Source organism: Cetorhinus maximus, chromosome 5 (assembly GCF_964194155.1).
Source record: "Cetorhinus maximus chromosome 5, sCetMax3.hap1.1, whole genome shotgun sequence".
Taxonomy (NCBI): Eukaryota; Metazoa; Chordata; class Chondrichthyes; order Lamniformes; family Cetorhinidae; genus Cetorhinus; species Cetorhinus maximus.
In genome coordinates, this window is record NC_135883.1 from 157353330 (window position 1) to 157425418 (window position 72089).

General features: G+C 44.5%; 1 protein-coding gene across 1 annotated transcript; it reads left to right on the top strand.

The window, feature by feature from the left end:
- Positions 1-17133: 17133 nt before the first annotated feature.
- LOC144680385 (heme-binding protein 2-like) lies at positions 17134-45686 on the top strand. Its single transcript, XM_078541352.1, has 4 exons — positions 17134-17256; positions 30098-30227; positions 38575-38749; positions 45530-45686. Exons 1-4 carry the CDS (start codon positions 17134-17136, stop codon positions 45684-45686), a joined length of 585 nt encoding a protein of 194 aa, XP_078397478.1.
- Positions 45687-72089: the final 26403 nt, after the last annotated feature.

Here is a 72089-nt window from a genome sequence, read left to right on the forward strand (position 1 = left end):
TAATCTTAGACTGGGTCCTCAAGTATAAACCCTCTCCTCCAGGAGTCTCAAAGCCCACAAAATTATCTTAGGATGGGACATACATTGTGGCATGTCTTAGCAGACCAGCTTCTTTGAAAGCTTCAAAAACATACACATTTTATTGAAGCCCATTACAGTTTATAGCTTATAAATGAAGTTATAAATGATAATTAAAGCTAAACATAACATGTCAATAATAGTCTTAAATACATGAAATATATAAATCCAACTGACCTGCAAATATTGTTGGATAACTCAAACAAACAGCAACAATTAAGACAGATATTGACTCACGAATTCAATATGATTATATTGAATTTTGATATATCTCTGTCTCAAACCAGGGGAATTCTCAAAAGAGAACACTGACCATTTATGTTCCAAAGGTGCCTGACTGACCTAATCCTCATGGTGTGAACTTTTAAATGCAGTGGGTGGAATCGTCTGTGCCCGCTGGCATCGGGCGTGTTCGGTGCTGTGAGCGGACAATATGGCAAGAAAGTCAAAAATTGGTTCCACGGAGTTGAGAAACCAGTTTGCGATCATCCTCTCAGTCCATCGATGGCGGGCCGCATTTCCATCCATTGGACATGGGGAACCTCAATGTCGTACACCTGCGTATCATTGTAAGGTTCACCTGTCAGACTCATTCCTCCCCCGGCCGGATCGTCCACTCACGCTGATGTGTTTCACAACAGCATATAAAAGGCGTGCACTTGACGGGCTGCACTTTGAGGCAAACTTGGAGGCGAGTGCACAGTAACATTGCAGAGCACTCACCAAGGACGCCTGTTAGACTTCAAGGTTCAGGCATGTTTTTCAGGGGGTTTGGGGCAAAGGCTGCTCTGCAGTTGAAGGTAGCACACAAGCCCATGTGGGGTGGAGGGTGGGGGGGGTGGGTGAGGGAAGCGGCCACGCATTTGGGACACATTAGACCATAAGACCATAAGACATAGGAGCAGAAATTAGGCCAATCGACCCATCGATTCTGCTCCGCCATTCAACCATGGCTGATAAGTTTCTCAACCCCATTCTCCCGCCTTCTCCCCGTAACCTTTGATTCCCTTACCAATCAAGAACCTATCTATCTCGGTCTTTAATATACTCAATGACCTGGCCTCCACAGCCTTCTGTGGCAATGAATTCCATAGATTCACCACTCTCTGGCTAAAGAAGTTTCTCCTCATCTCTGTTCGAAAAGGTCTTCCCTTTACTCTGAGGCTGTGTCCTCGGGTCCTAGTCTCTCCTACTAATGGAAACATCTTCCCCATGTCCACTCTATCCAGGCCTTTCAGTATTCTGTAAGTTTCAATCAGATCCCCCCTCATCCTTCTAAACTCCATCGAGTATAGACCCAGAGTCCTCAAACGTTCCTCATATGTTAAGCCTTTCATTCCTGGGATCATTCTCGTGAACCTCCTCTGGACCCTCTCCAGGGCCAGCACATTCTTCCTGAGATACAGGGCCCAAAATTGCTCACAACATTCTAAATGTGGTCTGACCAGAGCCTTATAAAGCCTCAGCAGCACATCCCTGCTTTTATATTCTAGTCCTCTCGAAATAAGTGCCAACATTGTATTTCCCTTCCTAACTACTGACTCAACCTGCAAGTTAACCTTAAGAAAATCCTGGACTAGGACTCCCAAGTCCCTTTGCACTCCAGATTTCTGAATTCCCCCCCATTTAGAAAATAGTCCATTCCTCTATTCTTCCTACCAATGTGCATGACCTCACACTTGCCCACGTTGTATTCCATCTGCCACTTCTTTGCCCATTCTCCTAACCTGTCCAAATCCTTCTGCAGCCTCCCCGCCTCCTCAATAATACCTGTCCCTCCACCTATCTTTGTATCATCTGCAAACTTAGCCAGGATGCCCTCAGTTCCTTCATCTAGATCATTAACGTATAAAGTGAAAAGTTGTGGTCCCAACACTGACCCCTGTGGAACTCCACTAGTCTCCAGCTGCCATCCTGAGAAGTACCCCCTTATCCCCACTCTCTGCCTCCTGCCAGACAGCCAATTTTCTATCCATGCTAATACCTTGCCTCTAACACTATGGGCTCTTATCTTACTGAGCAGCCTCCTGAGTGACACGTTGTCAAAGGCCTTCTGGAAGTCCAAGTAGATAACATCCATTGGCTCTCCTTTGTCTAACCTACTCGTTACCTCCTCAAGAATTCTAACAGATTTGTCAGGCATGACCTCCCCTTGATGAAACCATGCTGACTTTGCCCTATTTTACCATGCACTTCCAAATATTCTGAAATCTCATCCTTATTAATGGACTCTAAAATCTTACCAACGACCAACGTCAGGCTAATCGGCCTGTAATTTCCCGTCTTTTGCCTCACCCACTTCTTAAACAGAGGGGTTACATTAGCGATTTTCCAGTCCTCTGGGACCCTCCATGACTCTAGTGATTCCTGAAAGATCACCATTAACGCCTCCACTATCTCTTCAGCTATCTTCTTCAGAACTCTGGGGTGTAATCCATCTGTTCCAGGTGATTTATCCACCTTCAGACCTTTCAGTTTTCCTAGCACCTTTTCCTTGGTAATGGCCACCATACTCACCTCTGCCCCCCCGACTCTCTTGAACTTTGGGGATGTCACTCGTGTCTTCCACTGTGAAGACTGATGCAAAGTACCTATTCAGTTCCTCCACCATTTCTTTGTTCCGCACTACTACTTCTCCAGCGTCATTTTCCAGCGGCCCAATGTCCACTTTTGCCTCTCTCTTACCCTTTATATATCTAAAATAACTCTTGCAATCTTCTTTTATATTACTGGCTAGTTTACCCTCATATTTAATCGTTTCCCTCCTTATTTCTTTTTTAGTTGTCCTCTGTTGGTCTTTGTAGGCTTCCCAATCCCCTGGTTTCCCACTGCTCTTCGCCGCATTGCATGCTTTCTCATTAGCTTTTATGCTGTCCCTGACTTCCCTTGTCAGCCATGGTTGCCTCGTCCTCCCTTTAGTATGCTTATTCTTCCTAGGGATGAATTTTTGCTGTGTCTCCCAAATTACTCCCAGAAACTCCTGCCATTGCTGTTCCACTGTCTTTCCTGCTAGGCTCATCTCCCAGTCAATTCTGGCCAGCTCCTCCCTCATGCCTCTGTAGTTGCCTTTATTCAACGGTAATACCGTTACATCTGATTCCAGCTTTTTCCTCTCAAATTGCAGGGTAAATTCTATCATATTATGGTCACTTCCTCCTAAGGGTTCCTTCAGCTTATGCTCCCTTATCAAATCTGCCTCATTACACATCACTAAATCTAGAATTGCCTGTTCCCTAGTGGGCTCCACCACAAGCTGCTCCAAAAAGCCATCTCACAGACAGTCCACAAATTCCTTTTCTTGGGATCCACTACCAACCTGATTTTCCCAGTCTACCTGCATATTGAAATCCCCCATGATCACTGTAACCTTGCCTTTCTTACACGCCTTTTCCATCTCCTGGTGTATCTTGTACCCCACATCTTGACTACTGTTCGGAGGCCTGTACATAACTCCCATTATGTTTTTATTTACCTTTGCGGTTCCTCAACTCAACCCACACAGATTCTACATCATCTGACCCTACATCACTTCTTGCTATTGATTTAATTTCATTTCTTACTAACAAAGCAACCCCACCCCCTCTGCCAACCTGCCTATCTTTTTGATAGGATGTATATCCTCGGATATCTAGCTCCCAGTCCTGATCCCCTTGCAGCCATGTCTCCCTGATACCCACCATGTCATACCTGCCAATTTCAATCAGCGCCACAAGCTCATTTACCTTATTTCGTATGCTGCGTGCATTCAGATACAACACCTTCAGTCCTGTACCTTGTATAAAGTGACCCTTACTCTGCAGCTGAGACAGTTCAGGAGCAGCCACATTGATATGATTGGAGTTCAGCCTCGAGCTTATCTGCCCACTCAAGCAACACAGAGGCATTAAAGTGCCACCAAGTGCTCCAGAGCTTATTACAGCACGGGTTAGGAGAATACCTGCACCTGAGCTGAGAGCACAGCATGCAGTCCAGTGGGCAAAGCTGCCGCCAATCGGCCGGGTGGAGTGGGGTGGAGGAAGGTGGGGTTTCGGGCAGCCATGCAGCGCAATAATCTCTGGCCATCCAAGTGGTGGCCAGCTCCCTCCGGGATGTGTTAAGGGGAATTCAAATTTAACCAAAGAGAGGTTCTTAGTACACCCATGCTCACCCACGCCTCTCTCTCTTTTATCCTGCAGAAGGAGTACATCAGGATCATGGAGCCTGGTGAACTAGCTGTATGTCTCATGGCTTACAGAGAGTGAAGACAATGGAGAAGAGAGTGACTGAGGCACTGGCTGTGCAGAGGGAGGAGTAGCACCCTCAGGAAGAAGGGGCGACTGGGACTCCCGCTCACGCCGCTGAAGGGACACAGTGAGCCATCACAGGTCGGCACCTAGCTAGACCAAGGGACTATACTCGAGCCAGGATGCAAGAGTGATTAGATTTGTCCAGGTCTCAGGTTTCCCACAGGTGCAGGTTGCCATCGACTGCACTCATGTGGAGCTCAGATCTCCGTCGCTACACACGGTCCACTATGTGAACCATCAGGGATTCCATTCGCTGAATGTGCAGCTGATGTGTAACCACCACAAACACATCCTGCAGGTCCGGGCACCGTTTCCAGGGAGTGTACACAACTCCTAGATTCTCAATCAGTCACAGATCCCTGATGTCTTCCAGGGTCCACATAGGCTACAGGGATGGCTCCTCAGGGACTAGGGCTACCCACAGAGGACGTGGCTGATGGCACCCGTGCAGCGGCCTCAGACTGTAGCAGAGCAACGCTATAATGAGGCTCATGCTGCAACCTGGTGGAGCAAACCATCGGGATTCTGAAAAGGAGGTTCCGGTGCCTGGACCGGTCTGGAGGAGCCCTGCAACACAGTCCCCAGAGGGTGTCTCCCATCATCGTCGCCTGCTGCACCCTTTACAACCTGGTGCTGCAAACAGGAGAGGAGCTGGCTGAGGAGGAGATAGAGGAGCTGGAGGTCTCCTCCTCCTCCATCACCTCTGAGGACGTCGACTGTGATGAGTGTGAGGAGGGCCTTGAAGGCAACCATGACTAGGATGAGGCCCTCGCACTGGCCAGACGAGGCAGACGTGCTCGGGAGGCCTTCATTGCCTCTAGACTTGTGGAGGATGATGACAACATGCTGTGGAGAGACACCATAAGATCCTCACATTGCATCTATGAATATTTGAATCCAGTCTAGATTATGGCAGGACACATACCCTCTGTGATAATGCTCCTGTCACGGAGATGCAGTGGAGGCCCTAATAGTCACTTGATTGCAGGAGGATAATGATGACATGCAGTGAGGACTCGCCTAATATCTTTACATAGCCTCTGAGAATGTCTGACTCCTGTCTGGCTAAGGGCAGCTCCCTTCCGCTCTGTGATCAGGGTCAAATCAAAGAGACAAAGCCCTGAAACTTAAGGAGCATCTGATCCTTTGTCCGCCTTCAGCAACTGAGCCCTTCAGGAGTACAGCGTCACTGGTCACAGATGCTGAGGAGATGGGGGCCAGCCCCACCTTAAAGATGCTGAGAACACACAGAGAGAATGATAGATCTCTGGGATGTCTGCCCACGACATTCCGGCAGCAATAACAAGCACAGCCGAGGTGCAGGCATCAGGAATGTGTCCAGGGAGTGTGAGGAAACACCATTACTTTGGTCTGAAGGCTGCACAGAGCACAGGGGAGAGGCCATGGACTGAGACTCCTGCCTTTATCTTGTGCAGAAAGGTTTCATGCCTGAGTGACATGAACAGTGCTCATCATAACACGGAGACACAGGATGGGCATCCATTGGAGGATGAGTCCTTGAGGGCCCTGTCTGCTTTCGGGGTCCTGCTGTGTGGTTTTGGCACCCCCATTGGCCTGTGCAGCTGGAGCTGCTGAGGCCACAGGAAGAGGGGATTAAATGTGCCGGACACTCCCAGAGTCACCTGGATGGATGGCCTCAGGGTGTGGACCTGCTGATCCTCCCCCCTATGGATGCCCAAGGGCCCCTGGCTGACCCCGTGAGGAGAAAGGGTAGACTTACCCTGGTAGAATGGGGGAGGTCATTCATCCTCTTGTGGCACAGGGTGGCAGTCCTCTTGTGCAGGGCATTGGAACTTACCGTGCTGCCACAGCCTGCCAAGCCGGGTTGGTGATGTTGCTGCCCATTCTGCGGCCAGAGCGGGGTTAAAGGACATCATGGCGAGTCTCCACTACGTCCAAAAGGTGCTCGAGAGACATGTCATTGAACTGGGAGGGCTGCAGTCTTTTTTCCATTCAGGACTATGTCTTCTGTGCAGCAGCCGTGGGCTGGAAGCACTGAGAGGTTTTGCTGCAGCTACACTTTAAATATGGTGCCGGGTGTGAAGCGGTGAGATGATGGTGTGGAGGGCAAATGAGAGGCCGCCTGGCATGGAAATGGTGTGTTTCCTGGGAATGCGTAATTAACACGGTGGGTTTGGGACAATAAGCTGTTTTCCGGCCGATGGGTAAAATGTCGTTTTACCCGCTGGCTACCGCACTTAAAGCAAATCTGGGACGAATTCCCCCAGTGCCTGCAGAGACAAAACAAGTTCCTATTGTCTATTTTATTAATAAAGGCTAAATCTTTTCTTTCCAACCTGTGTAATGGGCTGTTTTCAAGTGACTGGCTGGTTGGCTACACTCCAAAAATAATTTAGCCTCAGGGTTTAGCTGTACTCTGTGTTTCTTTCAATGTTGTCTCCCGCAACAGTATCCAAAACAATATATGTGTTAGAGATGTGGATGGACATGGAGGTCTCCTGCACTACCTGCCTTCCTCTACTCTGCCTTGTGGTGACCTATCCCCTTTCTGCTTGTTAAGTCTTTATCTGCGGTGTGACCACCTCAATGAATGTGCTGTCCACACAATATCAGCATCGTGCATTCGCCACAATGAATCCGCCTGCAGCTCCAGCTCCATAATGCAGTTAGCCAATAAATGCAACTGGACACACTTCCTGCACACATGGTCACCAAGGACACTGGAAGCATTCATGTCTTCCCACCTAGTTCAGGAGGAGCATATCACGGGTGTGAGTTCTGCTGCCATGACTTCCATTTCAATTAAGCTCGTTAGTTACTCCCTTTAAAGAATACTAACTATGCTAGGGAGCTTATTCTACCCAATAACTCCCACTACAGTCCAAAGTCCTCACCTTATTTTGTTTAAGCTAATGAGCTGCAGCAGTTTAATTAGTAGAAAAAGTAGAAGTGGAAGTGCTAACCTGACCCTACTTACCAATCAGCTGCCTCCGCTGTGTCGTGTCACTTTTTGAATTGTGACGTCACTTCGAAATCCACCACCTGAAGGTCCTGAGGGTACAGCTCTCCTCTCAGGTCTCGGCCTCTGTTTCTCATGCCCTTTTATACCAATTTCGCTGGCCTCTCCTCTCCTGTCTAAAACTCACCTTCCTCTAACCCTAACAGCAACTTTTAGTTAATTGTTAAATTAAAGAAAGACTAGACTTTAGATAGAATTTTACCCTTAAGTTAACCCTTATACTCCCTCAGTCACCAATCTCCAACTGAAGCTCTCTACTGCAGCCAAACACAGCACTCCAGTGCAGACAAAAGACCACTCGTCACATCCTGCCAACCAGAAAAAGACCCATTTATGCAAACTCTCTGCTTCCTGTTAGCTAGCCAATCTTCTATCCATGCCAATATGTTACCCCCTAAACCATGAGCTTTTATTTTCTGCATTATCCTTTGATGTGACACTTCATCAAATGCCTTCTGGAAATCAAAGTACAGAACATCCACCGGTTCCCCTTTTCCACAGCACATGTGACTCCTTCAAAGAACGCCAATAAATTGGTTCAACATGATTTCCCTTTTACAAAACCATGTTGACTCTGTCTGTTTGCCTTGAATTTTTCTAAATGCCCTGCTATAGCATCTTTAATAACAGCTTCTAACATTTTCCCTATGACAGAGGCTAGGCTAACTGGCCTTTAGGTTCCTGTTTTCTGTCTGCCTCCCTTTTGGAATAAAGGAGTTATATTTGTTATTTTCCAATCGATTGTAACTTTACCCAAATCTAGGGAATTTTGGAAAATTAAAGCCAATCCATCAGCTTTCTCACTAACCACTTCTGTCAAGGCCTCACAGTGAACTCCATCTGTACCTGGGGATTTGTCAGCCCGCAGCCCCATCAATTTGCTCAATACCACTTTTCTGGGGATTGTAATTTTCCCGAGTTTTTCCTCCCTTCCATTTCCTGATTTACAGCTAAGCCCAGGATATTAATTGTGTCCTCTATAGTGAAGATCGAAGCAAAATATCTGTTTAATTCATCTGCCACCTCCCTACTTTCAATTACCAATTCCCCCGACGCACTCTCTAAAGGACCAACACTCACTTTGTTAACTCTTATTTAAATATCCATAGAAACACTTACTACCCATCTTTATATTACGAGCTAGCTTTCTCTCATTCTCTCATTTTTCTTTCCTTATTAATCTTTTTCACATCCTTTGCTGTTCCTTATATTCTTTCCAATCTTCTAACTTTCCAGCCATTCACGTGTAATTATTTGTTTTTTCATTAAGTTTGATGCTGTCTTTAATTTTTTTAGTTAACCACAGATGGTGGGCCCTCCCATTGGAATTTTTCTTTCCCATTGGAATGTATATATTCTGTGTATTCTGAAATATCCCTTTAAATACCTGCCACTGAACCTCTATTGGCCTATCCCTTAGGGGATGGTGAGGTGCCAGAGAGAATCACGAGGGTACAGAAGGCCAATCGGATGACCTGTTTTGAGGTTTTGTCTTATATGCCAAAGGGGAAGGATCCAGAGTCAGAAAAAGTGTATAAACGTCAGAGCCCAAGAAGACATCAGCTCTGCAGGCGGAGAATAGGGGCCTGGTCACTCACCGGGAGACATGGGGAGACATCGTCCAGCGGGCCGACCACCTGAAGGGTGACCCCGTGCACGGGGAGTCACCAAGCACCCGGTACAGTGAGTACGAGCTGTCACTAGTGAATGAATAAAGGTTTCCCACCTGAAGTAGAAATTGCATCCAAGACTGGTTTCGTGTTGTTGATACCCAGAGAACAGGTCCCGAACCTTGTAGGGTAGTGAGACTCCCTATTTCTAGCGTCTTACACCTCCTGGACAGCCGTTGCAGTTCAGAGCTGCATACAGCAGACCTGGACAACACCCTGGCTTGTCTGATGAGGGGTAAAGAAATTTCATGACACCCAAGTGCCAGGCAGTGACCATGAACGATGGCATCACTATTGCTGAGACCCAAGCATCAACCTCCAGGGTGTCACTATTGAGCAGAAACTGAAGTGACCAACCTCACAAACACTGTTTCTATCCACCCAGATTAGAGACTTCATACTGGATCACCTCCTGCACACCCAATCTTCACTGCAAGGCAGACGTCTGGGTGTAATGTAATCCTCACCACTTTCCTGGATGGGTGAAGGTCCAGCAACACTCCAGGAGCTGACACAACCGTCCACAACAAATCAATCCCTATAACCAGCACCACATCTATTAGCTTAAACATCGACACCTTCCACCATCGGTATGTTGTAGCTACAGGCTGTAATCTCTACAAGATTCACTGCAGAGTGTTACTAAAATTTTTAGTTTGGTGGGTGGGTGCGTGCCCCACCCGCTCGAGTGTGAAACGACACTCATTGATTTCAGCCAAACTTGCCGATGTCAACACACAGTTACGCGATGGTTTGGTCAGCGGGTGCACAGCGGAGTCGGCAGCACGCCCGCCGACAATGAAAAAGCTGTTAAAGAATCAATTAACTTACATTTTTCACTGACCATTGAACCTTATGGTTGGCGGGCAGGCAGAAAGGCCAAGCGGCCTTTGCACTTTTTTGGGAACTTCATCCACGTGCAGGATGAGCTTTCCAAAAGCAAATAAAAAATAAAAGTTTTAAAATTTAATCAATAACATGTCCCTGCTCATGTGACAGAGTCACAAGAGGGGCCTTTTTAATTACATTTTTCAAATCTTTATTTTTTTAAAAATCTGTAAGGGGTTAATATAGGGGTAGAGTAAGAATTTATTGAAAGGGAATGAATTATTTAAAATCTCCAAGCAACCAGTGCTACCAAGCACATTAACAGTTAAAGTTTAACAGATGAACCTTGCACAGCCTTAGGGCCTGCAAACAACACAAAGGCTTTGGGAACCAGACTGGAGTCAGAGGATGGCAATAACATAGATTAAGTGTGCTCTTCAACAGATAGGGGAAGAACATATAGTCCTAGTTTAGATAGGAGGGAACGTCTCTGCCTGGTTGAAAATAAATAGAGACATTCGGTGCATGTACCTGTTACCAGAGATGTCTGTTTAATGTAAACCTATATGTTGACGAGATCGGAATTTGGAATCTGTTCTTGTACGTGACCAATAATGTATAAATATACTGAACACTTGTAATTTAGCAGAGTGCTATCTCAAGCTGCATTGAGATGGTTCTCCCCTTGCAATTACTCGAATAAACGATCGTGATCTGTACCTGAGACTCCTGTGGTCCGTTTGTCAAAGTGACCACAACAAAGTGCTTCATGTTCCTGAGGCAGCTCTGTGCCTCAGGGTGATTTTGAATCACTCACTCGTGCACATGTGTGAAGTTAGCGCTCGCCCCGCTCACCCTCCTCCCCCGCCCGCAGAGGCAGCGCTGCTGCTGCCGCTCCTGTTTCACGCTGGGCCGGCCTTCATTTGGCGGCCATCGTGAAGTTGCTGTCTGGCTCCGATCGCGGGCGGCAGCCGGCTCCCCGACTGCCTGTGCCCACCCCCGTCGAGCCTGCCCATCAAGGCCAAAATTCTGCCCTAAGACTTCCTCTGCAGCACCTCCCAATCCCACAACCTTCACCAGCTAGAAGGACAAGAACAGCAGATCAATGGAACACCTTCACCTCCAAGTTCCCCTCCAAGATCTCAATCTCCATTTTCTCACTGTCGCTGGATTAATCCCTGGAAAGCCCAGTTTAACAATGTTGGTTTACCTGCACCACATGGAATGCAGCCGTTCAAAAAGAGGCATCACCACCATCTTAGGGCATTAAGGGAAGGGTAATAAATACCAAACTTGTCGGCAACTCCTACATCCCAAGAAGCAATAATAAATACAATGTGACCACAATGTGCAATGACTCGAACAAATATGTCCCTGGTTAAAGTTTTTTACAGCTTCATTTTACTATGGGGAGAATTTTCTCCCTTTTGGCGAGCCGGGTGGGAGCGGGCACGGGCGGGCGCACAGCCGATCACCACCCGCAATCGGCCGGGCGCCACCATTTTGCGTGGGTGGGCCCAGCGAGACGCACACCCGGAAGTGCTCAGGGCTACCTGTGCGGGCGGGGGGAGGAGGGAGAGTCGGGGCCTGCACTCTTTCACACACATGGAGCTGCCTCAGGGACATTAAGGAAAGTCATAAAAATTGATCAACAAAAAAATAAAATTATTCAGACACGTCCCCTCATGTGACATTGTTACATGAAGTTGGATATGTTTATCAATTCATATGAAACAATTTATTAAATTAATAAAGCCTTCATGAGATCTCATCCCGCCCGTGGATGAGCTTCCATGTAAAATGCAAAAGCCACTGGGCACCTGTCAAACTCAGGATCAGAATGACGCGCGGTGACGTCAGGACGCACGCCCGACATCACCGCGTCTCATTTTACCCGTGGGTGAGTGGGGCCCACCCCTACACACCGACCAGAAGTTTCAGGCCTTTGCGATTAAAGAGCACTTGAACAATTTCAAATATAAAAATCAGCTCCAGTTCTTGCTCTGAAATGTAGGCCCTGTAAATGTCCGGAAGGACAATTGGGATTTGATTTCAAATCTGTCTTTGGAGGCAGCTTTACTTGTAATCATTGGGTGGTCTAGATCTTACCCACATTTACAATGACCCTGTTTTTGAGTGAGGTACTCAGCTGATTTTATTACTTTGCATTGAGAGAGCAACAAGTCATTTCTTGGCCTCTCTTCTCAATAACATTTACAATGTGCTTTGCATCTTTTTATGTAAAACTAATGAGAGATGAAGAAAAACAGTATCACAAGACTTAAAGTGACTTCATCTGCACATGGACAAAATAAATACTTGAATTTTAATAACTGGAGATTTTACAACCTGAGACACAAAATGTACCTGTAATTCTCTCTGACTCTTTATTCCCTGGATTAGTTACAAAGCTTGTAGTCAAACCCGAATCTAGCAGACATGAGGAGGTGGGCGGTGGGTAGCAGTGCGATTGCACACGGCATGAGGCTGTAAATTCAGTTACAGATCAGGTGGCAAATCTATGATTTTAAATTGTTAATCCCAGGATTAGCAGCACCACATTAGCAGCATCAGGTTAGCAACATAAAAAGGCAGAATTGACTTTAACTACTTAAGATGGTTGATAACTTGAATTCTTGTCAATGTAACAGAAGAATATAAGAACAAAAGAAATAGGAACAGGAATATTATGAATTCAATAAATTCATGGCTGATTTTCTTGTGTTTCGAATTCCACATTCCCATCTACCCCCGAAACACTTTGTTTCCCTTGCCGAACAAGAATCTACCTACATCTGCCTTAAAAATATTCAATGACCCCGCCTCCACCACTTTCTGAGGCAAAGAATTCCAAAATTGCACTACCCTCTGAGAGAAAAAAAAAATCTCCTCATCTCTGTCCTAAAACGGCACCCCCTAATTTTAAAACAGTGCCTCCTAGTTCTGGACTCACCCACAAGAGGAAACATCCTTTCCACACCCACCTTGTAAAGGCCATTCAAGATCTTGTATACTTCAATCATATTATCCCTCAATCTACTAAACTCCAGTGGAAACAAGCCCAGTCTGTCCAACCTTTCCTCATCAGACAAAGGAAGCTTCAGATGGTGAGAAATTAGAATGTAGCCAAAGTAGACATCTACGCTCAGAGTCAGTCTGAACATGAAATCACTTCAGATAAGCAAACATTTTTTAAAAGTACAGCTAAACCTTGAAGCGAAATTACTTTTGGAAGGTAGCCAACCAACCAGCCATTTTAAAACACCCCATTACCCAGATTGGAAAGAAAACATTTAGCCTCCACTAACTCTTAAATTGATAAGATTTATTAATAAAATAGACAATAGGAGCTTGTATCGTCTCAGCAGACTGTCTATAAAAAGTACACACCATTAGCTTTCAGTCAGTCAGCCATCTTTGGAACATAAAGGGTCAGAGGGCAGTCTTTTGAGAATTCCCTTGGGTTGAGACAGAGATATATCAAAAGTCGATATGACCATTGTGAATTTCTAAGTATATATCTTTCTTAATTGTTACTTTATGCTTGAGTTATCCAACAACATTTGCTGATAAGGTAGATTTATAAATTCCATGTATTTAGGACTACATTATTTACATGTTATGCTTAGCTTTAGTTATCATTTATAACTTAATGTATAAGTTATAATCTACAATGGGCTTCAATAAAATGTATATGTTTTTGAAGCATATAGAATGTGCAGTCTGAAATATTTATTATCTCGCCAGTCCACATAAATACAATATTCTAGAATTCTTAGTAAGTTTTCTAAGAGCTGATATTGGTTAACTTTCAAAGAAATTGGTGAACTAAGAAATTCCTCAATGTGTGTCCCGTCCTGAGATAATTTTGTGGGCTTTGAGACTCCTGGAGGAGAGGGCTGAACGGTCCAGGTATCGGAATCGCATCTTGAGAAGATCGATGGTTTAATCTACCACCGCCCTTGTGGAGGCATGGCTCCTATTGTACGGCTGCTCGGCCTCTGTCTTGGGTGATGGAGGGCATCATGTGCCATCTTTTGAGGGGAGAGCTCTTGCCGCCCAGGTGCCATTCATCCAGCTGGGCTGGAGCACTGAAGAGCCTCGGCACCTGGGAGTGTCTCAGGAGTGAAATCCCTTCCTGTTGACGAAGGCACCCGGATGACCGGTAGAGAGAGCTGTTTCTAAAGCAGACAGTATTCTAGGCTTCATTAACAAGTGCATAGAGCACAAGAGCAGGGGGCTAGTGATGAACTTATATAAGGTATTGGTTAGACTCAGCTGGAGTACTGTGTACAGCTCAGGGCACCACACTATAGGAAGGATATAAACGCATTGGAAGACTGTAGAAGAGGTTTATAAGAATGATTTCAGAGATGAGACACTTCAGTTATATTGGAGAAGTTGGGACTGTTTTCCTATGAAAGGAGAAGTCTAAGACGAGACTTGATGAAAGTTTTCAAAATTAAGAGTGGTCTGGACAGAGCAGATGGAGAGAAATTGTTCCTGCTGGTAAATAGGCTGAAAGCCAGAGGGACAGTTTTAAAGTGTTTTGCAAAAGAAGCAAATGCAAGGTGAGAAAAAACTTTTTCACACAGTGAGTGGTTAGGGTTTGGAATGCACAGCCTGGAAGTGTGGTGGAGGCAGATTCGATTGAGGCATTCATGAGGTTATTGATTGATTATTTAAATGGAAACAATGTGCAGGGTTACAAGGAAAAGGCAGGAGACTGGCCCTAAGTTAAAATGTTCAGAGAGCCAGTGCAGACACAATGGGCTAATTGGTCTCCTTTTACACTGTAACAATAAATAAATTCATGCTTGAAGACTAAGAGGCATCCCTCACGAGTGCTCTGCAATGTTTCTGTGCACTCACCTCCGAGTTCCCCTCAAGGTGCAGCCCTCCAAGTGCACGCCTTTTATCTGCTGTTATGAAACACATCGGCGTGGGCGGCCGGTCCAGCAGCGGGGGGAATGAGTCCGGCGGGCAAGCCTTATGATGATGTGCAGATGGACCACAATGAAGTTCCCAACTTCCAGTGGAAGGAAATGCAGCAGCCATCGATGGGCTGAGCAGACAATCGCAAACTGGTTTCACAACGCCAGAGGGTACGGACGATTCCACCCACTGTCTTTTAAAGTACACACCATTAGCGTTAGGTCAGTCAGCCATCATTGGAATATAAAGGGTCAGAGTTCCCTTTGGAGAATTTCCCTGGGTTGAGACAGAGATATATGAAAATTCGATGTAACCATATTGAATTTGTGAGTAACTACTTTTATTAATTGTTGTTGTTTGTTTGAGTTATCCAGCAATATTTGCTGATAAGGTATATTCATATATTCCATGTATTTAAGACCACATTATTTACATGTTATGTTAGCTTTAGTTATCATTTATAACTTCATGTATAAGCTACAACTTATAATGAGCTTCAGTAAAATGTATTTGCTTTTGAAGCATATAGAATGTGTCGTCTGAAATATTTATTATCTCGGCAATTCACATAAATACACCACTCCTGAAGTCTTAGGACGATTTCCAAGAGCTGATACTGGTAAATTTTCAAAGAAGTTGGTCCACTAGACATGTCTCAATGTAAGTCCCGTCCCAAGATAATCATGTGGGCTTTGAGAGTTCTGAAGGAGAGGGCTTGCATTTGAAGACCCAATCCAAGACTTTATTCCATTAATGCTTAGAATCTCTTTTAGTTGGGACTTTAAGCTAGCAATAAGTTGAAGGGAATTGGCTTACCTTGCCGGGAACTAAAAATATTCAAGCCATAAAAAAGGCCACCACTTGAGACTGGAGAGAATTCCCTGGCTTTGGGAAAGTGGTCAGGGAAAAGTTTCGGAAGTGATTAGAATTCGGGAAGGTGAAGGGATGCCTGTACCGGAGGGTGGACAAAGGTTTTAAGTGGATCCTGGAGTGACACTCATATGGACCAGAGGACCTGAATGGAAGGACAATCTTGAGGGGTTGTGCTATCTTTTCCTGTCCTCTTTGCCCACTAGGGAGCCTTCAAAACATTAAAAAGATGGACATGTCACGGCTCCTGCTTATTTTAACACTCTGCCCCCTTGTTCCAGATTTGCTTTCACCCCTGTCAGTCCGTGTCAGGGGAATTGCACCCCAGTGAGAGGCAGTGTCCAGGAAACAGAAACCCAGTGAGAGGCAGTGTCCAGGAAACAGAAACCCAGTGAGAGGTAGTGCCAGGCAAACAGAAACCCAGTGAGAGGCAGTGCCAGAAAACAGAAACCCAGTGAGAGGCAGTGCCAGGAAACAGAAACCCAGTGAGAGGCAGTGCCAGGAAAACTGAAACCCAGTGAGAGTCAGTGCCAGGAAAACAGAAACCCAGTGAGAGGCAGTATTCAGGAAACAGAAACCCAGTGAGAGGCAGTGCCAGGAAAACAGAAACCCAGTGAGAGCCAATGTCCCGGAAACAGAAACCCAGTGAGAGGCAGTGCCAGGAAAGCAGGAACCCAGTGAGAGGCAGTGCCAGGAAAGCAGAAACCCAGTGAGAGGCAGTGCCAGGAAAGCAGGAACCCAGTGAGAGGCAGAGCCAGGAAAGCAGAAACCCAGTGAGAGGCAGTGTCCAGGAAAATAGAAACCCAGTGACAGGCAGTGCCAGGAAAACTGAACCCAAGTCAGAAACTGGACTTCAGTGGGAGTTGTTACCAAGGGTTATGTACCTCAGCCAGTCTCAGTTACCTCAGGAGAGGAGGGGAAGAAACAAACAGGAACGGTGTGAAATGCTCAAGTCATTGGGCAGTGAGACCCACACCAGCTTCACCTACTCAGTGAGGAAATGGTGGTGTGTCCCGCGGTTGGAGTGCAGCATGGCCACTGGGTTCCCACTTTCCGCCAGTGCAGGAAACCCAAGAAATGAATCTGTGACATGAAACCCGAATGTGAAATTGTTTTCTCCCGGGTCACTAACACCAGCGACCGGCAGATCAATCTTCCATTCCAGGTGACTCCCAAACAGGGAGGGTTGACAATCCTGAGTGTGTGAATGGGAATCAATTGTAGAATAGCTTCCCGAGTGTTCAGACTTCCCGGGAACCGGCACTCAGAGAGTTAATGGTTTCTAATGGAATCAGCAAGTGCATTTCTTCAATACATGATGTTCCTGCCTGCAGCTAAACATTATTCAAAATCATCTTCATAAAACAGTATAAAAAGATCTGAGCTCTCTGCTCAATCTGCAGATCCACCTGAAGGTGCTGAGAGTCATTCAGTGCGTTCACCAGTGACCTGAGCGGACACCAGGATGCTGAGACTCTTCCTAACTGTGTTTGTCCTCTTCTGGCATCAACTTGCTGCACTTGATGAAGTGAATAACTTCTGTCATCAAAAGCACTGCATTGAGCCCACAGAAGTCATTCAACACAAGGTAAGTATAGTTCAGAGTTTACTGCGTTCAGTCATGTTAGTACCAGGGGAAATTATACAATGCCTGTTTTTGGGGTAAATAACCTGTGGTGGACCGACAGCGCACACCCCAACCCTGAAACATGTGACTGGACTGAAATTGGTCCTTGGGTCTCATTAACATTTTATACATGAGCTGCTGTCGGCTGATTGGTCTCCACTGCCAGCTTGTGTAGTGAGAATATCAGGGTTTCCGTCTCCAGCAGCGGGTCTAAAGTGGGGTTGGTGTGGAAACAGAGAGGTTAGAGGGACAATGCGAAGGACTGTAAAGTCGGGACACATTCCTGTTACTCCTGTATTCACTGAATCTAACCCAATTTCTGAAATTTATAACAGATTTAAGATCACTATGTTACATCTGTAAGAAGCTCTTTCTGTCCATTATCCAATCCCCTATTCATGTTAATGGCTCACAACATCCGGGGAGTGACAATCACCTTCGGATTTCCACTCTGCTCCTTTTCACTCACCCAGGTGTGGGTGAGGGTCAGGATGTCAGGAAGGGTAGGGAGTAGTGAGCGTAGGTGGGGGTATTCGGCGGGAGGGAATGGGGTGTCATGTGGTAGTCGGGGGTACAGCTGGGGTAGATGGGTCGGTGTGGGGGTATTCTTGGGCCTTGTTTGGGCAATAGTCGGGGGGTGGGGAGCACTCGGAGTGTTTTGGGTTAGTCAGCGATTGGAGGAGGGCTGGGAGTGTCCAGTGGTGGGGGCTAGTCAGGATGTGGGGTTAGTCGGGGCTGTTGTGGGGTAATCAGGGAGTGGGAGGGTCAGGGGAGGGTAAGGGGGGATGGGGAGTAGCATGGGTGGGGTCAGGTGGCTGTGTTGCCCGGAGAGGATCTGGGGTTTGGGTGGTGGGGTTGGGGTGCAGTCAGAAGTTTGGGGTAGTCGAGGTGGTGGTGTAGTTTGGGGTACAGGATAGTGAGGTATGGGGGGTTTGAATGGTAATCGGGGTGTAGGGGGTAGATAGGGGTGGGAGGTAAATTGTGGCAGTCATTGGAGAGATGGAGGTAGTTGGGGGTGGGCGTGGTGGTTGGGGGTAGTGAGGTTAGTCAGTAGTGATAATTGGTGGGGTGGGGATAGACATGGGAAGGGAGGGTTAGTCAGGTGGGTGACTAGATAGGGGTTGGGGATGGGGGTAGCTGGGGTGCTGGGGGTGTTCAGGTGATATTTGGCGTGACTGGGATACAGTCAGGGGGGAGTCCTCGGGGAAGGCAGATGGGAGACATGTCAGAAGCGCCAATTTGGAAGGTGGCATCAACAGAACAGATGCGACGGAGGCGAATGAACTGAGAGAATGGGATGGAGCCCTCACAGGAAGCAGGGTGTGAGGAGCTGTAGTCGAAGTAGCTGTGGGAGTGGGTGGGCTTGTACTAAATATTGGTGGACAATCTATCAACAGGAGCGGAGACAGAGGTCAAGGAAGGGAAGGGAAGTGTCAGAGATGCATCATGTGAAGGTGATAGAGGGGTGGAAATAGAAAGCAAAACTGATAAATTTTTCGAGGTCCAGACGTTAGCATGAAGCAGCCCCAATACATCCATCGGTGTACCGAGAAAAGAATTGTGAAAGGGTCCTCATGATGCCACCTTCCAAAGTGGCACTTCTGACATGCCTTCTATCCTCCTTAACCGAGTGTTACCCCACCCCCATTGTGACTGATAGGACCTCAATTGCGTCCGACCTGTTTCCTGTGGCTCTGCCCTCACCCCTTTCCCTCCCTCCTAGCACCATGATAGGGACCCTTTGTCCTCATCTTTCACCCACCAGCCACCACATTCAAAGGATCATCCTCTGCCATTTCTGTCAACTCCAGCATGATGCCACCACCAAACACATCTTCTCCTCACCCCTCGCCATCAGTATTCTGTTGGGTCCATTCCCTCAGTGACACCCTGGCCCACTTCTCCATCACCCCCAACACCTCATCCCCTAGCCATAGCATCTTCTCATGCAATCGCAGAAGGTGCAACACCTGCCCCTTTCCCTCCTCCCTCCTCACCGTCCAAATGTCCAAACACTCTTTTCTGGTGAAGCAGCGCTTCACTTGCACCTCCTTCAATTTGGTCCACTGCATTCGCTGCTCCCAATGCAGTCTCTTCTCCACTGGGGAGACCAAACGCAGACTGGGTGACTGCTTTGCAGAACACCTTCGGTCTGTCTGCAAGCATGACCCAGACCTTCCTGTCGCTTGCCATTTCAATACCCCACCCTGCTCTCAGGCCCACATATTCGTCCTTGGCCTGCTGCAATGTTCCAGTGAAGCTCAACACAATCTGGAGGAACAGCAGCTCATCTTTCAATTAGGCACTTTACAGCCTTCCGGAGTGAATATTGAGTTTAACAACTTCAAACCAAGAAATCTCTCCTCCATTTTTACCCCTTTTTTAATCCATTTTAAAAACTGTATTTATATTTCAAAAGTTTATTATTCATTTATTCATTGTTTTACCCCTTCTTTATTAAAGAAAATCTGCTTGGCTACATGTGACTCCAGACCAATGCAAAGTGGTTGACTCTGAACTGCCCCGAAAGCAATAAATGCTGGCCTAGCCAGCGACACCCACATCCCATGAACGAATAAATAAGAGTGCGTCTACAGAGTGGAAAGTGTCCCTAGGTAGCAGTAACCACAGTTTGATTGAATTTTACACTCAGTTTGAAAGGGAGAAGAGTGGGCCTAAGACCAGTATTTGAACTTAAATAAGGGCAACTACATGGGCATGAAAGCTGGGCTAGCCGAAGTGAACTGGGATACTCAACTATGGGCTAAATCAATAGAGAAGAGTGGCTGACATTTGAAGGGGTATTTGAAAGGGGCAGTTGAAGGCCTTTATCTACAGTGCGTGTCAGCTGTGGCTCAGTTCATAGCACCCTCGCCTTTGAATCAGAGGGTTGTGGGTTCATGTCCCACTCCCGGAAACTGTGATTGTACTCGAAAGAGTTGCAATCTGTGACTGTTGATAACTCGAAAGAGTTTACTCCTTCAAAGAGCTCCAAAAAATTGGTTAAACATGATTTCCTTTCCTCAAAACCATGCTGACTCTTTCCACTTACCTTGATTTTCTCTAAGTGCCCAGATATAACCTCCTTAATGATCAACTCTAACACCTTCCCCATGACAAGTGTCAAGCTAATTTCCTTAATTAACTATCTACAGCTGCACCCCAGTGGATAGCTGCTCTCTCACTGTTCAGGTCCCTGGATGAGATTTAGAATGTTAAATGTTAAAATCAAACAATGTTAGACATTTAGAAAGAGATTTAATGTCCCTCAACTCAACAAACTCTCAGCGCTCTGTTGAAGTCGCACTCCAGTGCAAGGTCACACTTATAATTGTTGTCAGTTTTTTTTCCTTTTGGAGTTTCTTATTTATTAATTACATTTTTCCACTTAATTTGCCTGGTTCTGTCACAGCTCAAAAGCGATTTAAAAAAATACTATTTGCACAATTATTTAGTAGAAAGAAAATGCAACATCACATTGAACCTTTGGATAGGTTGTAAATTCAGTGCTCAACACAACTTGTACGACAGCTTCTGGGGGCAGGGGAATCAATCCAGTTCTTGAGTGATGGCCGTACTGAATGTACCATGTATCATTCTACTCTGAAACATTCAGAACAACGATTCTCTCTACATTATTTCTGAGCTGCTGGACAAACAGGTGCAATCGACTAACTGAGTGAAGACTTGGGCCTCAATTTTGCCCTCGTTGGGCGGGCACAGCGGGCAGGCCCGGGACTGTCCATGAAACCGACCGCCACCCGCGATCAGGCTCCGACTGTGATTTCACTCTGGTGGCCCAATTAAGGCCCGTCCAGCATGAAACGCGGCTCCACACTGGTCAGGAAGGGCCGAGCGGGGGCGGGGTCCTGTCGGCTGCTGGGTCCAATGGTGACCCGGAAACCTGTTTAAAAACAGCCCAGGCAGCCCCTGGAAGGCTGACTATGGAAGGACGTCTGTTCTGTGGTGTCAGTATGGAAGTTATGAAGTTGAGTGTGGCTGGACATGGCAGGCGGGAGGGCAGGTCGGGTGGGAACTCGGCCAGCAGCTTTTCCGATGAGTGCCTCACCGTCCTGCTGGAGGAGGTGACTCCCAGGATAGACACCCTTGTCCCCAGAGATCGGAGGGGGAGGCCATCGCACTTCACAAAGAGGGCATGGGAGGAGTTGGCAGCCCGCGTGAGCAGCCATGATGTGGTGCAGAGCACACGGGTGCAGTGCCACAAGCTCTTCAATGGCCTGAAGCGCTCAGGAAGGGTGAGTACCATGTTGGCTTGGGTCAGTGTGCCATTGTTTTAAGGGATGCCCTTCCCCCCTGGGCCACAGCGGTGCTAGAGTCTGAGTGCCAACTGTCAATGATGCCAGAACTGGCCAAGGGGGTGAGCCCTAGCTGCTTGGACTGAGTGCCTTGCGGCTGGAGAGCCATGACTCGGATGTGCCCTGCGAGGGGTTCCTCAGCTGGGGTTGGCCAGGCTGCATTAGAGCTGCAGGTAGAGAGTGGACTGATCAATGCTCCTCTGTCCGTTCAAGAGAAGACAATCCAGCACCAAGCAGAGAGGTCACGTACAGGAGGAGGCCCGTCCAACCTGCTGCTGCCCTCCCGATTCGAGCAGGACACCCTTGAGCTGGAGAGCCAGCACGCACCCGTGCAACCGGGCATGGAGAGGCGAGGGTGCCAGATGAAGGTAAGAGCTCAGTGCACAGAGGTGACACTCTCGGATTGTGCAGCCATTCTAGTGCAGTCTCCTCATTGATGGGAGTCTCGAACCTGGTGTCCCCATTGATCATTGGAAGACAATGGCACCATGATGCAGATCTCTGGTGTCTCACCAGGGTGCCTGGCATGCACAGCGACAGAGTGATGACTTTAACTAATGAAATGTCCTTCTTTTCCTTTTTAGGTTCGCCAGCTGACGTCTGATCTGTAGACCCCGAAGGGCCTCCCCCTAACGGCAGAAAACCTCCGGGCATCACTGTCACCTGCATCACACCCGCTCTCTGAAGCAGGCACCAGCACAGATACCAGCACTTTGGTGGGCATTAGTTCAGTGGTTAGTAACTCGGTGCACTTTGTTGAGGGCACTTCACACTCGATTGAGGTGCATGTGGAGGCAGAGAGTGCCCAGGGCACTGGCAGTCGGAGGATTGCCGGGGGCTAGGACAATGCTTAGTCAAAGGCTGAAAATGAGCCTCTGCAATCATCCATTAGGCAGCAGATGCTGGATGTTCAGTGAGATGTACGAGAGCATCAAGCGAAAATCAATGAGGATATGCGCACCATGCTCTCCGCGATGGAGGAGTCCATTTGGAGCGTGAGCACTGCATTGACCATCATGGGCGAGCGCACTGCCCACTCCATTGAGACAGTGGTGTCTCTCATCGAGAGGCAGCTGAGGGACAGAATGAGGGTTTCCTGGGGTTGCGCTCGGACCTGCAAGCCCTCACACAGGAACTGACCTCAGGTGGTCAGTGTCAGTGTGGGAGAAGGATGAGGCACCCAGTATCCCATCTAGGCACACGTCCATTAATGTTGTGCAGGGAGGTCCACAGAGACCTTACATTGGAGCACGAGCTGCCAGCCATCTCTGTGAACTCCTCTCAGGGCGGTCCAGGTGACAGCAGCAGCTTCTCCGCCCCTCCACCAGTGACCATGGCAGCAGGTGAGGCTGTGGCGATTGGAGGGGTGCCAGCTGTGGCACTGGCGGATCCATCCCAGGCGGGGCCAGCACGGGCGCCACTGGCCTGAGGACAACCGACAAGGTCATCAAGCCCAACAGGGCAGCAGGGTCAGCAGGCTGTCTCCGATACCAGTGCCAGTGAGGGGGGAGCACCGAGAGTGAGCACTCACAAGTGTAAGTTAAAGGCAGCATGAGCACAAGAGGGACAGGTCATGGGTGATTTTATGTTCATTTATGTTTAGTTAATGTATCCTGGTCTGGGACTTAAGACCAGAAGGTTTGATGTAAGTAGCCTGTACTTGTCAAAATGATATAAACCTGGTTTTGTCATCATGGCCTTAGAATCTTCACCTATTTAATTCATTGGTGTGGGGAACGCCAGGATGTAATTCTGGACGTAGGTGGCTGAGAACTTTATTGCTGAGTGTTCTTTGTGTTGAAATGAAAGGGTCCTTTCAGACATCCGGGTTGGAGGAGGCAGCCCTGGCATGAATTTGAAGCTGATCTTTGGTAGCCTCGCTGAAGGAGCGTTGGATCAAGGCATCCCTGCTGTCTCTGCCTTCCTGGAGGTTACCGAGGTCAGGCTCCACACCCACAGTATTCTCCTCTCTGTGCTCATCTTCCAACTCACCACTGGACACATCATCTGTGGCTTATGCAGCTGCATCAAGATCCCTTTCCTTCAGTGTGTCCCCCCCCCTTGCTAGTGCCAAACCACAGTCCCCATTAGCAGAGTAAAGGAAGGGTGTCTGATACCTGGAAAGGTCCACATGGTTTGAACCCTCCTGGCAGACAGCAATGAGTCCTGAAATGAGGCCAGGAAATGCTAAGAATGAGGCCCTGAACAGAAATGAAGCTGCCAAATACCAGTAAACAACCAGCTGCAAACTATCTCCAAAACTCCTCACTACCCACACTGGCAATGCTGCTGACCCTTTTTATCCCGCCCTTAGATGAGGTTTGAGGAAATGTCAGCTGGCCACCTGCCTGTTTTGCCCGTGCAATGAGCAGAAAATCGGTTGGGCAATGAAAAACCTCAGACAATTGCATTGTTCAGGGCCTTGAGTTGCTTGTTAACTAATGGTGGGCACCGCTCTGGCACCCGCACGCACCCACCGGGTGAATGATCGCGAGAGTGCGCGGTGACGTAGGGAGGCTCGCCCAGGAGGGAAACATTCTGCCCTTGGAATTTGCTGAGAGGGGAGTTTTAAGTTTTAATTTTGTTCTTAAATTTTGCTCTGAGAATCGAATCTAGTCGGTAATTAGCAGTAACTGGAAAGTGCTGTGTAAGCAGGCTAAGTTCTTTCTTGCAGTTTAGACAGGGTAAACTCACTCTCGGCTGTAGGAGCTGAGTAGTTAATTCGCTAACTGGTTCAATCTGGTTACTGTTGCCCCTGTTCAGTTTACTATAAATTCAGGGTTCTTTCATCCAGCTGACAAATTGAGTGAAGACTTGGAGTTTGGTTGGAGGAAGGAGTTGTTCATTTCCTCTTTCTACCATTCTCAGCCCATAGAAATTGGTTCTTGCCCTACTACAGGGAGAGGAGCGAGCTGTTTGGTGAGTATCTGGTAAGTGGGTAAGTTCTATTCTATTGCTAACTTTTAAAATAATACATAATTTGTTGGTAAAGTTAATCAAATAAGTAAGAAAGCCATATTAAACAAGTGATTAATGTAATTATTTAAAACATCTTAAGGATGCAGTATGTGGGAGCTCCTGGATAACATTGTGATCCACGACACACACGTCTGAGGTGAGTGTTCGCGCCTTGAGGAAATTCCGCTCAGAGTCATTGAACTGGAGGCTGAGCTGCAGACTTTGCGACACATCAGGGAGGGGGAAATTTACCTGGATGCATTATAACCAGGAGGCAGTCACACCACTTCGGATAGGGTCTTGTGTTTTGGTCAGTGGCCAGGGACAGGAGGGTATGACTGTGAGGCAGGCAAGCGGACACAGAGGGCAGCAATGTGAATCTCTGCAATCGTCCAATAGGATTTCAGTTCTCTCAATTTGTTTGGATGAGAGTGGAGGCTTCAGGTGGATGAGCAAACTGACCATGGCACCGTGGTACAGGGAGCCATTAAAGTGGGGGAGCAAAAAGGAATGTAGTGTTAGTAGGGACAGTATAGTGAGGGGGATTGACACTGTTCTCTGTAGCAAAGAGTGAGAGTCCAGACAGCTTTGTTGCCTGCCTGGTACCAGGGTTCAGGACATCTGCTCAGGGCTAGAGATAAACTTGCAATGGGAGGGGGAGGATCCAGTGCTCATGGTCCATGTAGATACCAACAACTTAGGCATTCAAAGCAAAGCAGATGAACTGATAGCACAAATCGAAATAAGTAAGTACAATCAGATAGCCATTATAGAGACATGGCTACGGGATGTCAAAGAATGGCAACTGAATGTTGAAGGGGATGTGACATTTAGGAAGGACTGGACGGTAGGAAAAGGTGGATGGCTGGCACTGTTAAATAATGATGGTGTTAACACTTTAGAGAGGGATGACCTAAGTTCAGAAAACCAGGATGTAGAAGTGGTTTGGGTTAAGATGAGGAATGTTAAAGGCAAGAAGTCACTTGTGGATGTGGTGTACAGTGCCTCTTAATTGTAACTACACACTCGGACAGAGCATAAAAGAAGAGGTAATGGGGACTTGTCAGGAAGGTACAGTAATGGGGGCTTGTCAGAAAGGTACAGTGATAATCATGGGGGATTTTAATCTGCATAAAGAATGGAAAAATCAGATGGGCCAAGGTAGCGTGGATGAGAGTTGATAGAATGTTTTCAGGGTAGTTTGTTAGAACAGTGCATTCTGGAGCAAACCAGAGAACAGGCGATACTAGACCTGATATTGAGAAACAAGATTGGATTAATTGATAATCTCCTAGTGAAGGCACCCCTGGTAGCAGCGATCATAATATGATTGACATTTACATTCATTGTGAGGGAGAATCGAGTGCGAACAAGATGAGTATTTCAATCTAAAATAACGGCAATTCTGGGGGCACGAAAGCAAAGGTAGCTAAAGTGAACTGGCAAATGAGATTATGGGATAGGTCAATAGAAGTTCAGTCGCAGACATTTAAATGGATATTTCAGAAACACAGAATATACACATTCCAATGAGAGAAAAATTCCTAAGGGGAGGGCCCACCATCTGTGGTAAACTATAACAGTATCAAACCTAAAGAAAAAGCATATAAGTATGCAAAGATGGGTGGCAGGTCAGGAGATTGGAAAGAATATAAAGAACATCAAAGTATCACAAAAAGTTTAAGGAGGGAAAATTGGAGTATGAGAGCAAACTTGCTCATAATATAAAGACAGAGAGTAAGAGCTTCTTTCAATATTTAAATAAGAAAAGGGTAAACAAAGTGAGCATTGGTCCGTTCAAGAGTGTGTCTGGGGAATTGATAATGGCAAGTTGGGTAATTTCGGATGAATTAAACAGATATTTTGCTTTGGTCTTCACTGTAGAGGACACAAGTGACATTCCGGAAATAGCTGTAAATCAGGAAATGGAAGGGAGAGAGGAATCCGGAAAAATTACCATCACCAGGGAAGTGGGATTGAGCAAATTGTTGGGGCTGTGGGCTGACCAATCCTCAGGTCTGGATGGACCTCACCCTGAGGCCCTGAAAGAAGTGGCTTATGAGATAGTTTATGTTTTCATTTTAATTTTCCAAAATTCCCTAGATTCGGGAAGGTTCCAGTAGATTGGAAAATAACAAATATAACTCCTTTATGCAAAGAGGGAGGGAAACAGAAAGCAGGGAACTTTTGGCCAGTTAGCCTAACATCTGTCAGAGGAACATCAGAAGTTATTAGGAAAGATATAATAGCAGCGCACTTAGAAAAATTCAAGGCAATCAGGCAGAGTCAACATGGATTTGTAAAAGGGAAATCATATTTAACCAATTTATTGGTGTTGTTTGAAGGAGTCACATGTGCTGTGGATAAAGAGTAAATGTACTGTACTTATATTTTCAGAAGGCATTTGATAAAGTACCATGACAAAAGTTATTGGAGAAAATAAAAGCTCCTGATGTAGGGGATAACATATTGGCATGGATAGAAGAAGCTAACAGGAAGCAGAGAGTTGGCATAAGTGAATCTTTTTCTGGTTAGCAGGGTGTGACAAGTGGTGTGCCACAGGGAGCACTGCTGGGGCTCAACTTTTTACAAATTATGTAAATGACTTGGATGAAGAGGCCGAAGGAATGATTGATAAATTTGGTGGTGGCACAAAGATAGGCAGGAAAGTCAATTGTGAAGTGGATGTAAGGAGGCTACGCAGTGACATGGATAGGTTAAGTGCGTGGGCAAAGATCTGGCAAATGGAGTATAGTGTGGGAAAAAGTGAAATCATTCACTTGGTTGGAATACTTTTACCTAAATGGTGAGAGATTGCAGGGTTCTGAGATTCAGAGGGATTTGGGTGTTCTAGCACATGAATCATTAAAGTTTAGTTTGCAGGTAGAGCAGTTAATTAAGAAACATAAACGAATGTTATCATTTATTGTGAGGGGAGTTGATAACATAAGTAGGGAGGTTATGATTCAGTTGTACAGGGCATTGGTGAGACCACATCTGGAGTACTGTGTACAATATTGGTCTCCTTGTATAAAAAAAAAGATGTAAATGCGTTACAAGCAGTTCAGAGAACATTTACTAGACTAATGGCAGGAATGGGCAGCTTGTCTTATGAGGAAAGGCTGGACAGGCCAGGATTGTATCCACTGGGATTTACATGAGTAAGGAGCAAATTTATTGGAATCTTTAAGATCCTGAGGGGTCCAGACAGGGTTTATGTGGAGAGGATGTTTCCTCTTGTGGAGAATCTGGAATTGGGGCCAGTATTTAAAAATAAGGAGTCACTCATTTCAGACGCAGATGAGGGGAATTATTTGTCTGAGGGTTGTGTGTCTTTGGAACTGTCTTCCTAAGGAAGTGGTGGAAGCAAAGCCTTTGAATATTTTAAAGGCAGAACTAGATAGATTCTTGATTGACATGGGGGTGAAAGGTTATTAGGGGTGGGCAGGAATGTGCAGCTGAAGTTACATACAGATCAGCCGTGATCTTATTGAATGATGGGACAGTTTTGAGGGGCCGAGTGGCCTACTGCTGTTCCTAATTCATAAGCTCGTATGTTCATATGTCTGACTGACAAATCCTTGGATAGTTTCATTAGCATTAAATGGGCAGATGTCATTTAAGGTTTGCTGTGATTTGGTGCCAGAGAAGTCAGAATGGTAAGGTTGTATTAGTTACAGAGTTGAATTGCTTTGTAAATGTAGTGATTTTTTTTGTAGCCACTTTCCTGACACCAGTTGATTGCTCTGTGATTAATTATCCTTAGAGAATCAGCATTGGACCTCCAATATCACTATTGCTCCAGTTCTCTGCCTACTGCATGCTGGTGTAATGAAAGAAAGACAAAAGCTGCATTTACACAGCACCTTGCACAATGTCTCAAATCTCCTTATTGACAATTAAATGCTTTTTCATTGTAGTCACTGTGATGATTTAGGGAATGTTATTAAATGGCAGAGCAGGCTCAACAGGCCAAATGGCTCACTCCTGCTCCTAACAGTATATTTGTGTGCCATTCTGGACAGATCAGATGAGCTAGTCTAGATGACCTTTGTCATCCATAATTATCTTGCGTTCAGAGTATTGAATAATTGCTGGAGATCTGTTTATTTTTTTGCTAATGGTTCTTTACTGTTAGCAAGTTTTGTGGGGTGAAATTACAAGGACACAAGTGGACAATGATCTCATCGTGAATCATTAACTTGTTTTACACTCTACATGATTCTCAAGGTTCTTTTCCATTTTGTCTGCTCACCTATTAGCTCACTCTATCCTGGTGCTTTTATGACTTCCTGGAGGCATTGAAATATTGTGATAAAGTTGTGTTGCATACCAGATATTAAAAATAAAGAGTAATAAGAAACAGCGATCAGAAGAGTCTTCAGACTTGATGATCAAGAAACCCAATACAAATGTGAACCATTCAGTCTTTGTCCCCTGGCCTCTTAAAAGTTGTGTTACAAAGAACACATTAGGGCACCAATGCTTATCACTGACGGTGAAGACTTATGTTGTTCAATCATTTCACTTTGTTCCTCAGGAGTTATTTGACATTTCTAGTCTGTGAGATCACAGGTAAAGTAGAATCCAGTTACACTTCTTGTGTGCAGTAATTATATTGAATAATATCATGCACCCAAGGCAGGATAAAGTCTTCTACATCTTCTATGGAATGGGGAAGATCTTGTACACTTTATCTGGGTTGCAAGTTTTGAATCATTCCCCTAAATATTAATTTACTGTCACTGCTTCCAAAGGACCCAAAGTGCAGAATATGTTAATGAGGTCTGAGGCAGTGAACAAAATCAGCGTTATCGTCCGCAGTGTTATAAATAACTAATGGGATATATTGCATGATGCTGTTACAGTAAAATTTGTAATCTCTGGTCTGTTTAATGGTCGTGGTGGGATCACCTTTCAGCTGCGCACAAACTAACAATGCATTGTATCATTGTAGCTCTTAATATTATTGACCCATGCTGCATAAATATCAGTCGATGTTGGCATCTGGCTGCAAATATGAGTTATCATTTTCCTGGGACCTTTCTGTAACTGTTTGGTGAATGTTGAATGGGGATAAATGACCTGCATGATTGAGTGGGGAGAGTGTCGTTGGAGGGGAAGCACGTGTGTTGTAGATGGGGGTGGGATTAAGGGACCCAGAGACAGGAGGAGAAATAGTGCTCATGGCTTCTCTCCCTGACCCTGAGAACACTCAGATGGAAGTGACTCAGTGTAGAAGGCTGTCAATAACATTCTCTTTTTTTATTGAATACCCAAGGGGAGGAGCAAGGCCAATGGTGCAGGACAACGCCAAAGTTGAAAGACTAAATGAGAAAGGAAAATGAACCAGGAAGTGTTAATGCCAAGAATTCCTTCAAACCTTCTAACTCTCTTTCAATCCCAGCCATCCAGGACATGAATGCTGCTACCGCACCTGGGAACCAGGATGTCCTATCAACACTGGTGCTTTACAGGGGTAGTTCAGTTGTGTCATATGATAATACATTCTGCTCTTTTTGTTTTAGAATTATGAAGAGAGAAAATACCAACCTTTCCATTGGATTTACACAACGGTTGCTGGAATGGATATGAATCGTGCAGTAGAGACCGGCCTGAAAAAACTTTTCAGTTATTCACATTTCTCTAATGCTGCAGGTACATTAAATGTTCCATGAAGGTAACAACAGACTAGAAAACAACCCTTCAATCTTTGATATCTCATGTTTAAAACTTTGGCCGGGATTTTCCGTGCACGCTGGTATCGGGCGTGTTTGGTGGCGTGACCGGACAATATGGCGCGATTGGTTTCACAACCGCATGAAACCCGTTTGCGATTGTCCGCTCAGCCCACCCATGGCGGGCCGTGTTCCCTGCCATTGGACGTCGGGAACCTCATTGTGATAGATCAGCAGATGTTTATAAGCCCAGCCGGCCGGCATCATCCTCCCCCGCTGGATCATCCGCCCATGTTGGCTGGAAAGTGTTTGACAACAGCACATGTGGTGGGAGTGGGATTCCAAACTCATGTTCCTACTCCAACAGTGGCTACTGAATTTTCCTAGTATAATAAAGGCTCCATATGCCAGGCATGAATCCCAATACTGGAGTCGACATGTACCCTTGTGGAAGCTGATAAATTGCATCTCTCTCAGGTTACTGGATGCTGCTGGAATGCTGGGTCCAGACTGAGGTTCAGTGGCAGGAAATTCTGTCTTGTTACAGATAAATCGTGTTTGACTAGCTTCATTGAGATATTTAATGGTTAAAGGTGGATGAGGTTACAGTTGATATTATGTATACGCACTTTCAAAAGATGTTTGACAAATTACTATTTAATAGACTGTTAGCAAATTAAAGCCCATGGGATTACAGGGTTTGGCAGCGTAGATACAGACTTGGTTAACAGACAGAACACAGAGAGTAGTGGTGGACAGTTGTTTTTCAGGCTGGAAGGAAGTATACAGTGGTGTTCTCCAGGGGTCAGGGGCTATTACACTTTTGGAATCGAGGACTATTACACTTTAATGAATATTAATGATTTGGAATTGGGTATGCAAGGCAGAATACCAACATTTGCAAATTGTAACAATTTTGGGAAATGCAGAAAAAATATGGAGGATTCTAACAGGACATCCAATAGGAACATAGGAGCAGGAATAGGGGAGGAATTTGGCACTTTGAGCCCACTCCACCATTCAATAAGATCATGGCTGATCTGGTTGTGGTCTCAGCTCCACTTTCCTGTCTGCCCCTCCATAACCCTTGACTAACAGAAATCTTCTGACCCTGCCTTAAATCAATTCAAAGATCCAGCCTCCACGACTTTCTGGGGAAGAGAATTCCACACACCAATGATCCTTTGGGAGAAAAGGTTTCTCCTCATCTCTGCCTTCAAAGGGAGACCCCTTATTTTTAAACTGTATCCCCCAGTTTTAGTCACCCCAAAACAGGAAACATTCTCTGGGTTTCCACCTATCATGTCCCCTCAGGATCTTGTATGTTTCAATAAGATCAACTCTCAATCTTCTAAACTCCACTGGTTATAGGACTAAGCTGTTCAACCTGCCTTCATAAGACAACTCATTTCTGGAATGAAGGAGATCAGTGAAGCTTCTCTGAACTGCTTCCAAAAAAATTATATTTTTTTTTAAATAAGGAGACTAAAGCTGCCCAGTGCTCCAGATATGGTCTCACCAAGGCCCAGTGCAGCTGTAGTAAATCTTTCTGACTTATATTCCATTCCTCTTGCAATAAACACCAACATTCCATTTGCCTTCCTAATCACTTGCTGTACCTGCACACTAACCTTATGTGATTCATGTATGAGGTCACCTAGATCACTCTTTACAACCAGGTTCTGCAATCTCTCTCCATATAAATACGATACTGCTTTTCTATTCTTCCTGCCATAGTGAACAAGCTCACATTTACCCATGTTACCCTCAATCTGCCAAACTTTTCCTACTCAATTAATCTGTCTATTTCTCTTTGCAGACTTACAATCTCCTCTTGACAACTTACTTTCCTACATACCTTGGTGTCATCGGCAAATTTAGTTACTATACATTTGTTTTCTTTTTCATTTACAGGATGTGGGCATTGCCACCAATGTCCGCATTTATTGTACATCCCTAATTGCCTTTGAGAAGGTGGTGGTGAGCTGCCTTTTTGAACTGCTACAGTCCCTGTGGTGTAGGTACACCCACAGTGCTGTTATGGAGGGAGTTCCCACCTTTTGTCCCAGAGACAGTGAAGGAACTGGGTTTGCATTTCCTTCAAGCAAGTCATTGATATAGATTGTAAACAGTTGAGGCCCCAGCACTGAAACCTCTGGCACTCCACTAGTTGCAGCTTGCCAACATGATAAAGACCCATTTTTCCCTACCCTCTGCTTCCTGTTAGTCATCCAATCTTTTATCCATGCTAACATATTACCCCCTACAGCATGTGCTGTTATATTGTGTAGTGACATTTGATGTGGTACCTTATCAAATGCTTTTTGCAAATCCAAGTACACCACATCCACAGGTTCCCCTTTATCCACCTTGAATGTCACTTCGTCAAAAAATTCAAACAGATTCATTAAAAACAATTTCCCTTGCACAAAGCCATGTTGGCACTGCCTGATCAACATCCTTAATAATAGATTTGAGCACTTTCCCAATGACAGATGTTAGGATAACTGGCCTGTAGTTTTCTGCTTTCTGCCTCCCTCCTTTCTTGAATAAAAGTGTTACTTGAGCTGTTTTCCAATCTGCTGGATTCTTTCACAATCTAAGGCCAGGATTTGGCTCTCGTCGGGTGGGCTCAGCCTGGGCGAGAGGAGCGGCCACGAAAGCGACAGCTGCCCTGCCTGTGTGGGGGAGGAGGGCGAGCGTGGAAGTTCGTGCTGGTGTGCGCAGGAAAAGCTCCCTGAAGCACAGAGCTGCCTCAGAGAGATGAAGATTTTTGAAAATAAAAAAATGAAGATTTAAAAATATTAACAACATGTCACCTCATGAACAAGGACATGTTAGAAATTAGTTTAAACATTTTAATTTTTTTTGATGACTGATCGAAACCTCATCCCGCCCGTGGATGAGGTTTTGCAAGAAACCCAAAGGCCACTTTGCCTTTTCGCCTGCCCGCCCGCTAACTGAGGTTGGATGGGCAGCAAAAGCTTTCAACTAATTAGATCTTCAATGGCCTTAAAATTTCCTGTTAAATGTCGGCGGGCGCACTTCCGACTCCCACACCCGCCCTGCGACTGAAATAGTGAGGACGATCGCCCAACATCATCACGCGTCATTTTACCCTGGTTCAGGTTGGGTGTGCAGCCACCCGATGGGAGGAAAATTCTGCCCTGAGGAATTTTACAAGATTATAACCAATGCATCTGTTATCTGCACCAACACTTCTTTTCAGACCACTGGATGTAGGCCGTCCGGTCCTGGGGGCTCCTCAACCTTTAGGTCTTGTTTCAGCTGCAGCTGATGTTGATGCTCAGCAAACCAGATCTCAGATTGAAACCCGCCTCAGCTGATCATAATTTATTATTAATTCATTCTTTGCTGGATCTTAAAAGCTGTCCAATCCTCTGACCTACAGCTAATCATTGCAGATTTGTATAGTTTTTCTTTCAATGTAAAACTATCCTTTAAGTGTCTTGTTAAGAATTTGTCATTGCAACTTTACTGTACTACATTTTAACCTAGTTTCCCAGTTTACCTGAGCTAACTCTGACTTCATACTCACATAATTACCATTATTTAGGTTTAAAACACTAGCCATGGACCCACACTTCTCCACTTCAAACTGAACATGACATTCCATCATGTGATTGCTGTCCCTATTCACTTATCCTGTATCACAGGTCTTGCCTGTTCCCTGGCTGGCCCTCGAATCTACTGCTCTAAGAAATTGTCCCAAAAACTCCTGGTTCCAGGCTACCTTTGCCAATGTGATTTCCCCAATCTACACATAGATTAAAGTCACCCATGATTATTGCAGTACCTTTCTTAAATAACCCATTTATTTCTTCCTGTATGCTCTATCATACAGGTCTTTGTCATTGGTACCTATATGGCTCACAACCATTGGGTCATCACCCTTCAACTGCAAGTTCTCCAGCCCAGGTAGGCAACACAGCCATCTGGATTCATGCTCTCAACTGTAGAGAACTGTATCTATCCCCCTGACGGTACTGTCTCCTATCACCACCACATCCCTCTCTGCTCACCCACTTGAATGACATCCTTCAACATGGTGCCATGGTCAGTCTGCTCATTCAATTTGCAGTCCTCCTGCTCATCCACACAGATCGCAAACACCTTGTACCTGTTGGATAACTCCAGTGGGAAACTCTACTATGCACCTTCCTCTAGTTTCTGTTTCCTGTCACTCAGACAATTTTCTATCCATGTTGCTATTGTCCCTTTTATTCCAGAAGCTAAAGCTTTGCTCAGCAGTCTGGTGTGTGGCACTCTGTCAAATGCCTTTTGGAAGCCTATGTACACAACACCAAAACCATTATCTTCATCAACACTTTCTGTTACTTCATCGAAATACTCAAGTAAGTTAGTTAAACACAGTTAGTGCTTTAACAAATCGGTGCTAGCTTTCCTTCATTAACCCCACTTGCATTAACCCACTGCTGTGGGCCAGACTGCTGGCTGTTCACTCTTCCCCATCAGGGTGCACAGCAGTGGCCAGTGACATCATTGACCCTGGCACCAAAGAGGCAATATAACATCCAAATTCATGTCTGCTGTCACAGAAACACTTATCTTTCCCCTAACTATTGAATTTTCTTTCTATTGCTCTTCCAGTCTTCTTCATGTGCCCCTGTACAGCTGAGCTGCTGGTGGTGCTATGGACTTGACTGTACTCCCCAGTTAAACTATCACTTTCATCAATATTCAGAATTGAATACTGGTTGGAGAGTGGGCTGCACTCAGGGGTCTCCTGCCTCTTTTTTTTCTTGATTGCCTGGTGGTCACCCATTCCCTCTGTCCCTGCATACTCTGAAGCAGTGGGGTAACCACATCTATAAACATGCTATCGCAAAGCTCTCTAACTTACAGATGTGCCATAGTGCTAACAGCTGATGCTTAAGCTCTGAAACCTGGAGCTCGAGCTGCTGCAACTGATGACAATTCCTGCACAAGCATCCTGGAGTTCCTACGTAGCGCAGGATGTGCATTCGAAAGGTCAGATCTGCCCTGCTATTCCTCTATCTATTAGGTAAGAAAACCTACAACCACTAATAAAACTTACTACTTAAAAAAATAAAGACTCACCAGCTACTCAATTCCCATCTGCTGTTGTCATTTAAACATAAGGAAGGTGACCAAATGTTTTATTTAAACCTAATTGCCTTTCGTAATTTTTTTTTATTGCAGTTATTAATTTCCCAGCTGCTTAAACTATCTCCTTAACTTTGGAGATAGGGAAACAAGCTACAGTACTCACCAGGCAATCAATTCATAATTTCCAGTGATGTGATATTTTGATTTATTTTTTCTCACATTTTATTTCAAACTCCAGCATGCCCAGCTCCACTGCTCCTGACCAGACTCTCCACGAGAAATGGAATGGAATATAAAAGTAGTGATGTTTTTCATGGGGCTGAATTTTACCCCTGTCAGAGGGGAAGTTGAATGGTGGGGGCGCACAGCTGCGTTTCCGGTCGGCGCCCACGAACGGGAGCGCGCCGCCATTTTATGTGTGCAGGCTATTTAAGGCCCTGCCCAGCATGACATCGGCACGGCAGCGCTATGCGCTCCCTGTACAGCCTGAGGACGGAACACCAAAATCGAGAGTGCGCTCTTTCCCGCTTATTGCTGCCTCAGGGAGATCGGCTGTAAATGTCAAAAAGATAAAAATAGAAACATAAAGTTTCCCTAACATGACCCCTCATGTGACAATGTCACATGAGTTGGGACATGTCCATAATTTTCAGAAAAACTTTATTAATACATTTAAAAGGTACATGAAACCTCATCCCGCCCGTGGATGAGGCTTCATGCTTTTAAACACTGTCAGAGGGGAAGTTGAATGGCGGGTGCGCAAAGCTGCGCTTCTGGTCAGTGCCCCCGAACAAGAGCGTGCCGCCATTTTACGTGTGCAGGCCAATTGAGGCCCGCCCAGCATGACGTCGGCACGGAAGTGCTATGCGCTCCCTATCCAAGCAGGGAGGGGAAATCCCAAAATCGTGAGTGTGCTCTTTCACGCACAACAGAGCGCACTCATCTCCCTGAGGCTAAGTGCTGCCTCAGGGAGATCAGCTGTAAATGTCAAAAAGATAAAAGAAAAATAAAATTACCCTAACATGTCCTCATGTGACAATGTCACATGTATTGGGACGTGTCCATAATTTTCAGAAAAACTTTATTAAAATGTTTTAAAAGCCACATGAAACCTCATCCCACCTGTGGATGAGGTTTTGTGCTTTTTCCAATTCGCGCCGGGGCTCCTGGTCTGCCCGCCAACATGAAGGTTGGAAGGGCAGGTTCTTTAATTATTTAATAGCCTCTGTCAAAGGCCTCAATTGTCCATTGACAGGCCAGTGGTCGTGCAGCTGATTTCTTTGCGCCCTCGTCTTCCTGAAAATTTAAATGGGGTGCAGCGAGGTCGGGAGTTCCCCCCGATGTCACCGCATGTCATTTTACCCGTGTGTGTGGGCCCCGCCCCCGCTTGCCGACATGTAAAATCCTGTCCATATAGTTTTACTGAGCTTTAGTGAGATCACATCTCGAATACAGTGTACAGTTTTGTTCTACTTATTTAAGAAATGATATCATTGCATTAGAAGTAGTTCAAAGAAGGTTCAGACGACTGATTCCTGGGATGAGGGTTTATCTTATGAGGAAAGGTGGGACAGGTTGGGACTGTGTCCATTGAAGTTTAGACTGAGGTGATTTTATTGAAACATATAAGACCCTGAGGAAGCTTGGCAGGGTGGATTTTGAGATGATATTTCCCCTTGTTGGAGAGACCAGGACGAGGGGACACTGTTTAAAATTAATGTGTCTCCCATTTAAGAAAGAGATGAGGAGAAGTTTTTTCTCTCAGAGGGCCGTGAGTGTATGGAACCCTCTTCCCCTGAGACCGGTAGATGCAGGTGATTAAATATTTCTAAGGCAGAAATAGACAAATTCTTTACTAACAAGGGAGTCAAAGTGTGCAGGGAGTAGGAAGGAAAGTGGAGTTGATGCCAAAATCAGATCAGCCATGATCTTACTGAATGGTGGAGCAGGCTCGAGCAGCCAAATGATTTACTCCATCTCCTAATTTGTATGTATGAATGTAAGTAAGATAAGGCTATTTCTTTGCTAAACACGTCCCTTCAGTCTTCAAGCCTCTTGTCACCTGTCATTTTAATTCTCCATCTTGCTTCCATGCTGATCTTCCTGTCCACAGTCTCCTGCCATGTTCCAATGACTCCATCAGAGCCTCTGCCTCCATTTCCTTTCCTTTCTCTTTGCTGGTTTCCTTTTCTCTCTCGTGTTTTGCTCTTTTTGTTTTCAGGCGGTAGCTGTTCAGATTCTATCAATCACACCACCTCCAGACACATCTTTTGTTTCTTTACACAAGGAAGGAGATCAAGGTCTTGGAGAGGGTGCAGAAGAGATTTACTAGAATGATAGGAGTGTGGATGGGTCTCAGTTACATGGAGAGACTGGAGAGGTCGGAGGTCATTTCCTTAGAGCAGAGAAATTTGCCAGGAGATTTGAGAGATCCAAGGTGTGCAGAACCAGGAATGGATTTGACAGAGTAAATAAGGAGAAACTGTTTCCATTGGCAGAGCAGTCGATAACCGGAGGACATAGAATTAAGATAATTGGCAACAGAACCAGATGCAACATTTATTTAAACAATGAGTCACTGTGATCTGGAGAGCACTGCCTGAACTGGTGGTGAAGCAAATTCAATAGTAAAATTCAAAAGACAATTGTTGAGATAATGGGAAACATTTTTGTCTGTCTGTGGGAAGAGAGGAGGTCAGGGTGATTAGTGTGATAAGTCCACCAAACAACACAGGAGCAGCCTTCCTCTAGGCTGTTCCATTCTGTGTCTATAATTCAATGCCCACATCAGTGTTTTCCACATCTCAGTTTATTCATCTCAGCTTTCACCTTCCAAGCCCATGACCACTCCCATCTAGAAGGACACGAGCAGCAGATAGATGGGAATGCCACCAACTGGAAGTTCCCCTCCAAGCCACTCACCATCCTGACTTGGAAATATATCGCCATTCCTTCAAAGTTGCTGGGTGAAAATCTTGGAATTACCTTCCTAACAGCACTGTGGGTGTACCTACACCACATGAACTGCAGCGGTTCAAGGCAACTTGCCACCATCTTCTCAAGGGCAATTAGGGATGGGTAGTAAATGCTGGCCCAGCCAGTGAAGGCCACATCCTGTGAATGAATAAAAGAAAAGCAAAGTCACCCTGTCCCCTCACCTGTAATTTCTGATTCACCATGAGCAATGCTGTAACAATGTGTTTCTTTGTCTACAGGTACAGTTGTTCCCATCTCTGCACCTTGGGGAGTTATTGGACAGTTAGCAAATGGCAAAATACAGCAGGCATTCAGAGTATCTATTGTAATAGTTCCTGAAGTCATCAGTCCACCGGAACCAACGGATAAAACGATCAAATTAAAAAAAGAACCTACTAGTTCGTACTATGCCAGGTAACTTTAGTTACTGATATATTGTGTTTGACATTTCTTTACATCAGCTCTTGTGTCAATATCACTCAACCTGGAGTCGGACTGTGATTATTGGGCTCATCCGGGTACAGGGGAACATTGGTCAATATTAATTGTATAATGGAGTGATTCATATCTCACAATCTGCAGTTCCTTCTTCTGAGAACACAGCGAGACCTCCCCATTCACATTAGTCAGGTTCATATGGAGTTGGTTCCTGTTTTTCCGACATTCTCACACCACCACCTTGTGCATTTTTGATAGACCACTTTCACATCTTTTAATCAGTGCCTCAGCCAAAATAAAACATCAGCTCATTGAGATGTTTGATGTTCTTTCTACTGTAATTAGTTTAAATGTCTCTTTATCTGCTCTTTCTGTGCGTAGTCATAATTTACATAGTTCCAATGTTACTGGTCCCCCTCCCATACCCTTTGGAGAGGTCATTTTCCTCATAGGTGTCTGGACGATGAATGACAGTGTGATTTGCTGATCAGAGAGGATCAAGCTGGGCCCAGTCCATTCCTCACTCAACATTCACTAACTCACACTATCAGTGAGGGTCACTACACAGGACGCTCTCCAATGTGGACATTGTCCTCTTGGTGTAATGAACTGTGATGCGATTTCATCATTTGTAGAGTTTGCACATTGAGCTTTCTCAGTGAGCAATTGTGATCACAGAGATTGCTGTTTAGGAAAAGTACTGTCCAGTTTTCACTCTGTTTAAATTCTTGACAGAAATCAGCGAGTTGGGGCCTGTGAATTCCCAACAAGTGACCCCTGTGAACAACAATTCACTCCAGGAACACACGATTAGGGATTCTGTCCTCATATTTTAAACAATCAAAAAGTGGAAGTGCTCCCTTCAAAGAGCAGAAGTTGGGGTGGGAGGAGTTTCTGGGTTATCAGCTGGGTGTGGGTCATCCTTTATATGGGCTGGCAGTCTGTGGTAGCTGTAGAGAGCAGGAAATTCTGCAGGCAGTTGGTGCACAGCCAGATCATACAAACATACAAATTAGGAGCAGGAGTAGGCCATCAGATCCTGGAGCCTCCTCTGCCATTCACGAGGATCATGGCTGATCTTATTGCGGCCTCAATTTCACTTTCCTGCCAACCATCTGTACATTTCACTCCCTTAATCGTCAAGAATCTATCTCCCTCGACATTAAAACTATTGAATGACCCTCTTTTACTCTCTGTGCAAGACAGTTCCACTGAGTCAAGGCCTTCAGAGAGAAAAAAAAAATTCTCCTCATCTCCATCTTAAATGGGAGAGCTCTTATTTTTAAACTTTGGCCCCAGGTTCAGGTCTCTCCAACAAGGCGAAAAATCCTCTCAGCATCCACTCTGTCATGTCTCTCCAGCATCTTTCATTTCTCAATAAGATCACCTCATTCTTCTAAACTCCAATTGGCCCAACATGCCCAACCTTTCCTCATAAGATAACTTGTCCTAGGAATCAGTAGAGTGAACCTTCTCTGAACTGCTTCGAAGGCAATTATGTCCCTTCCTAAATAAGGAGACCAAAACTGTGCACAGTACTCCAGATGTGGTCTCACCAATGTCCTGTAGAACTGTAGCAAAGATCCCTAATTTTATATTCCAGTCACCTTGCAATAATGATAACATTTCCCTTCCTAATCACTTGCTGTATCTGCATACTGACTTCTTGTGATACATCTACCCAGACACCCAGATCCCTCTGTACCTCAGAGTTCTGCAATCTCTCTCCAGTTAAACAATCTGCTGCTTTTCTATTCTTCCTGCCAAAGTGGACAAGAGGAATTACATTCACTATTTTCCAATCTGATGGGACCCATCCAGAATCTAGGGAATTTTAGAAAACTAAAACCAATGCATCTACTATCTCAGCAGCCATTTCTTCTAAGACTCTAGGATGAAGTCCACATGGCCTGGGGACTTGTCAGCCTTTAATTCCAATAATTTCCTCAGTACTCTTTCCCTGGTGATTGTAATTGTTTGAAGTTGCTCCCTACCTTTCACCTCTTGATTCACAATTATTCCTGGGATGTTACTTTTTACTCTATAGTTAAGACAGATGCTAAAATAACATCTGTTAAATTCACCTGCCTGGTCCTCATTTTCCATTATTAATTCCAGAATCACTCTCTAGAAGACAAATGCTCACTTTAGTTATTCTATTCCCTTTTTGAATACTTGTCGAAACCCTTACTATATATTTTTATATTCCCAGCAAACTTTCTCTCATATTTTAATTTTCCCTCCTTATTATTCTTTTGGTCATTATTTGTTTTTTTTATATATACAAAGTTTAATTTTCTGATCTTCATGGAATTCTATGTTCTTTCTTTCAATTTGATGCTATCTTTAACTTCCTTAGTTAGCCACGGATGGTGTGTTCCTCCCAGAGAATTTCTCTTTCTCACTGGAATGTATCTTTGCTGAGGGTTATGGAATATCTCCAGAAATATCTGCCACTGCATCCCTACAGACCTATCTCTAAACCTATTTCCCCAGTTCACTTTAGCGCGCTCTGTCGTCATGCCCTCATAGTTGCCCTTATTTAAGTTTAAAACATTAGTCTTAGACCCACTGGCCCATAACTTCCAATCTCCGGGGCATCGTATCTGTAAGATGCCCTTGGATCTCCCCATGCAAGGACTGTATGGGAATTCCCCAGGAAGTTGAAAATTCCCTTTGGCAATTACCCTGCACTGGAAACCATTCCTTACTCCACTTTAAATCGGAGACTTCAGAAGGTTCCAAACTAGTTACCCAGGAAAAATTAGAAGAATTGAAACCACATCTAAATCCTGGATAACGATCGTACTGTCCACCTCCGCCTGACCACCCAGGGGCCTCTTCCAACACCCACACCCATCCTCCAACTAGCCCCTCAAAGTTCTGACTACCTCCCAATCCCCCCCCCCAAACTACTACCTCACTCTCTGACCACCAGCCACCTTCCCATTCCCCGAATTCCCCCCTGAACCTAAGACCACAACCCACTCCCAAACCCCTGACAACCCCCTCCAGCACCCTGATGACTATCCTGACCCACCAACTAAACCCTAGCCTCCACAATTACCCTTCGGAGCTGCCAACAACCTCCCACCACACCCACAACTACACCCCTGACCTCCCGAATATCCCCCACCCCACCAACTACCCACCCAACACTCTCTAATACCCTCCTCATCCCATGACCAAACCCCAACCCCCTCAACTCTCCTCCCATTCCCCCACCAACCCCAGGCCCATTCTACCACCACAATGCCTCCCCACTGACCACTCGACAACTCCCTATTCTACCCACTTGCATTGCACAATTACCTTCCCCCTGGCTTCTCAAAGTGGCTGGGCATTTTAAACTTAGCTGCTTTATGGCAGCTAGTGCCATAAACAGGGGTGTGGCCTCCTCTCACCTGACTCTGCTGCCCTTGACTGAAGGCCTCGGGAACTCGCTGCGATGCATATTTCTCACCTGGCCCGAGGCGGAAGCTCGTCTGAGGAAGGTACCCACATGGACCAGAACTGCTGGATCCTCCACCTCCCACTGCAAGTTCCCCCCCAGCCCTGATCAGGTGTCCCAAACCCTGGCACGAGGCAGCAATCCAGCCTTCTGGGTTTCACTCTCAGCTGCAGGAAACTGTGCCTGTGCCCCTGACTATACTGTCCCCTACACCCACTACATTCCTATTCACTCCCCCTATTTGACTGGCTTCCTGTACGATGGTGCCATGGTCAGTTCGCTCAGCCATGCTGCAGTCCCCGCTTTCATCCCTACAAACTGCAGGAACTCAAATCTGTTGAACAACTGCAAGGGCTGAGGCTCCTCCACTTCTACCATCTCGACACCTTTTTTGCCTCACTCATAGCGACACCCTACTGTCCCTGACCACTGACCAAATCAGCTGACCCTATCCTAAGGGATGTGATCGTCTCCTGGAATGAAGAGTCAAAGTAACTTTCCCCCTCCCTGATGCCTCATAGTGTCTGCAGCTCGGCCTCCAGCTCAAAGATTCTGAGCCGAAGCTCCTCGAGTCTCTGGCACTTACTGCAGACATGTTTGCCCTGGATCACACACGTGTCCACGAGCTACCGCGTTCTGCAATTGCAACACGTAGATCCCACGAGAATTCCCACAAGGGGCATTCTCTCAATTTCTTGAAAGTACAAAACTTCTTCGAAAACTGGGAATAAACTTGTGATTCCTTCAGGAAACTTTTTTTAAAAATTGCTGTTCCAAGATTCACATTTGCAAATCAGACGTTGTAGAAGGAAAGATGTGACTGGGGTTTTTTCCCAAAGGTGGTGCTAAATTATTTAAATAGAGTAGAGGTGTGGATTATAGACTTATAAGGCGCTATTTCAATGGAGGCGATGGGGATCTCAGCTAAATAGTCAGTGAGGGCCCTGCGTCACCTCCTTTAGGGAGGGCCTGCTGCATTAAGTGCCTTTCAGGCGGCCAATGACAGGCCTTCCCTGGGACCAAAGACCCCACGGGGCAAAGGCCTCACTCTCCAAAAGCTGCTGGACAATCAGAGGCCAGCAGCTCCCAGCGCTTGTCAGCATCAAGAAGGTGTAGTGGCTGCTGTTGGCTCTGTTCCTGAGAGGCCTCAGATTAGTGCTGGATCCCAGGATAACAGGTGACCGATGGCAGGAAGAGGATCGCAGCAAAGGGGGTCACGGGGTAGGGGGTGAGGTGTGTAGGAGAAAATGGCAGCGTGGAGGCTTCCTGAAGCTCTGCTCACCTTCCTGATGCCAGTCCCTCGACAACAAGGTGCTCCCTCCCACAGAAAACAACCCGAGTAGTGATAGGCCCTCCTGCCTCTGGGTTAATGCCTTTGGCTGCGATAAAAGGCTCTTAGGTTGACATGAATTGTCCACTTAAGTGCCTCCATTGATGGTGGGTTGGGAAGGGTTGGGATGGCCGCCCACAAGCGTCCCCGCACTGGATTTAACCTTGGTGGAGGCAGCAGGGCAGCAGGGTGCCCGCCTGCCACCCTCACATATAATTAAATGCCCTGTCCATGACCAAACTTGCCTGAAGGGAGCATATTAAATTTGGCCTATAAAAACATGACTGCACATAAGGAGGCTATTCAGCCCTTTGAGACCATGCTGGCTATATACAGCAATCCAATCAGTGCCATACCCTCCCTTTTACCCTGTGACCCTGCAATTTTATTCCCCTCAAATGCCCATCCAATTTCCATTCTGAAATCATTCATCATCTCTGCTTCCTCCGCCCTAATTAACAGTGAATTCCAGATCATTACCACACACTGCATAAAAAGGTTTTTCCTCAGATACCCCCTGAATCTCTTGCCCAAAGTCTTCTATCTGTCTCCCCTAGTTCTTGTACCATCAGCTCATGAGAGCAGCTTTTCCTTTTCTACCTCATCAACCCAGTCAGGATCTTGTACAGCTCTATCCAATCACCCCTCAAACTCCTTTACCCCAAGGAGAACAACCCCAGCTTCTCCAACCCAACCCTGTCACTAAAATCCCCCACCCGGGGAACCATTCGAGTAAGTCTCCTCTGCATATCCTCAAGGTGACTCACATCCCTCCTAAAGTGTGGTGACCATCACTGGATGCAATACTCTAGTTGTGGCCTCTCCATAGCTTAATAAAGGTTCAGCATCACTTCCTTGCTTTTGTATTCAACACCTCTATCCATGAAACCCAAGTTTCTATGTAGTTTGCGAAACATTTTCTCAATATGTGCTCTCACCTTCAAAGATCCATGCACCCCAAGGTCCTTCTGTCCCTGCACACTCTTTAGAATTGTGCCATGCCGTCTCTATTACCTCTCTCTATACCTTGTGCAAAATTCATCAGCTCACTTTGTTTTTGTTTCATTCATGGAGTGTGGGTGCTGCTGGCTAGGCCTGCATTTATTGCCTATTCCTAATTAACCTTGAGAAAGTGATGGTGAGATGCCTTCTTGAACCGCGGCACTCTATGTGGTGTAGGTACACCCACAGTGCTGTTTGGGAGGGAGTTCCAGGATTTTGACCCAGCTATAGTGAAGAAACTGCCTTATATTTCCGCGTCAGAATGGTGAGTGGCTTGGAGGGGAACTTCCAGGCGTTGGTGTTCCCAGGTATCTGCTGCCCTTGTCCTTCTAGTTGGTGGTAGTTGTGGGTTTGGACTGTCCAAGGAGTCTTGGTGAGTTCCTGCAGTGCATCTTGTGGATGGTACATACTGCTGCCACTGTGTGTCAGTGGTGGAGGGAGTGAAATTTTGTGGATGTGGTGTCAATTAAGTGGGCTGCTTTGTCCAGTATGATGTCAAACATCTTGAGTGTTGTAGGAGCTGTTCTCATGCTGGCAAGTGGGGAGTGTTCCATCACACTCCTGACGTGGGCCTTGTAGATGGTGGACAGGCTTTGAGGAGTAAGGAGATGAGTTACTCATTGCAGGATTTCTAACCTCTGACCTGCTCTTGTAGCCACCATATTTATATGGCCAATCCAGTACTGTTTCAGGTCAAAAGTGACCGCTACGATGCTAATAGTGGGGGATTCAGTGATGGTAATGCCATTGAATGTCATTTCTCTGTATTAAATCCAATCTGGCAATTGTCTGCCCATTCAGCTAGCTTATCTATTATGTTACAACAGCTGTGGATGAACTGAATGGTGGAGGGTCCTCAGTGGGCTGAATGACCAACTCCTGTTCCTATTGTCCTCACAATCGACTTGGATTTCAGACAGGATTTGTCAGGAGGAATAAAAATGAAAATTATATATTCTTAATTCTGTTGCAGGACTTTTGACAAGAAAGTTGATGAGCAACAATATGAAGAACTCGTGAATAAACTCCAGCAGGACTTGCAACAAGACAATCGACAATTTGATCCAAGATTTATTATTGCTTTCTATAACACACGTGGGCTCATGCAAATAGGTTTCAGAAAGAAATAAAATCCTCTTGGGTAGGTTTTGTCTCCTCTGTAGACATCAACAGTGAGATGTGCTTAACTCTATTCTTAAACTGATTGAAGCTTCCACTAATTACACTTTGGGTTTAAGCCGGAATACTGTGCAAAGTTCTGGTCTCCTTTCCTGAGGAAGGATATATTTACCTTAGAGGGAACGCAATGACTGTTCATTAGACAGATTACATATATGTGCTGGTATTGGGGTTTTGAACAATTCCACCAATGACACATTCAGCACTGAGACCCTGTTTAGAAATATTGCCCTCTAGTGACAGTTAATTCTGACTCCCACACACTGCTGCATTTAATCTTTATTCAAAATTATACCAACACATGAGCATCAAAAGTGAGCAGATCTTCCCCATTTAAATACGCTGGTTACTTTAGTTGTTTAGTTCCATCATTACAAACAACGGATCTTTCCAGGTGTCCAGTTCAATGTCTCTCCACATTGTCCTGTGACAGACAGTTCTTGTTTCTCATCAAATTCGACTAAAAACAGAGTATTTTCAATCTTGCTCCGCCATTCATTAAGATCATAGCTGATCGTCTACCTTAACTCCACCTTCCCACACTATCCCTCGAGTGTATAATCTCTCTAATAAACAGGCATTGCAGTCTTTCTAAGGAAAGTTCATCCCTTAGGTAAGGAGAGCAAAACAACGGTTTTACCCACCTAAATAACTGAAGTAAAATTTCATTGCTCTTTGCTCCCTTTGTAATAAAGGCTAAGATACCATTTGTTTTTGGATTGCTTGTTGTAGTTGCAGATTACCTTTCTATGCTGCATGTGTAAAGACACCCAAGCCCCTCTGAATACCAACATTTTCCAGTCACTCACCCTTGCAAAATATTCAACTTTTATATTTTTCCGATGTTTGACTGACTTCACACGTCCCCAAATTATATTCTGTCAGCCACATTCTTACCCATTCACTTAACCAACCAAATATGGAGAAACCACATGGTCTTCTTCCCACACGTTAACCAGACATGAGGATCCAGCCCTGGCAGATCTGACTGTCCCTGACAGAGGAGCCCTGACTGCTGCTGTTGCTTTTCATATTGTTTATAATTAGGTTCCTCCTTCAATTCCAAATTATTTGCTAATGTTTCAGGTTCACTTCTGACCAACCAACTCTGTGGGCAGCAAAGGTAAAATGAGTCTAACATCACCGCATTGCACATACACAGGCCTAACCCCAGTTGGACATGGGTAGTGGGCCCTCCATTGGGGAACAGGGATTAATCACTGCAGTAATTTGCCTTTTCTATAATCTTGCTTTAATTGAATCATGACCAGATTGAGATTGAGATGGTCCTGGTGACTGACATAGTTCTAGGATGTTCTATCTTGACACAGCGATGGATTATATTTATGTTTATCACAGTCATTCTGAACAGAATGTTTCAAGGTGAAGTGAAAATATCTAATTGAAAATGGGATGTGTTTCAGAGCAGAGAGAATTGAAGTTGTTACAAATGAAATTATGGAGTGGTCAGATTTGGCATTGTACCTGAGCTCAGGGAGGGGAGCAAGAGAATGGCAGCTTGCATTGAGGCCCAGGACCGGCACGAGAGACTCAGATTTGGTGGGGTATGTGCAGTTAGGTCAGGGGTCAGGGGCATGCAAGAGTTAGAGTGTGTGAGGTGCTTGATAGTAGAAACAGCCAGAGAAACCTAGAATTAAAAGCGCATGAGCAACATGGCTCCTTGTATTAAAACATCTTCTTCGGACTCTTTACTTCTTCATGCAGACTCCTTCTGTGGGTATAATTCTGTAAGGAAGCTTCCAGTGAACAACATGTACAGATTGCAATTTCAAAACAGTAATCAAAGACAGAAAGATCCAAGGAGGGCAGAGGGTGGACTTGGGGCAGGGAGGGGTGAAATAGGAGGGGCCTGGCATCTTGGTTCTGGTAGGGATTGGGGTACGGGTGGAATGTGCAATACTGACAAGTGAAGTTTAAATTTGAAAAACATGCATGTCATCTTTGTGCTCTCAATAATTCTGTTAGTAGCAATGGAGCTGGGCAGGAAAGTTGTGGTCACGATGAAGATCGTCCCTGTTTGTCCAGGAGACTCTTTTATAACCCGCCTGTACCTGCTACATTGTCAGCTGACAACAGTATTCACCAATGAAAAGCTTCCCCGCAGCATGATCACACACGTCTCCCATGCACACCACCAGCACTTAAAATTTTCATTAGAATCGTGAGGAACCTTCAGTGGAAACTTAACTGCTTAAAACTGAGAAAGAATCCCAATCTAAAATTAGACTCCAGAGACTGAACATGGAATAAAGTTCAGACTCCCATCTCCTCACACCCGTACTAGGTGCTCACAATCAGAACATCGACAGACTGAATCTGTGATTGAGAACATGATCTACTCAGATATTACCCCTGTTAACAGGTGACCCATTCACAGACTTCTCTCATGGTGTAAATTAGCCATTGTTTTCTTGCCTTTGCTTGTCTTTTATTTTTCAAACTGCTGGGAATGTATTCTCACTGTGAAATAAAGAGGGTGATGCATTTCAACTTTTGGTCTCACGTTAGATTCTTACTCAGAAATAAATCTGGGTCACTCATTGGCTATTTCTGAGGAGATAGTGGTGTCGTGATAATATCACTGAACTAGTAATACAGAGACCCAGGTTAATGCTCTGGGAGCACGTGTTCAAATCCCACCATTGCAGCTGGTGAACTTTAAATTCAGTTAATAAAATCTGGAATTGAATACTAGTTTCAGTAATAATGACTCTGAAAAAATCATTGATTGTTGTAAAAACCCATCTGCTTCACTAATGCCCTTACCTAGTTTGGCCTACATCTGACTCCAGGTCCACAGCAATGTGGCTGACTCTTTCCTGCCCTCTGAAATGGCCTAGCTAGACTCTTAGATCAAGGGCAATTAGGTATGGGCAACAATATGTGAACCTTGCCAGCAACAACCACATCCCATGAAAGAATAAATAAAAAATATTAGATAAACTCTCCGCATTTCAGTGAAATGATTCTGTTAAAATATTGAGATGTAAAAGGAAAGACTGAAGAGACAGAGAGTAATTTCTTGAGAGATGTGACACTTGGAGAGTGAGCTCCATATTCTCCAGGTGACAGCTCACACCCCGTGCAGCCTGACACTTCAACCTGTCAAACTCCACTCTGAACAGGGTTTAAAACTCTCTCAATGGGATTTCACTGATAAACTCCCAGGATAGACAGAGAGCAACACACAACAATTCATGGATCAATCATCGGCCGGGAGTTGTGAAATTCTTCTTTCTTGGAAAATCTCCCAATCTGGGCAGGTAAGGGAGGATTCTGGGGAGGGACCTGGTTAATCCGGGTCTCATTCCCCTTTCCTCACTTTTTCAAATTTCCACCCAAGAAGGGTCCGGAACTCCTTCCCTCCACACTTTCCATTGCAGGGGTCACAGGAAGAGGTTGAGCTGACGGGAGAATCTCATCAATTGGGATTTCTGTCAGTTCCACCTCCATTGTGTGAAAGCTGCTTCTCCCTGTAGAAAACTGGGAGACTAGCATTCCAGGGCCTGATCCTGGCTGGAGTGAGACCTGCTTTCCATCTAAAGGACACTTTCCCTGCTGCAAAAACAGATGAGCAAAAACAAATCAGGCGTGTTTTTTTTTAAGGGTCTTTGTTCCAGGGAAGAGGCCCCACTTACATAGCAGCAAGATCACACAGTGATATCCCTCCAAACCCCACTCAGACAGACACACCAGTTAGTGAGGAAATCACACCCACAGCCCCAATATATTCTAATCGTTCTGATCCTGCAATTCCAGGCAGGGGCAGCAGCATATCCATGGGGCAGCTGGATATCCTGCTACAGGATGATCCTTCCCAGGAAGCATCCACTGAATTCAAGGATGAATCCCAGAGGTTGGGAGCTAGGATTCTCACAATTGTGTTTATGGTGTAGCCTCTGACAGGGTCAAAACTGGGTCAGGCTGAAGTGGATTATAATCCTAGCCCCTCTTTGGGGCTATTCTGGATCAGATGCACTGCTCGGATGATCACTCTCACTTAAGGTAGAGAAAAACAGGCCTCACAGATATTTAACTGTGCCTGAAGAACTGATCTATCTCTCCCCAAAGGAAAGGAATTAACAGAGATTATTACCATGCTCCAGATAGCCTTTTTAACAAGTTTAAAGCTAGATTCTAACAACCTAAATATTACTGGAGTCTGGGCATCTCTCCTCAACAATATACCTCTCCACTGTAGATTGTATGAAGATAGCTTTTCGAGTTTGATACAGAAGACAATATGAGACTATACACTTTCGAAATTATATTAAAGTTGTTTTAGGAACTGAAAATGCAATTCACTTTTTATGGTAAATCAATCACAACATTGACAGTTCCACGAGAAGTAAGTATATACTTGATTCTAATAGAGAATCCAGATCTTACTCATGTTACAAAAAAAATTGATATCTATTAATATTTGTAGTTGTTTTGTAGTAGAGAACATGATCATTGCTAAAACAGAGACATCTCAAAGTTTTTCGTATTGCACTCATCAGGACACTCCTCAAGAATACCAATATAAGGGAAAAACAAATGTTTATACTGTATGAGAAGAGAGTGCTGGTTGATTGGCAAGTGGACTCTGTTTGGTAGAGGCATTGATATTATGTGAATCTGCATTAATTGAACCTATGAACTTGGCAACTTATGCAGTTGAATTCAGTTTTAACCATGCCATGCATACCCAAATAGATGGTGTTGTCATAGGATCCGCTCTAGGCCCAGCTCTCATGAACATCTTTGTTGGGTTCCATGACAAATGTGTCTTTGATGTAATGACACCTAATCATCTACCACTCACACATTTCTGATACGTGGATGATGTGTTTGCCATATTTAAATCTTCAGCTGCATATAATAATTTCCTTACACATGTTAATGGAATCCACCCAGTGCTCTGATAACCCTGGAAAGGCAAGTTATCCCAATAATTTGTGCAGCAGCAATAAGAGTGATATTCACTAGTAGCAGGATGCTGCCATCAAGCCAAAAGGACATTCTGCCTCTCACACAAATGAATGATGTGGGATATGATTTCTCGTGACAGTGCGATGCTAGGTATGTAGGCCGGACGTGCCAAAGACAGGGAATCACATCAAACAGCATGTCCCAGCCGCTGTTCATAACGGGCAGGGTACAGGCTGTATCCAACCAGCCCTTTCTTACAAAAATCAAAACACAGTGTCCAACGTTAGATGTGATTCGGCGAATGGACAACATTTGCTAATTAATCCTCAGTGTGCTAAGAATGACGCTGACAACCAATTGAAGATTGTCAGTTGAGCTCGCAGTGTGGCACTTTTACATGAACTGGAAGCTACACATATTAATACACAGGGCCCTGCTCATTGCAGACAGAAAGAAGATGTACACATGGGGAGGTGATGGTGTTGTGGTATTTTCACTGGATTAGTAATCCAGAGACCCAGGGTAATGCTCTGGGGACCCAGGTTTGAACCTGCCAGCGCAGATGGTGGAAATTGAATTCAAAAACAACCTGGAATTAAAAGTCTAAAGATGATCACAAAACCATTGTCGATTGTTGTAAAAAACCATCTGGTTCACTAATGCCGTTGAGGGAAGGAAATCTGCCGCCCTTACCTGATATAGCCTACATGTGACTCCAAACCCACAGCAATGTGGTTGACTCCTAAATGCCCTCTGAAATGGAGCCACTCAGTTGTTTCAAACTGTTACAAAGTCTCAAAAATGGAATGAAAACTAACAGACCAGTCGGCATCAGCCAAGCAACAGCCTGACATATTCATACTCAGAGAATCATACTTTACAGATAATGTGCCAGACCCCAGCAGCAGAGGTGGTGGCACAGTGGTATACAGGTGGGAGGGAGTTGCCCTGGGAGTCCTCAACTTCAACTCGGGACCCCATGAAGTCTCATGGCATCAGGTAAAACATGGGCAAGGAAACCTCCTGCTGATTACCACCCACCGCCCTCCATCAGCTGATGAATCAGCGCTCCTCTATGTTGAATACCACTTGGAGGATGTTCTGAGAGTGGCAAGAGCACAGAATGTACCCTGGGTGGGAATCTTCAAAGTCCATCATCAAGAGTGGCTCAGTTGCATCACTATTGACTGAGCTAGGCGAGTCCAAAAGGACATACCTACTAGACTGGGTCTGTAGCAGGTGGTGAGGGAACCAACAAAAGGGAAAAACACACTTGTTGCTCACCAGCACAGCTGCATCCATCCATGACAGTATCGATAATAGTGACCAATGCACAGACCTTTTGGGGACGAAGCCTCATTTTCACATTGAGGATACCCTCCATCATGTTGTCTGGCACTACCACAATGCCAAGTGGGATAGGTTTTGAAAAGACCTCGCAACTCAAGACTGGGCACCCATGAGGCATCCAAGAGCAGCTGCAGAAACATGTTAGAACACAATCTGTAACCTCCATGGTCCGGCATATCCCCCACTCTACCATTACCATCAAGACAGGGGATCAACCCTGGTTCAATGAAGTGTGCAGGTGGGCATGCCAGGAGCAGCACCAGGCATGCCAAAAACTGAGGTGTCAGGCTGGTGAAGCTAGAACACAGGACTACTTGCGTGCCAAACAGCATAAGCAACAATTGATAGACAGAGCTAAGGGATCCCACAACCAAAGGATCAGATCTAAACTCTGCAGTCTTGCTGCATCCAGTCATGAATGGTGGTGGACAATTCAACAACTCATTGGGGGAGGAGGTTCCACAAATATCCCCATCCTCAATGATGGGGGAGCCCAGTACATCAGTGCAAAAGATAAGGCTGAAACATTTGCAACAACCTTCAGCCAAAAGTGCCCAACGAATGATCATTCTTGGCCCCAGTTTCACAGATGCCAGTCTTCAGTGAATTCGATTCACTCCACATCTGAAGTCACTATATAGTGCAAAGGCTGTGGGCACTGAAAATATTCCAGCCATCGTACTAAAGACTTGTGCCCAAGAATATGCCATGCCCCTAGCCAAGATGTTCCAGTGCACCTCCAATGCTGGCATCTACCCAGCAATGTGGAAAATTGCCCAGGTATGCAAGACAAATGCAACCCGGCCAATTAATGCCCCGTCAGTCTACTCTCGATCATCAGTAATGGAAGGGATCTTCAACTGTGCTATCAAGCAGCACTTGCCGAGTAATAACCTACTCATTGATGCCCAGTTTGTGTTCCTCCTGGGCCACTCAGATCCTGACCTCATTAAAGCCTTGATTCAATTGTGGACTAAAGAGCTGAACTGCTGAGATGAGGTGGAAATTACTGATCTTGACATCAAGTCAGCATTTTATTAGTGTGGCATCAAGGAGCCCTAGCTAAACTGGAGTCAATGGGAATCAGGGGGAAAATTCTCCACTGGTTGGAGTCTTACTTCACACAAAGGAAGGTGGTTGTGGTTGTTAGAGGTCAGTAATCTCAGCTCCAGAACATCACTGCAGCAGTTCCTCAGGGTAATGTCCTCTGCCCAACCATCTTCAGCTGCTTCATCTATGACATTCCTTCCATCATAAGGTCAGAAGTGGGGATGTTCGCTGATGATTGCACAACGTTCATCACCATTCACGACTCCTCAGATACTGAAGCAGTTCCATGTCCAATTGTAGTAAAACCTGCACAATATCCAGTCTTGGGCATACAAGCGGCCTTAAGACCATACGGTTTAGGAGCAGAAGTTGGCCATTTGGCACATCGAATCTGCTCTGCCATTTAATGAGATCGTGGCTGGTCTGATAATCCTTAACTCCACTTTCCTGCCTCTTCCCCATAACTCTTGATTCCCTTACTTATTAAATATCTGTGTATCTCAGTCTTGAAAATACTTAACAACCCAGTCTCTACAGCCCTCTGCGGTAAAGAATTCCACAGATTCTCTAGCCTCTGAGAGAAGAAATTCCTCCTCTTCTTCTTCTTAAATGGGTGGCCCCTTACTCTGAGATTATGCCTTCTGGCGCTAGACTCTAGCACAAGGGGAAACAATCTCTCAGCATCTACCCTGTCAACCTGCTTAACAATGTTATCTGTTTCAATAAGTTTGCCTCTCATTCTTCTAAACTCCAATGAGTACAGGCCCAACCTACTCAACGTCTCCTCAGAAGAAAATCCCTACATACGCGGGATCAACTTAATGAACTTCTCTGGGCTGCCTCCAATGCCAGTAAATCTTTCCTTAGATAAGGGGACCAAAACTGTTCATAGCATTCTAGGTGTGGTCGAACTAGGGCCTTGTATAGTTTTAGCAAGACTTCCTTACTTTTATACTCCAATCCCTTTGAAATGAAGGCCAACATTTCATTTGCCTTCCCTATTACCTGCTGAACCTGTATGCTAGCTTTCTGTGATTCATGCACAAGGACCCCCAAATCCCTCCGTGCTGAAGCTTTCTGCAGTCTTCCTTCATTTAAATAATATTCAGCTCCTCTCTTCTTCCTGCCAACCTCACATTTTCCCACATTATATTCCATTTGCCAAGTTTTTCCTCACTCGCTTAACATGTCCATATCCCTCTGTCGACTCTTTGTGTCATCCTCACCACTTACCTTCCCACATTTTATTGTGTCATCTGTAAACGTGGCGATAGTACATTCACTTCTCTCATCCACGTCATTAATGAATATTGTAAATAATTGTGGCCCCAGCACTGATCCCTGTGTTACAGGTTGTCATCCTGAAAATGTCCCCCTTGTCCCAACTCTCTGTCTTCTGTTCGTTAGCCAATCCTCTATCCATGTGAATATACCACCCCAAACACTATGTACTCTTATCTTATTAAGCATTATTATGTGCGGTACCTTATTAAACGTCTTTTGGAATTTCGAATAGATTACATCGATTGATTCCCCTTTATCTCTCCTGCTTGTGACCTCAAAGAATTCCAATAAATTTGTCAGCCATGGTTTCCCCTTCATGAAGCCATGTCACCTCTGCTAGATTATATTATGCATTTCTAAATGCTCTGCTATTACATTGTTTATAATAAACTCTAACATTTTCCCAATGACAGATGTTAAGTTAACTGGCCTTTAGTTACCTGTTTTTTCTCTCCGACCCTTTTTGAATAAGGGTGTTACATTGGCAGTTTTCCAACCCTCTGGGACTTTACCAGAATCTAAGGATTCTTGGAAGATTGCTATTAATGCATCCACTATCTCTGTAGCTATTTCCTTTAATATCCTAGGATGCAACCCATCAGGTCCAGGCCTTTAGCACCATTAGTTTTCCTATTACTATTTGATAGTTATTGTATTCATTTCCTGCCCTGCTCCCCTCGCTCCCCTCTTTTCCCCTTGATTATTTAGTATTTTTGGAACGCTATTAGTGTCTTCTAACGTGAAGACTGATGCAAAGTATTTATTCAACTCCTCTGCTATTTCCTGGTTCCCCATTATTATTTCCCTAACCTCGTTCTCCAAGGGGCCTATGTTCATTTTAGCCTCTTCCTTCCTTTTTATATATTTAAAGAAGCTCTTACAGTCCATTTATATATTACTTGCTTATTTACCCTCAAAGTTTATTTTCTCCCTCTTTATTTTGTTTTGGTCATCTTTTTAGGTTTTAAATTTCTCCCAATCCTTTGCCTTACCACTAATCTTTCCCACATTGTATATTTTTTCTTTCAATTTGACAGTATTTGTTATAGAGTTGATCTTCAGACTAGTTTTCTTCGTGGAAACATTTAACTTTATATACAAGACAGCAGCAGCAACTGCACGTGTGCATCAAACTCCATAACTAAAGAAGAACTCTACTGTAGAGCTTCCCTGCGCTGCTAACATATTGGTTTACACAGATCATGTGATCTTACAACACAGGATTAATCTTAAAGCTACAGCCCAACATTTCCCCAAAGCTATAATTACTACTTTCCTCTCTCTGTAACTTTTCTGCATATTTTGTATTTACAAGGATTTTTATCTCATGACATTACAATGTTTACACAGGTTATGAAATTACAAGTTCAGTTTTTCAGGTGGTTTCCTGATCCGTGTGGAAAGTCGCAGATCCACAACTTCGGATTCTTTTGTAGGAAACACATTCTCTGGAACCGCATTAACATCAGGAACCTCATTACGCACTTGCAGTTCAGTGTCTTCCACTCCGACAGAGACATCGGGCATGGCTGTCCTTGAGTGAGCAACTTCAACAGGAAACACTGGTTCAGTAATGGTTACAAGTGGAACATCATTTTGTTGGGGTATCTCTCTATTTCTTAAATGATCCACATGTTTACGGGTGATCCGGCCCTCCACTTCCACATGGTACAACAATGGTCCGGTAACAGAACTCACTTTACCAGGTAACCACTTCAGTCCTCCACCGAAAATCTTTACATATTTTGCTCCTCCAACCGTAAATTGTCGCTCAAGACGATGCAAATCATGAGTCGCTTTTTGATTCCCTTGGATTTTCCCCACTTTCCCCTCCAAATGGGGAAGTATTAGGCTTAGTCTTGTCTGAAGACAGCGCCTCATCAGTAAACCTGTCGGTGTTGCTCCTGCCGTAGTGTGGGGGATTTGTTCTATAGTGAAATAGAAACCAAGCAAGTTTGGTCTCCAATGAATCCGCTGTTAACTCTTTCATTCCCGCCTTAAATGTTTGCACTGCCCTTTCCACCAGTGCGTTTGATGACGGATAGTACAGTGCAGTCTTCATTTGGTTGATACCGTTGAGGCTGATAATTCGTTGGAACTCAGCGCTTGTAGATGTCTAACCATTATCTGAGGCGATTACCTCTGGCAATCCATGGATGGTGAAGCTCTGGCGTAGTTTTTCTATAGTAGTGCCTGACGTTGGTGACTTTACCTCATAAATGTCTAAACACTTGGAATGAGCATCTATAATCTGTAGAAGCTGGTTCCAAGGAAAGGACTCACGTAATCAATGTGCAATCACACTCAGGGTCTACCAGGATACTCCCATGGGTGTAATGGGGCTTCCAAGGGCAACTTTTGTAGCCGTTGACACTGCACACAGTGTTTAACCACCTTCTCAATATCACCATCCATCCCCGGCCACCAAAGATAATTCCGTCCTTTCTTCTTCATTCGGGAGATCCCTGGATGGGCACAGGGTAGCTCTACTAAAAATTGTTCCCTTCCTTGTGCAGGAATTACTAGCCATGCACCCCATAATAGAAAACCATCATGACTGCTCATCTTCTGTCTGCAGTTGAAAAATCAGAGACTGATTCCTGGGGCTAACCTTGTAACACTTGGTCTCTCACTCGAGACAGGACAGGATCATGGTTCACCCAGTTTCTTATCTGCCTGGCACAGACTGGTGAGGAATCTAGAAAATCCATCACTAACTTGAGCTCCTGTGGGACTGGGACATGTTCATCATTCTCTTGTAAAGGAAGGTGACTTAGGGCATCGGTATTTGCTATATGAATCCCTGGTCTATGTACAAAAGTGCATTCATATGCCTCCAAAATTCGGTCCCATCTTTGTATTCTTGCAGAGTCTATGGGTGGTATAAGATTTTCCTCGCTAAGCAGACCCAAAAGTGGTTTGTGTTCTGATGCTATCATGAAATGTCACCCATGCACGTATTGGTGTAATGTTTCCATGCCAAAAATAATTGAGAGGCCTTCCATTTTGATCTGAGGATATCCTTTTTCAGCTTTTGTGTCCTGGGTACACAGCCTATCGGCCTCTCTGTGCCATCGTCCATTTTGTGAGGTAGTACCGCTCCCACTCCATAGGGGGATGCGCAGGTTAGCTCCAATTCTTTCATCTGGTCATAATACACTAACACATTTAAGGAGTGTGAGAGCTGTTTTACTTTCCTGAAGGCTTCTTTTTGGGGTGTCTCTCAAAATCAACACTGCTTTTTCCTTAGCAGAGAAAATAGAGGGATTAGAATAGTGGACAAGTTTGGTAGAAATCGCCCATAGTCATTTATCATCCCTAAAAGTGATTGAAGTTCAGAGTTGTTCTTGGGTGCAGGTGCCCCTCTGATTGCTTTAACCCGATCTTCAACTGGGTGTAACCCTTGGGCATCTGCCTGGTGGCCTAAATAAGTGACTTCATTTTCGTAAAAAGTGCATTTTTCCTCCTTCAAGTACACTCCTGCTTCTAGAAATCACTTCAGGATTTCCTCTAAGTTAACCAAGTGTTCCCTTTCAGTGAATGCAGTTATCAGTACATCATCCAGGTAGACTACAACCTGAGGTAGTCCCTGTAATAAGCTCTCCATTCTCCTCTGAAAAATGGCAAAGGCTGAGGAAACACCGAAGGGCAGACTGGGTGACCGCTTTGCGGAACACCTTCGGTCTGTCTGCAAGCATGACCCAGACCTCCCTGTCGCTTGCCATTTCAACACCCCACCTTGCCCTCATGCCCACATGTCCGTCCTTGGCCTGCTGCAATCTTCCAGTGAAGCTCAACACAAACTGGAGGAACAGCACCTCATCTTCCGACTAGGGTCTTTACATCCTTCCGGACTGAATATTGAGTTCAACAATTTTAGATCATGAACTCTCTCCTCCATCCCCACCCCCTTTCCGATCCCCCTTTTTTCCAATAATTTATATAGATTTTTCTTTTCCAAACTATTTCCATTATTTTAAATGTATTCCCATCCATTGTTTTATCTCTACATTTTAGCCTGTTTCGATCCCTTCCCCTCACCCCACCCGCACCCCCCAGGGTTATCTGTACCTTGCTCGTCCTGCTTTCTACCCTTCATGTCACCTATTAGCACATTCCTTAGATAATATCACCACAGTCAACACCTCTTTGTTCTTTTATCTATGACATTTTTTTGGCAATCTCCACCTATCACTGGCCCTCTATCCAGCTCTACTTGTCCCACCCCCCCTTAAACTAGCTTATATTTCACCTCTCTTCTATTTTTCCTTAGTTCTGTTGAAGAGTCATACGGACTCGAAACGTTAACTGTGTTCCTCTCCGCAGATGCTGTCAGACCTGCTGCGTTTTTCCAGGTATTTTTATTTTTGTTTTTGTTTTGGATTTCCAGCATCTGCAGTTTTTTGCTTTTAAGTTTAACAAGATGCCTCGATCCAAGTTAAAGGGAGAACTATCATCACTGCGCTATAGCAGCATACCTTAACCTTGAGAGATGCTGGAGTGAATCCAACAAACCAAATATCCTGCTGTGTCGTTCCAATATATATACACGAACATACAATTAAGGAACAGGAGTAGGCCATTCAGCCCCTTGAGCCTGCTCTGCAATTTAATAAGATCATGGCTGATCTGATAGTAAGCTGAAATCAGTATCTCACATACCGCCGTTAACCTGTCACCCCCTTGCTTATTAAGAATATATCCATCTCTGCCTTAAAAATATTCAAAGACTCTGATTCCACCACTTTTCCAGGAAGAGAGTTCCAAAAACTCACGACCCTCTGAGTGAAAAACATTTTGTCTCATCTCTGTTTTCAGTGGGTGATCCCTTCTTTTTAATCAGCGACCCTTAGATCTAGATTCTTCCACAAGGGGAAACATCCTCTCCACATCCACCCAATCAAGGCCCCTCAGGATCTTATATGTTTCAATCAAGTCACCTCTTACCCTTCCAAACTCCAGCGGATACAAGCTTAGTTTACCCAATCTTTCCTCATAAGACAACCCACACTTCCCAGGAATTAGTCTGGTAAAGCTTCTCTGTACTGCTTCCAACGCATGTATATATTTCCATAAACAAGGTTACCAATATTGTACAGAGTGCTCCAAATATAGTCTCACTAGTGCCCTGTAGAACTGAAGCATAACCTCCCTACTTTCATTCAATCCACGTCACAATAAATGATAACATTTCAATTGCTTTCCTAATTACTTGCTGTAGCTGTATTCTAGCCTCTTGCGATTCATGCATGAAGACACCCAGATCCCTTTGCATCTCAGAGCTCTGCAATTTCTTGCCATTTAGATAATATGCTTCTGTTTTATTCTTCCTGTCAAAATGGACAATTTCACATTTTCACACATTATACTCGATTGGCCAGATCTTTGCCCATTCACTTAACCTACCTATATCTTATTTTATAGCCTCCTTATGTCCTCTTCACAGCTTACTTTCCTACCTATCTTTTTATCATCAGCAAATTTGTCATCCATCCCTCCAATTCCTTCATCCAAGTCATTTATATAAATTGTAAACTGAGGTCCCTGTGGTACACCACTCGTTACAACCTGCCAACATGAAAAAGACTCATTTATGCCTTCTCTCTGCTTCTTATTGGCCAGCCACTCTTCTATCCATGCCAATGTGTCACCCCCTATCCCATGAGCTCTTATTTTCCACAATTACTTTTGATGTGATACTTTATCAAATGCCTTCTGGAAATCTAAGTACAGTACATCACCAATTCTACTTTATCCACAGCACATGTTAGTTCATAAAGAACTCCAATGAGTTGGTTAAACATGATTACCCTTTCATAAAAGCATGTTGACCCTGCTTGATGACCTTGAGCTGATCCAAGTGCCCTGCTAACATTTTTTAAAAAATAATAGCTTCTAACATTTTCCCTATGACAGATATTAAGCTGCCTGGCCTGTAGTTCTCCACTGTCTCCGTCCCTCCCTTTTTGAATAAAGGGGTTACACTTACTATCTTCCAATCTAATGGGACTTTCCCCGAATCTAGGGAGTTTTGGGAAATTAAAACCAATGCATTAACTATCTCACTAGATCCTAGGATGAAGTCCATCAAGATCCTGGTTCTTGTTTGCCGCAGCTCCAACAATTTACTCAGTACCACTTCTCTGGTGACTGTAATTTTCCTGATTTCCTTCCCCACTTCCATTTCCCGGTTTATAGCTGCCTCCTGCATGTTACTTGTATCCTCTGTAGTGAAGACTGATGCAAAATCCCTATTCAATTCAGCTGCCATCTCCTGGTTTTCCATGATCAATTCCCCAGACTCACTTACTCTCTTTCTACAGGACAAGCCTATACCCTAAATGAACGAAACCAGCAGGAAGCCTGTTGAACGCTCATGCTGGACAACATCCTTTGTTTATCGTCAACATCATTAAATCAAATATGATACTGAGAGGTGCAGACAATGGTCACTCCTTTACGAAACCCAGTTTCCAGGATTCAGTTAACAAGTTACTTAGAGTAATCTTTAAGGTTATCCATTGTTAGGTTGTAGCATCTTACAATCTACCAATGCCTTGCTGAGATGATGTAATGGTCAGTTCCTGTTTTTTAACAGAGCCACCCTTCCACTTTCCCTCACTTCCTCTCCTTCCTAAATATCTTTTACCCTTTAATATTCAGGTCCCAATCCTTGTCCTCCTGCAGCTATGTCTCTGTAATGGCTATCAAATCATATTTATTTATTTCTATGTGCACTCTCAGTTCATCTGTTTTATTCCCAATGTTTCCTGCATTCAGATACAGAGCCTTTAGATTCATCCTTTTATTCTTTTTATCAGCTCGAGTATCATCTTTTGATTTATTGTTAGATTTGTACTCTAACTCCCTTTCTCTCATGGTCTGCTTTTCATTTCTGGTAATAATACCTTACTTTTTAGTTTTGTTTCTACTCTTTGATTTACCAATTCTTCCCAATTTTGTACCCTTTCCCCCACTACTTAGTTTAAAGCCCTCAGCACCATTCATGACTCTTCAGATACTGGAACAGTCCCTGTTCAAATGCAGCAAGACCTGGACAACATCCAGGCTTGGGCTGGCAAGTGACAAGTAACATTCACAGCGGAGAAGTGTCAGGTAATGATCATCTCCAACAAGAGAGAATCTCACCATCGCCCCTGACATTCAATGGCATTGCCATTCAATCCCCCACTATCAACATCCTGGGGGTTACCGGTGACCAGGTACTGAACTGGACTAGTCATATAAATATGGTGGCTACACGAGCAGATCAGAGGTTTGGAATCCTGTGGCAAGTAACTCACCCCCTGACTTCCCAAAGCCTGTGCACCATCCACAAGGCACAAGTCAGGAGTGTGATGGAATACTCTCCATTTGTCTGGATGAGTGCAGCTCCAACAACATTCAAAAAGCTTCACACCAGCTAGGACAAAGCAGCGCACTTTATTGGCACCACATCCACACCATTCACTGCCCCCACCACCGACCACAATAGCAGTGTACCATCAACAAGATACACTGTAGAAACTCACAAAGGCTTCTTAGACAGCAACTTCCAAACACACAACCACTATTATCTAGAAGGACAACGGCAACAGATAGACGGGAACACCACCACCTGGAAGCTCCCCTCCAAGCCACTCACCATCCTGATTTGGAAATATATCACCGTTTCTTCACTGTCACTGGATCAAAATCCTGGATCGCCCTCCCTAACAGTACGGTGCATTTACCTCTACCACAGGAACTGCAGCGGTTGAAGATGGTGGCTCACTACCACCTTCTCAAGGGCAATTAGAGATGGACGAGAAATGCTGGCCTAGCCAGTGATGCCCAGGGGGTTGTGCTATACTGTACAGACCGGTTGTAAAAGGGAAAAATCTTAACGGTGATTTAAAGGGGACTTTGAGATAGTATGTGGAGAAGTTTGGGTATGACATACTCCCACTAGCTGAGCATTTGACTAGGTTATGAAAGGAGATAGACAAAATCAAGGAAAGCATATTATCAAATATAACCTGTCAAACATCGGATTTTGCAGAGAATTAAAGATATCCCAGAAACGTCATGGTGAGATGCTGGAGCTATTTTTGTAATATGTTCCTGCATGAATATAATATTGTATGTTCTGGTAGTGGTACAGCTTTGAGTTGTAATGTATTTAGTCTTCAAATCTTGTACTTAGTCTGTCAGAAGTGTAATAATGTTCTCTAGTGAAATTATACACTTAAGGGTGGATGCTGTAAAGGGAGCGTAGCCAAGGAACATCTGGAGAAAGCATGGAGATGTACAGTGATGTCATTAATAACCAATTAAAAGGATGAAAAGCAGGCTTTACTTTATTTGGCATAGGAACAGAGCAAAAAATATATAAAGTAAGAGCCCACAGAACCATCTCTACTGCAATGGTTAGAGCAATTTGGCCAGTTGGTCAGAAGACACACACGGAGGATTCATCATTGGATTGGCCACTGAGACGGACTCCGGCTCACAGGAAAGCTAAACAACTGGTATTATTGTGAGTGTGTGGACTTGCTTAGTGGTTTAATAAAGGGGAAATTTTGGTGCAATTTCATCCAAGTTGTTGTGTGCTGTTGATATCCAAGAAAAGAGCGCTTAGACCAGGAACATGGTCTTACAATGGAATACCCTCCACTTTCCTGGATTAATGCAGCTCCAACAACAATCAAGAGGCTCAACACCATCCATGACAAAGCAGCCCACTTGATGGGCACCCCGTCCACCAGCTTCAACATACGGTCCCTCCACCACCAACACACAGTGGCATCAGTGTGTACCATGTACATGTTGCACCACAGAAACTCACCAAGGCTTCTTCGACAGTACTTTCCAAACCCACAACCTCTTTCACCTAGAAGGACAAGGGCAGAAGATACATGGGAACATCAGCACCTGGATGTTCCCCTCTAAACCACACACCATCCTTACTTAGAAGTATACAGTTGTTCCTTCACTGTTGCTGGGTCATAAATCCTGGAACTCCCTCCGAACAGCATTATGGGTGTCCCTACACCACATGGACTGCACATGTTCTTCTGTCTTTGTCCTTCTTCTCCTGCACACATATGCAGTGTCCCAAATGTTATGCCACATATCCCACTAGTTACTACCCTATCTCATTCATGAGCCCGGGAGAAATTTTGCAGTCCAATAAAATATTCTCATAACGTGTTTAAAACAGAAATCAATCATTTCTGTTTGATTCAAGGCATTAATATATTTTGCTTCTTTGTTCTGTATCTTAGAGGACATCATAGTTTTACAAAAGTTACTTGCTCAATTAGACGGTACTTTTCACATCTCAAAATTGCCCCAAATTCAAACAATTGGGCTGATAGATTTCCTTTCATATTTAATTTATCTCTTCTTCAAAAGAAACCTTATCTTTATCCATAATAACCACCTAGTCTGTGTGTTTATATCTTTTTTTCTTTTCATAGAATCCCTTTGAATTTCAGGTAATTTTTCCTCAAAATGTTTGGAACACCAGCTCATTTGAATTAAAAGTAATTCATCAATTCCAGTTTCTTGTGCCCAGGCTTGGTGGTTTTTAAAAGTCTGATAATCATTGGTCAACGTGTTTACATCAGATTTCCCATACGCAAGCACTTTGTTTCTGGGACTTACAGATGGACTGAATGGGTTAAAGACAACTTTCTCTTAGTTTTTTTTATAAAACAAAGCCTTTAGTCCATGGCTATGCAGTGACATTGAAAGACTGCAGATAAATTCTCAAATCCTTGAAGCTACTGCAAATCCTGTTCCACTTGCACTTACCTGTAAATAAAACACAAAAGATTCATTCTGCTCGTGGCAAAATTCATCCAAACATATCTGCAATGCCCAATACAAATAAATATAAACACATTTTGATTGAACAAGGTAGAACCAGTGATGAGTTTAAGCAGCTAGCAGGAATGAGTGAATTCTCGGCTTGGAAAGGGGTGGAGCAAAAGTTCTCAAATGGACATAATGATGTCACCGCCCCTTTTTAAATTTGTGTTCGAAAGGAAAAACCTGAATCTTCTCAAAGCTGTTTCTTTGCAGAGTCCAATCACAAAATGTTCCTTTCCCTTTGTGTCAATTGTGTCAGGGACAAACCTTGAAGCTTTGCAAAGAGTTGCTAACCCTAGATCAATCCAGCTCAGGATTGGTCATCATCACTTTAAGTATCCCAGAGTCAAATCCACCCGATTGAACTAATTCGTTCTCAAATGTGTAAATTTGTAGCCGGATTAAAATCCCCACAAATTTTATAAGAATACTCTGGAATCATGATTCTGGTCAGTGACCATGACTCCAGGTTCATAACTTGAAAATTGTACTTTCTTAATTACTCTTCCCTTTTGTTAGCTTTTAAACTTAAAGTACTGAAACTACTACCACAAAAATCACAATATCGGGAAGAGAAACACTAAAGCTTGAGGGACACGAACATCATCCACACAAAAATCAGTTTATTCCCCACACAGACACAAAAAACACATGCTTAAAAAAAGAGAACAAATGAATGAAGTCAGCGGTCTTGTGGTTCTTTCTTCAATTGCGTTTCCAATTAATTAATAATAACTAAAGAAACAGTGAATTCTCACAAGAAAACTTTCAGCATCCTTAGTCTAAAATACCTGGAACCTGTAGGCTCCCACACAAAAGAAAAGCAATCACAGAGTTTCTCGCAGCTCGCAAAATCCAAGCAGTCGAGTCTCAGCATTCTCTCACAGCTACACACAGGCTTTCAAAGACAGAACACTACAACCTCACAATGCCTTCATCAAAATACAAAATGAGAATTCTCCATTCTTTTTCACTTAACTTACCTCTTCTTGTTTAAATCAACTTCTAATTGCTGAAATGATTCCCATTACCCATTCTGCACTGAACCAGAATCTCAATCTTATCCTCACCCAAACACATCATTACCTCCTGCAGAATTTCTCCTCGTTTATCTGGCAGAGATGTGACAGCGTAACAAAGTTCCAATACTAACTGCACATCCCTCTAGACCAAGCTTATAATTCTCATATTTAACTGGTCACTGAGTTCCCACAAATCCACAAATAAACTTTATATTAAATTGACATAGGTTCATTCAACAGTCACATTCACACTTTCATATTTCCATGTGCCCCTAGAAATATGAACTATACTATAATGAGATAAACTCAAAGTACATAAATTATCCCCAGATCGTGAACTCCAGGAGGGAGTGAAATAAAAACAAATTAGAGTTGAGCCACTTTAAAGTCTCAAACATTATATAAATGTATAAACACATTAAACAACCACGAATAAAAAACGTTAAGCATAGCAGAACACAGAGGGTTACTAATCCGTTAGTTCGGCGACACTAACCCAGCACTTACAGACACAAGTAAATCACATTCAGGCAGTAAAATGCTTTATAGCTCAACAAAATACTCAAGCAAATACTTCCTCACACACCAGTTATCTCTTTCCTTTTTTTTGCCTTTTCACACAGCATCTTAACTATACTGTAGGTCTATCAGCTTAATTTTCACTTTCCCCGAACCATTTTCTTTAACCCCAAACATTCTTTTACATCTCCACCTTACTTGCCATGTGGTGGGATTTACAGAAACGGATTGTTTTAATTTATTATCTGACTCCTGAAAAAACTTGTCACATTTCTCAGGACAGTGAGGTGTCTGAACCGAAAAGTCTTCACTCTTTTCAGCTCTAGCTCTTTTCTCATACATCTGTCCTTGGATAACTGCTACTTCTTTAAAAGGAACCCTCTCCTCCTTCTCTAGACATTCGGGGAGCAGTGTCTGAACCTGTTTAATAAGCATCTTGTCTGCCTCATCCCCCTCCAGGTTCTGAAGAAGAGTCATACAGACTCAAAACATTAACTCTGTTTCTCTCTCCACAGATGCTGCCAGACCCGTTATGTTTATCCAGCATTATCTGTTTTTATTTCAGATTTCCAGCACCTGCGGTATTTTGCTTTTAACCAGAAGCTGCCACTTTTCAAGGGGTGATTTCCCTGCCACGTAATTTGTGATTAATCCATCCATAGTATGTTCTGTCATTTCTTCATCTTCATGATTCCTGGGCAAACTCGCCAAATCCTGTAAGACCCTGTTCCTGGTCTAAAGGTTCTTTTCTTGGATATCAACAGCACACAACAACTTGGATGAAATTACACCAAAATTTCCCCTTTATTAAACCACTAAGCAAGTCCACACACTCACAATAATACCAGTGTTTAGCTTCCCTGTGAACCGGAGTCTGTCTCAGTGGCCAAACCAATGATGAATCCTCCGTGCGTGTCTTGACCAACTGGCCAAATTGCTCTAACCATTGCAGTAGAGATGATTCTGTGGGTGCTTTCTTTATATATTTTTTGCTCTGTTCCTGTGCCATATAAGGTAAAGCCTGCTTTTCATCCTTTTAATTGGTTATTAATGACATCACTGTACATCTCCATGCTTTTTCCAGATGTCCATTGGCTAGGCCCCCTTTGAAGGTCACACTTGAGGCACCATAACCAGCTTGGATTTTTTTTGTTATCTCCAACACTGTTACCAAACCCCAGAGCTGGGAGAAGGTGGCATATTTATTGTCCCTTAATGAAGCTCAGTCTGTTTATCTTCACTGGTCCGAGCACTCCTACAGGTTAAGTCTTTTTGCAGAACTTGCTGATTCTAGCAAGGCTTTCTCTTGATTCAATTAACCATCTTGCTTTGTGTTCTGAGCCCATAGCGCAGGTCAGTACAGTCCTTTACATATCTTCAGTCTGGGTGCTTCTTATGCCTTGATGTTCCTTGTTACCACCATGAGACAGACTCCACACATCAATTAATGTAAACAAAATAAAGTAACAGTTACATAGTTGAAAAGTGATTGCACATTAAAAAGGTAAATAGTACATTGGCTGACAGAACAGAAGGCACTAACCTGGCCCTGGTTCATTCTGTTTGCTTTCTCTCAGCCACTGCAACCCTCAAAGGTTCTGCCGCCCCCTGCAGGCCATCTAATTCTTTCTCGGCAGAAACTCTGCAGAATCGGTTGGTGCTTTTCAGTTTCCCTGGACTGTTGTGGACATGTGCTGGGTAGTAATGGGCAGCCAGCCAGGTTATTCCCGAGTAGACAAGCTTGGGATCACACTCACCATTAGCAATCCCATAACAAGCTCACTCATTCAGTGATTTTCTTTTACTGAAGATATCTCAATTCCTTCTCCAGTGAGTCCTTTGACGAGCACAATGGAATTTGTTCTGTTTCTGCATGGGAAACCTCCAATTATCCTCACGAACAGCGTCTGTAAACACCCAGCATCTCGGAGAATTTTTACCGCCTTTCCTTGATCCACGGAAACACGAGGACATCCAGTGAACATCTTCCCCTGTTTGCCGCGTGTTACGTTTGAACAGAGACTCTTAGCTTTCAGGACCAACAACAGGACTGGCCGCTGTGTCTCCTGTGCTTCATTCGGCAGCCAGCAGTTCACCTTGACATGTTTGTTCATTCATGCATGGGATGTGGGTATTGCTGTCTAGGCCAGCATTTATTGCCATTCCTTAATTGCCCTTGAGAAGGTGGCAGTGAGCTGCCCTCTTCAACCACTGCAGTCCATTTGGTGAAGGTACCCCCACCATGATGCTAGGGAGGGAGTTCCAGGATTTTGACCCAGCGACACTGAAGGAACGACAATATATTTCCAAGTCAGGATGGTGAGTAGCTTGGAGGAGAAATTCCATGTGGTGACGTTCCCATGTGTCTGCTGCCCTTGTCCTTTCAGGTGTTATTTGTTGTGGGTTTGGAAGGTGCTGTCTAAGGAGTCTTGGTGAATTCCTGCAGTGCATCTTGTAGATGTTACACACTGCTGCTACTGTGCATTGGTGGTTTCAGGAGTGAGTGTTTGTGGATGTGGTGCCAATTAAGTGGGCTGCTTTGTCCTGGATGGTGCCAAGCTCCTTGAGTGTTGTTGGAGCTGCACTCATCCAGGCAAGTGGAGAGTATTCCACCACACTCCTGACGTGTGCCTTGTGAATGGTGGACAGGCTTTGCAGAATCAGAAGGTGAGATACTTGGTGCAGGATTCAAAGCCTCTGACCTGCTCTTGTCGCCACAGTATTTATATGGCTCATCCAGTTCAGTTTCTGGACAATGGTCACCCCCAGGAAGTTTACAGTGGGGGATTAAGCATTGGCAATGCCATTGATTGTCAAGGGGAGCTGGTTAGATTCCCTCTTGTTGGAGATGGTCATTGCCTGGCACTCCTGAGGTGCGAATGTTATTTGCCACTTTCCAGCCCAAGCCTGGATGTTGTCCAGGTCTTGCTGCATTTGAACAGGGACTGCTTCAGTATCTGAAGAGCCATGAATGGTGCTGAGAAGTTTAACTTAAGTAGTGGGGGCAAGAGTACAAATTTGGGAAGATGTGGTAAATCAAAGAGTGGAGGCATGACAAAAGAGAAAGGTATTATTACGGGAAATATAAAACAGAAGTGACAGGAAGGGATTGAGAGCAGAAATCTAACACTAAATCAACAGATGAGACTAGAGGTTATAAAAAGAATAAAATGATAAAACTAAAGGTTCTGTATCTGATGTATGAAGCTTTCGAAACTAAACAGATGAAGTGAGAGTGCACATAGAAATAAATAAATATGATTTGATAGCCATTACAGAGGCATAGCAGCAGGAGGACATGGATTGGAACCTGAATATTAAAGGGTATAAGACATTTAGGAAGAACTGGAAGTGATGAAAAGGAGGAAGGGCGCCTCTGTTACTTAATTATGGGATTAGCGCAATAGAGAGAGATGACCTAAGTTCAGGAAACCAGGATGTGGAAATAGTTTTGGTAGAGATGAGAAACGGTAAAGGCAAGAAGTCAGGCGTGGGAGCCAGGTACAAGCCCCCTAATAGTAACCACATGGTAGGATGGAGCATAAAGGAAGAAATAATAGGAGCTTGTCAGAAGGGCACAACGATAATCATGGGAGATTCTAATCGACATATAGACTGGAAAAGTCAGATGGGCAAAGGGAGCCTAGGTGAAGAGTTCATAGAATGTTTCCGGCATAGTTCCTGAGAACAGCATGTTCCGGAGTCAACCTGGTATTATGCAATGAGATGGGATTAATTAACGACCTCCTAGTGAAGGTGTCCCTGGATAGCAGTGACCATAATGTGATTGAATTTTACATTCAGGTTTAGGATGACAGGAACGGGTCTAAGACTAGTGGCTGAATTTTGCCCTTCACGGGCAGGCGGGCCTGACCGACTTGGCAGCGGGTGGGTAGCTGATCACCGCCACCAAAACGGGCCACGCCGCCATTTTGCGCGAGCGGGCCAATTATGGCCCGTCCAGCGTGATGTCCGCCGGGAAGCGCTATGCGCTTCCTGCGCAGGTCGGGGGATGGGGGGATTCCACCAAATGGGAGAGTGCGATCTTTCACACATGCGCACATTGCCCTGAGGCTAAGTGCAGCCTCAGGGAGATCACTGAAAGGTTTTCCAAGTTTAAAAATAGAAAAATAAAAATATCATTACCATGTCTTCAGTACTACTGAAGAGAGGGAGGAACTCAGGAGCCTACAAAAAGTTTCAGATAGGTTAAGTGAATGGGCAAAGATCTGACAAATGGAGTATGATGTGGGAAAATGTGGAATTGAGCATTTTTGGCAGGAAGAATAAAAGGGAACCATATTATCTAAATGGTGAGAGATTGCAGAGCTCTGAGATGGAGAGGGATCTGGGTGTCTTAGTACATGTATCGCAAAAGTTTAATATGCAGGTACAGTAAGTAATAAAGAAAGCTAATGAAATGCTGTCGTTTATTGTGAGGAGAATTGAACACAAAACTTGAGAGGTTATGCTTCAATTAAATAGTGCACTTGTGAGGCCACATCTGGAGTACTGCGTAGAGCTTTGATCACCCTATTTAAGGAAGGACATAAATGCGTTGAAAGCAATTCAGAGAAGGTTTACCAGTCTAATACCTACAATGGGTGGTATGTCTTATGAGGAAAGATTGGACAGGCTAGGCTTGTTTCCGCTGGAGTTTAGAAGAGTAAAAAACAATTGATGGAAATATGTTTCATCCAGCAGGGTCTTAACAGGGTGGATGTGGAGGTAAAGTCTCCTCTTGTGGGAGAATCTAGAATAACCGTCACTATTTAAAAATAAAATGTGATCCATTTAAAATGGAGATGTGATGAAATTTTTTCTTTCAGATGGTCATGAGTTTTTGGAACTCTCTTCCTGAAAAGGCGGTGGAAGCAGAGTCTTTGAATATTTTGAAGGCTCATGTGGATAGATTCTTGATAAGCAAGGTGGATGATAGGTTATCGGGAGTATGCGAGATGCAGATTTAAGGTTATTATCAGCTCCGCTGTGATCTTTTTGAATGGCAGAGCAGGCTCAAGGGGCTGAATGGCCTACTCCTGCTCCTTGTTCAGATGCTCATATGTAACATTGTGCAATCATCAGGGAACATCCCCACTTCTGACCTCATGATGAAAGGAAGGTCATTGGTGAAGCAGCTGAAGATGACCAAGGACACGACCCTGATGAACTCCTGCAGTGATGTCCTGGGACTCAGGTGATAGACATACAACAACCACAACCTTTTTCCTTTCTGCTCGGTACGACTCCAACCATTGGAGAGTTTTCCCCCTGATTCCAGTCTTGCTCGGGCTCCTTGATGCCACACTCAGTCAAATGCTGCCTTGATGTCAAGGGCAGTCATTGTCGCCTCACATCTGGAGTTCAGCTCTTTTATCCATGCTTGAACAAAGTCTCTAGTGAAGTCAGAAGCTGAGTGAAACTGCTGGAAAGCAAACTGAGCAGCAGTGAGCAGGTTATTGCTAAGAATGTCCCACTTAGTAACACTGTAAATGACCCCTTCCATCACTTTGCTGATGATTGACAGTTGACTGATGGGACTGTAATTGCTTAGTTTGGATTGGCCCTGATTTTTATGTACAATTCATATCTGGGCAATTTTCCACATAGCCGGGTAGATGCCAGTGTTGTAGCTGTACTGGAACAGTTTGACTAGGGGAGTGGCAATGTGCTGGGCTCCCCCAACATTGAGGATGGGGATATTTGTGGAGCCTCCTCCTCCAGTGAGGTGATTAATTGTCTACCACCATTCACGACTGGATGTGGCGGGACTGCAGAGCTTAGGTTTGATCTGTTGGTTATGGAATCGCTTAGCTCTGTAAATCACTTGCTGCTTATGCTGTTTGCCAATCAAGTAGTCCTGTGTTGTAGCTTCATGAGGCTGGTGGGGGTATTTTCAGGATGGCAACCTGTAACTACTGGAGTGCCACAGGGATCAGTGCTGGGACCACAGTTATTTACAATATATGTTCATAACTTGGGTGAGGGAAATGAATATACTGTTATGACCGATGCAGTTGTTAAAGTGGAGTTGTTTAAAAATCCCAGAGGGAAATTGAAACAACTGTCATAACCTATAATTTAAGTGTTATGTTTAAGGTGCGACTCTAAATTCAGGATTCAGACCACAAGTTCTCAAGGTTTTACATTAAACTAAATGAACATTTTGTTCATTAACACAACTAAAATATATATATTCACATGGCTACAAATTACTAGTATCATAACTTTTATGAAATTCCCAAACTAATCTCCATTAAGGCAACAGCAACCCATAGACTTAACCAAACACCAGGCAAAGCATTTTCACCTTACAAATTCAAAATGAGGTTATTTTCA

What these genes read in the sequence shown, in the direction of transcription:
- LOC144680385 (XM_078541352.1), top strand. Translation starts at nt 17,134, where the DNA reads ATGCTGAGACTCTTCCTAACTGTGTTTGTCCTCTTCTGGCATCAACTT. An exon ending in CAGAAGTCATTCAACACAAG is followed by an intron (nt 17,257 to 30,097) that starts GTAAGTATAGTT and finishes TTTTTGTTTTAG; the next exon opens with AATTATGAAGAGAGAAAATA. An exon ending in ACTAGTTCGTACTATGCCAG is followed by an intron (nt 38,750 to 45,529) that starts GTAACTTTAGTT and finishes ATTCTGTTGCAG; the next exon opens with GACTTTTGACAAGAAAGTTG.